The sequence below is a fragment of the Columba livia genome, chromosome 4, assembly GCF_036013475.1.
Source record: "Columba livia isolate bColLiv1 breed racing homer chromosome 4, bColLiv1.pat.W.v2, whole genome shotgun sequence".
Lineage (NCBI taxonomy): Eukaryota > Metazoa > Chordata > Aves > Columbiformes > Columbidae > Columba > Columba livia.
In genome coordinates, this window is record NC_088605.1 from 10982708 (window position 1) to 11054796 (window position 72089).

At 39.5% G+C, this 72089-nt stretch overlaps 1 protein-coding gene across 1 annotated transcript; it reads left to right on the forward strand.

Moving 5' to 3' along the window:
- The first annotated feature begins 17968 nt into the window (after nt 1-17968).
- Nucleotides 17969-25898, forward strand: ADRA2C (adrenoceptor alpha 2C). Its single transcript, XM_021288379.2, has one exon. It carries the CDS (start codon nt 18938-18940, stop codon nt 20270-20272), a length of 1335 nt encoding a protein of 444 aa, XP_021144054.1. The 5' UTR covers nt 17969-18937; the 3' UTR covers nt 20273-25898.
- The last annotated feature ends 46191 nt before the right edge of the window (nt 25899-72089 follow it).

Consider the following 72089-nt stretch of genomic DNA (forward strand, 5'->3'; position numbering starts at 1 on the left):
TTCCCCAGTCAACTTCCGCATTGCCAGAGAAGAGTGATATTTTTCATTTTGGGGCTATTATGCAGCTATTTCATTATCACTTTGATTTCTCTTTTCTAATCCTTTGATAAAGAAACTGTTCTATGAACATTGTGATTTTAGAATCCTTTATAGTTAAAGAAAAAGGAAAAGAACCACTTTGACATGCCAGTGAAATGTACTATGATTGCAATGCAGTCCTAAAAAATCTCTCGCTGCCTGTCCTCCCTTCTTGTCCTTCTCTGCTCTAGTGCCAGCACCATGCCAGAATGCAAGTCATGGACAGTGATACTCTCTTATAGCAGTATCTTCTACTGCATTTCCTGTGCTTGATCACCTGGTTTGTGTTCATGAAATCATCTTCATTTCATTCCTACTTCCTACTAGCTAAAGCAACTTTCTGTAACATTTCAAGGCTTGCTTATTATTTGAAAAATTAGGTACTATAGACTACAGTCTGGGAAAAAACTGTTTACACTTTTAACTGCCTTTCTCATAAACCAAGCAAGACTCTATCATTTATAGCATTTCATTTGAGTTTTTCTCAGAAGTGAAAGCGACCTTTCTCTCAGTCCCTAAACTCTTCATGCCTGCTCTGCCATCTTATATTCCATTTTAATACCTAAGTAAAAGGCTATGCATGATGAAGAACATGGAGAATTGCCTGAATGATGGCTGGTGTTATATGTCTCTGGTTTTCACCTGGGATAGTGCATGCCAGTGTTTGCTGATGACACCAAGCTATGCGATGTGGTCAACAGCCTGGCAGGAAGGGATGCCATCCAGAGGGACCTTGACAGGCTTGAGAGGTGGGCCTGTGTGAACCTTGTGAAGTTTAACAAGACCAAGTGCAAGGTCCTGCACATGGGTTGGGGCAATCCCAAGCACAAATACAGGTTGGTCAGAGGATGGATTGAGAGCAGCTCTGAGGAGAAGGACTTGGGGCTGTTGGTTGATGAGAAGCTCAACGTGATCCAACAATGTGCACTTGCAGCCCGGAAAGCCAACCGTGTCCTGCTCTGCATCAGAAGCTATGTGGCTAGCAGGTCAAAGGAGGTGATTCTCCCATTCTACTCTGCTCTCATAAGACCCCATCTGGAGCACTGTATCCAGATGGGGCCCCTAATATAAGAATGACATGGGCCTGTTGGAGAGAGTCCAGAGGAGGACCATGAAGATGACCAGATGGCTGGACCGCCTCTCCTATAAAGACAGGCTGAGTTGGGGTTGTTCAGCCTGGAGAAGAGAAGAGAGAGAAGAGGAGAGAGGGGAGAGGGAGAGGGGGGAGGGGAGAGGGGAGAAGGGAGAAGGGAAAGGGAAGAGGGGAGAGGGGAGGGGAGGGTTGGGTTGGATGGGCCTTTGAGTGACCTGGTCTGGTGGAAAGTTTCCCTGCCCATAGCAGAGGGGTTGGAACAAGACAATCTTTGAGATCCCTTCCAACAGAAACCATTCTATGATTCTATACCATTTAGGGATTTTCCTTTCCTAAACTTAATGGATGTGCTTGAGTCACTTCATATTCAATTTTTTTCTATATCACTTGAAAACATTCCAGAGCAAAAGAAAGCTGTGTTTTCTGGGGTTTGTCATGACTGTAAGATTGTGAAGGCCATGGTACTGAAATGGAAAAGTTTCTCTTTTGCTTCAATAGTCATACATACAGCAACATGGCCCAGTGAAAGGCCCCTGAAAGCTTTTGTCAAGCAGCACATTGTTTTTCCTCTGAAGTAAATGCTAGTCAGATCCTTTGGGAACACAGAGGCCAGTCCTGCATCTTCATGGGAAAGAGGGAGACATGGATGTGCATGTCCCACAGTGCAAGTGCATCCTACACCTACACCTACACCATGGCTGCCATAGCTGGCATCATTCTACACTGGAGCTGGCCCCTGAAGGTGTGAGGTTCATCCCTGGTGGGAATTATAGCAAAGGTTGCTAATAAAGCACTGGAGTTAAACTGTGCAGTGGTTCAGAGGGAGAATGAAAGAATGCAGGAGGAATAAAGAACAGTTATTTTATCAGGGAGGGACCGGCTACTTGCTTTGTCATCAAGCCAGATGCAATATATTCTGTTCTCAACTGTTTTAGTTCCCCAATAGATCAAACCCATCAACCTTTGCTTTTACTGGAGCTCTTTGCTAGAATTATTCTCTTTAATCATATGCTTAACACTTGACCAGTGAGAAGGATGAAAAGAACAAGTACACTGTCTCTCATTACTTTCCTTAATGAAGCAGATGAAGATTTTTCCTATCTTTGTTCTTTAAAAATTACTAAATAAACTTTCATAGACTGAGGAATAATCAAAGCTCTAGCTCTCTTTTAGGCAGAAACAAACAACATATATGAGAATAAATAACTTAGTTTAGTACATCTCACTTCTCACGTAAAAATGTCAGCACACTATTCAGAGAAATACTGGAATTAAAATCAACTGAGACATATTAAAATATTAAATACAATTTCCCTGATATATCTACCCATCTTTATGCCTTCTACATAATTAAATAAAACTACTTTCAGGAGATAATCTGCATGACAGTAATATGGGCAAGTGGTAGTCAAGACACCGAAGTCAATACTTTATTTCTACTTTGAGATGATGGTCAGCAGACTTAGTACAAGCACATAGTCCTTTCTATTTATCCTGTGTATGGCAAAAACTGTTTTTACATAGGCATTGGGGTGACAATACACTGAGGAAGTTGCATTTTTTTTTGCAATGGTTTCTGAAGATTAAAATGTTGACTTAGGTAGGCATTTCTAGAGGATCATTATTAAGAAATCAAATATTTACCAAAAAATTACCATAATTTAGATCTGGATTTAGTGAACATCCTCTCCATTTTAGGTGCAGAGACAAAATCACGCTATTTTCCAATGGAACACCTGCTGAAACAGACACAATTTCTGAGGTGATTAATATATGTGGTGTCATTTTAATGGTTTTAATTCATCTTAAATATGAAAATGTTTTTTTTAAAGGCTTTTTGGATAAAGCAGAAAATCCCTTTTTGTTTTTTCAGGCACCTTCAACTTTAACCAGAATCAGGAAATTGCTTCATTTTATTTCTACATATTCCTTCCCTGATGGTGCCATTTGTCTTTCTTCCTGCAAGTGCGTGTGCATTCACAACCAATTGCACACAACCTAGGTTTTGGTTTATTTGTTGGTTTTTGTTTGTTTGTTTCTTTCTTTCTTTGAGAAGGAAAGGAGGTTGGGAATTTTTTGCTGCTAGAGCCTATTTTCTAGCTCTGCTGATGGGGATTCCAGCCCATTGTCCCTCCATCACCAGCCAGACCGCTACCTGGCAAAACCGCGAGCAAGGGGAAGGAAGGGGACTTTCAGCTCCCCTGCTGGAAGTATTCTGTTTGAGAGCAAAAAGAAGCTTGGCCAGGAGACTAAGACAAAGACAAAGAAGTCTGAACACCTCTTCCTTAAGGATCATTGCATTAAAAAAAAGAAAAAGGAAAGTCTTTGAGGCAGAGAACAGAACTTGAAATAGCACCTTACTCTCCAGATGACAAGCAACAAAATGGTTACTTAGTCTGACATAAAAGTGTCTACTTAAGACAGAAAAAAAGGCTTCTGCCAGATAAGCAACCTCATACCTCGAAACCTCAAAGCACAGCTACAAATAAATTGATAGATCAATCATTGATTCTAACTAATGGTGATACCCCACAATCATTTACAAATAAGAAGAGTTAGACAAGTATTTCTGATAGAAATTTGACAATACTACCGTGTTTTGCAAGAAAATATTGATTACCATGTTGTTTTTTTTTATTTCTGAAGGAAATCATTAAAATGAAACATCTTTATATGACTAAAACAAATATGTTTGAATATTTCAAAGAAGATATATAAATTCTGGACTTGAGGCTTGATTCATTTGCCTAAATTTTGGCAATATCATCCTAAAAATAGTGCTGGTGCAGGACCTGAAGGTTAAGCAGGACTTTCTATGGCAACTCCATTGGCATTAGACATCTAGGTTTAGACAACTGGACCAAACCCTTTTGTCTTATGCCATTTGAGGATGAAAACAATTGAAAAATCTCAAAATATACTATAAGATCAATGTTCAAAATTTTAACTGAACTGTAGTACTGAAGTACTTTCCATTAGTAGTGTGACTGCTTTTTTACTATAGCCATCTGAGCCACACAATATTGTAAGATTACAGATTAATCATAACCATATTTTTTGAGTAAGATATTTGGACAGTAAGGACCAAACTAAATACACACATTTAGCATAGAAACGTCTCTCTTATTGTCAAACATTCTATAAAGACATTTAATGATTACATCTGCATCTACTTGTACTGGCTGGGATGTCTTGTCTTGCTCCTGAAGTAAACTGCCTAGATTATTTTAAAGAAATCTTTCTTCTTAATGACTCCAAGTTTAAAACATCTTTTCCAGTAAATGCAACTATCAAGGGGTTTACTGCAGATTGCAAGGGACATTAAAATGTCAATAATTAAACACTGCAAGAATAGGAATTTTGAATGAAAACAGCTCATAAGGCTTGCTGCTGTCTATCTTCAAAGTATTTTAAAAAGGTTTTCCAGTAAATTCAGGGGAGCTGTTCTTTATATCCTTTATTTTTAAAATTAATGGAAGAGATCAATAAAAAAGGATTATTTATTTATTTATTTTTTACCCCAAGAAACACTAGTATTCCAGAAACAGCTTATTTTTGCTATATACCTATACCTGTTACCAACTCTGAGATGTTTTGTTTCACGATAACTCACAACTTCATGTAAAAGAGGCCAATGAATATAGGTCTTCTCCACAGTATTGCTTAGATATTTTTTCACATTAGAAATGCATTGCTTTCTTTGTTGGTTAATATTCATTCTCCTGAAACTTTAGATTCTATTATTTGATGAATTCTACAAACATCATAGGGTTTTCAAACTCAGGAGTACTGCAAACTTGTAAAACAAATGTTTGCCTCACCTTTTGTTATCAGGATCATATACTCAAGATATTTGAATATGATTGTATTCTCTTCAAGGTGTAGCAATCATAACGTACAGACTGCTGACTTTTTCGCTCTTTTGTTCATTCAGTGCCCTCCATGTGACTTTCAAAATAAGACTGAGTGGAACACATTCAACTAAAATTCACTGTTGGCTTCTTGCACTGTGCATATTAATGCACTTAACTGGCTTATCATGGCTATTCTAATTTATTCTTATTCCTTTTAATAGTGGATAAAGATCTTTGCTTATTGGTCACCAATGACAAGCACTTGAGACACACTAAGACAGTATACCAAGAATTAAGCAGCACTACCTGTACTACCTGCACTACAAAATATACATTAGAATTTAAAGGATAATATATTAGAAATAAAAGGAGATATGGCAACAAAAATGGCAATCTGGCTCTTGCTTTTAACAGTGAATATAAAACATGGCTAAGTGTTGTTCATTTCAGTAGCAATCAGTTCATAAATATACAGACATGGATAGTTAGCATTTGCAAACATCGACTCCCAAGAAATGAGAACCTCAAGTGCAGTGAATGATGCTTTTCATATTCCTATTCAATATATTTTTAATATTTATTTTGGTTTTGCTTTCAAAATAAATTAGGACTTCAATAGCACTAATATTGTTCTTCAAAATATTTCCCATACAGGTGCATGCCCAGTCACACAATCTGCTATTTTAGTTTGCTCTTGAAATTGTTCCTTTAAGTCTCAAAGCTAAAAAAGAAGGTAACAATCCAGTATACAGTTTATCAGTAACTGGTTGTTCACAAGTCTTTGTTTATCATATGTACATAAACATACAGGAAGTCACATCAGAGGCCACTTCTTTCTCATATACATATTGCCCTGTTATTGGAAAGCCTGAATTAAAAATATATTCTGTTGTGACCTGCGAACATTAAGAGACAGTCTCCAACACAGGACAAGTCAGTGCACACCCCATCATTCTGTTATCTTGTGGGAATTATAAAACAAAGTACAGCCAGCAGACTTTTTCACCATTCTGTCTCTTCAGTGCTTTCCTTGTGTCTTTTAAAATAAAAGTGTCTCATATTCTACCAAAATTCAGTTGTATTTCCTGTATTTCCTTCCATGTGGTTAGATCTCCCTGGAGGCTTTCTTCTTGTTTAGTCAATAGTAACTTGGGTAGTATTTAGGTCTTCCAACTACAGCCTAGATTACTAACCTTTAGCATTGCACTAAGGAGAAATGTTTGCTGCTCTGTTGTTCAGTAATGCTTTCTGTCTACAGAGCAAAACCTTGGACCTTCATGCTCCAAACAAGAAAAAGTGGCATTACGTTCCCTGGTCCCTAGGCTGAGCTCCCCAGCACAGGCCAGTACACTGGGGGCTCTGCTGCTGCTTAGGGATCAGGGAATGGCTCTAAACATCCTCTCCAGCTCATCTGACATGAAGGAGGGTGCCATGGCCCTGCTGTGCCTCCTGCCTTGGAAGGGACATACAGTGTGTTTGTACACACCCTGCAGAGCAGGAGCTGAGTGACAGAAGAGGCACATCAGACAACACACCAGAATGGCTCCAAGTGCAGAAAATCACCATGGGCAGCATTACTGACCAGTTCGTCACCAAGTGGAAGCAAAGGGCTTTCTTCTTCTGTCACTGCTGTAGTATAAACCAGGAGGAATCCTGTGAAAAGTAGTCATTTTAGGCTGACATTAACCTGGAACAAATGTCTATATCTAGCCTCTTTATGGATACTGAGAGACAGGGCTTTGTTGTTGTAATTACGTTTTTTTAAAGATGTGAGTTGCATAAATCCCATAATCATTTCCTCTGTCTATAATGGCTGTAATCTGCAGTTCAAGAAGATTCCTAATTAATATTAATTCCCACCCTGCACACAGTGTGTTTTGGCAAGTAATTAGGTCTGAAGGGATGGCAAAACACACTGATCTTCAAATTTTGAACAATTTAATTACAGGCTTGTTTTCTGTGTGGAGCTGCATAAGCTATGAGTTTAGAAGGGAGCATCAGTGTGGTCCTGTTAGTGAGCCTGGCTGTGGAATGAACAGCAGAGAGTGCTCTGCAGGAGGGAGGGCAGGCTGCTCAGGCCTTCTGCCCAAAACCATTTGATTTAAGTGAAAGCAAAACTATCCGCTTGTGTGAGTGACTGCTTACCTGGAGGCTGCTCTGTCAGACCGCTGAGTTTGTTGCAAATGCCTTCCTGAGAGAAGGTAACAACTGAAAGCAAAGTAGACACTCAAAAGGAGGAATACTTTGAATTTTAAATTAGTTCTTCGACAAAGAAGCTGGCTTTGTCACAGATTTGCAGAGTAATTTTGCATGAGTCCACACATGAGAAATTATCCTCTTTACTCTTTTAGAAATTAAGTTCTTTGCTAGATATTTCTAGATTTATTTCTTAGTATTTTTTACTCATTAAGTTAGATTGGCTAATATTGACAAGTTACAGTTCTAGATAAGGAAGAAACCTCACCTGTCCTAACCTGGTATTCACTAGATGTTTCTTTCATGCCAGGTAACAGAACTTTCACTCGTAGGGAATGAACTGAGCCCTTCACCCACACTCTTAACACATTCTAAAGGATTCCTGAAAAATCAATATCAGTAAAATAGCTGTTATATGTCTCACTCAACTTTTCAGAGACAGAAGAGAATCCGAGTTGCCTCTGCCCAGACAAAGGTGTTAAAGCAAAGTGATCAAAGTGCCAGAAGGAACAAGATTGCTAACTTGTCAATGACTTAATTGACAGAGAATGATAATACAGGCAAATATTTAAATGTGTAATGGTAAGTAACAAATGCTTTATAAATTACTAGATGTGTTGCCACAGGTGCTGCAGAAAGGTCCTACTTGCAAACTTGTTACTTATAACCTAACTGTAATTGTGGTGGATATGAGCCAACATTTGCACCTGCTGGAATTGCTTAGTATAAATAGCATGAACCAGAACATCTGACTGGGGTTTTCATGATTAAAGATCAAGAGAGGAAAACAAAACAAAACAAACAAAATGAAACAAACAAAAAAAACCCCAACCTATGTGCATTGGTCTTTCCTCACAGGACAGTCACTACACCGTCAAGCATGCTTTCTACTTTGCTATGCAAAGTATTTGCTCCCTTTAATAATTTAACTGTTGAAGAATAACTGGTCTTGAATAGGTGCAATAAAATGTATATCTGTCTGATCCCTACACGTGACTCTGGTACATTTCAACATCATTCCCTGAGAGCTCAGGAGTGCTGCTATGGGGACAGTAGCTCTAGGAGTGCAGTGTTAAGAGACAGAGAAGTCTTGCATGTCCCTCTGCAATGGACAGCAAAATGTGTTTGAACAGGAATGTGAATCTCTTTAAGTGGAGGAACAGCTGACAAAGGTTACAGATATTTAGTCTCTTTATCATAACAATGCAGTGTATTGGTATTTACTGTTTATGCTGGTACACTATGTTCAAGTAAATATTCACATCTAAGTAGGGGCCTTTTCTGCACTGAGCTTTGAACAAGGCATTCGTGATTCATAAGTACTGATGCCACTTCAAGAGTTTGAGTTTTGATTCTGCATAGTCTTAATAAAACTTCTTCAGTGTGATTTTTTTCTTTGTACAACCTGTAGTTAATTTGTATGGCTTCTGTGTTTTCATTTTCAAGACTGAAAGATTGTTAGAGTTAGCTGAATCTGATACAGCTATGACAAGCAAGTAGAATACAAATAAAGGAATGTTAAATATCGTGCTAAACGGGCTATCATTTCCAATACCTGCAGTACTGTTCAAGGACTAGTAACAGACACCATTTCTGATTGATTATGGTCTTCCTACTGCTAATCGATGACTTCAGTGAGTTATAACTTTTTGATCTCCCGAACTTTCTGTGACCTTGCAATCAACATTTCTCTTGCATGACAGCTAAATAGCAGGTTCCAATACTTGCTGCTACTCCTGCTGTGTATCTTTTGTGAGTTGAACTATTCTTGCTTGGCAAACCCTATGTTCACCACATTCATGAAATTATTTGTTCCTAAATGTACACTGCAATTTTTGACAAGTTTTACCTAATATTCTTGATGATTGCCCTTAGCCTAGATACATAGAGTGTAAGCTACTGCACACTGCAGATGTTGGAAAAATAAATAAGATCAGAAAAAATGCAGCTCATGACTCCACACTCCTCAGATGTTTTGTGAATTGAAGAGGGGATGAAAGTAGCAGTTTCATCTGTCCCTCCTTTCCTCTCTCCCTCTCTTGCTTCCTCTCTCCATTTCTTCCTTGCTTTATCTTTTTTAGTGGCACACATGAGCATGAATGAATTACATGAATTAATAATCTTATGACACCTTTTCTGCTTTGTAAGATGCTTCTAAAGAGCCCTTTTTCACTTAAAAACTTTTCTGACACTGGGTTATTTACTGATATTTACTGATTTGCCATTTCTTCATATAAGGCCCCATTCATCAAAGCACAGAAGGATGTGCATAATCCGGATTACATGCTTGAGTCCAGATCTAAAATACTCAGTATAACGTCAAATGCAACTCTTTGACCTGCAGGTGATTCTCCAGTGGGTTGCACAAAGTGTACCGAGAAATACTGCTATAGCAGGGTGGTAATGCCTGCTACAAGTTACTACTCCCAACTCATTCCCAATTTTGGCTTCTTTCTGGACTATGCAACTTGTAATAGAGGCTGGAAGTAGTCTCAAGTCATCAAAGAAGTGAAGTATTACAATATGGACAGAGTATCAGAATTATTGGCAATATATAAGTGCACATGTGAAAATGACTACCAGCTAATATCAAGTTGGAACAAATGAATACAATAAGCAAAAGAGTAATAATATTCTTTACAGGGCTTTTACTGGTCCTTACTAGCAAGGTCCAGTATGACATCAATGGTGTGTTGACTTGACAAATACGGTGTATATATAGTCAAGACAATAGCGAAAAGGCTTCTGGATTCACTTGTCCTTTTTGGTGGAAGACACTATTCCTTCAAAATGAAATACATTAAAAAATGCTAGATCTCCTCTGATAACATTACTAGAAATCAGGTAGCTCTTTTCTGTATGTGATCAAATTCACAGACACTGGGGGCATATGAATATTCTTTATATATTACCACCACAAAAATGAAAAAAAAAATCAGAAAAACATTGCAAGAAGGATTAATAACTCTAAAATGAAGGATGAACACATAAGGAACGATTTTCAGTTTTAACATTCAAATAAGTTTTCAGATATGGCAGAAACTGTATCTGGCATTATAAAAAAAGAATAGGAAGCCATTTGTAAATTTTATATTAATTCAGCAGAGATTGTTCTTTATTAAAACAGGAAAGAAGAGTGGATTAGCAATGCCACATGGGATGCTATTACAGAGAAAAGGCAGGATAAGTTAAATCTACTCAATACATTAAGGCCAGAAAAAGTAAACAAAGAAAAAAAAATAATATAGGGATAAAGATAAAGCAGTAAAAAGATCAGCCAAAATAGGATAAAAGAGGCTCTGTTGATAGACAGGCACTGAAAGCAGAAACAGCGCTGAAGAGAGACATGAGAACATTTTATCAAACTGTTTAAAGACTTACTGGAGATTTTAAGCCACAACAAGGCAAGAGCAGTAACGAATAATGACTGGAAGAAAATGAACCTCGCCTTATTACAGAGGAACAAAGGAACAGAAAGGCAGAACACCTCCCAGATATTGAAAGAAAAAACACCTTATTTTTCTAGTGAAAGATGGCAGAACGTGAAGCCTGTCTTGAAGAAATCAGATCTTCATGAGTTTAAAGTAGCCTCTGGAAGATGAAAGAAGGCTAAATTAGCATATACAATTCAAATCACTATAACATAGAATAAATGAAAGGGACAATCTGATATTTGGACATGTCGCTAAGGTATGATGTGAAGCAGACATAAAACAATCTGCTGTTATTCCCATGGAAAGTCTTCAGTGTAGACAACTATAATGCTTTGAAGTTACCACTCATAGCAGACACAGGGAACATAGCAACATTTGCTCTTATTGACCTTGTGCAGACAAGACCTTCCTCCTGCAAAGCATCATAGAACAATATGCAAGATGGTAGGTAGATGCTTCTTGTCCTGATCTGCATGGGGTTTGATTTAATGATGGATTGTCATGGCAAGTAGTACCACCCTTTGAAGTCCCTCAGGTGGAAACTCAAAATATTGAGCAGAAGCATGCCATGGAGTAGATGAAGCTGTGTGGTGACAAACCCTGCTGAAAAGACTGTATCTTCTTCTCCCCCACCTTCACCAAAATCCAGTAGAATGGATTCTGTTACTTCATCATTACTGTGGAAATGGGTATTTCAATATTAATGAAGAGAGAGGAGATGTAAGGGTTTGTAACCAAAATCTGTCTCCTAACTAAATCAGCTGAAAATATGTCATGAAAATGACTGTCTTACATTTACGCCAAACAGGCCCTACAATTAATAAATTGGAGATAGACATGCCACAGATGATAAATTATCTACACAGAATTTTCTCTGTTTAGAAGCTGGAGCTGTTACAAACTTGCATAACCTCGTTCAGAATGCAAATAAATGCATGCCTGATCTAAGTTCAGAACAATAAACTAAGTACTGCCTATACATATTACTGTGCCGAAGTCTTGCATGATTAAAAAAAAAAAGCTAAAAAACAAAACCAAAACACTGAAATCAAGGAGTCCTCAAATACGGTGCAGAGCCTTAGAAAAATAATGCACTCATCCTGTGCAAATGGCACATCTTTCAGTACAGGTGTCTGTGAAGGCTATTTAAAGTACTGACTAAATAAATAAGAAATGAAGAAGCCTTAAAATGAGTACAGATAATGAAAACTGTACAACTAGGAAAAAGGAAGAGAGGGGACATAGATCTATATTTCATGACTCTCCAGTAACAGGGAGAATCACACAAATACATCTACAGTAGCCCCAGTTTGGTTCCAAAGGGCTAAATCAATGTCACTCTGCAACACAGTTATGGTTGATATGATCCTGTTGCAAAAGCAAAAAACACTTTAGAAATGAACCAGACAGGCTATGGCTTACTAACATTATTTGGCTTCTGGTTCATGGTCTTACCAACAAAAATGACACTGTTTAGTAAGAGCATGAGAAAGGGTTACAAACATATGAGAGAAGAAAAATTGCGTTACTGAGCTAACTGATAAATTTCTCCATTCAATTTTAGCTCAAGTATAATACTAATTTCAACACAGTGATTAAGTTTTAGTTCCACATCAAGGAAAAAAAAACGAGTAATCTCGTTTTGATTTGGTCTTGATCTCTTAATTGTCAATGAAATATTCTTCCATACAGAAGAAGGAGTTTCAGACTCATATCAATCAAACTCCTTCTCTGGGCATTGTACCAAAAAAACGAAACAAAACAAAACAAAAGAGCAACAAGGCTGGTGAAGGGACTTGAACACAAGACCTATGGGGAGAGGCTGAGGGAGCTGGGCTTGTTTAGCCTAGAGAAGAGGAGGCTTAGAGGTGACCTCATCACTCTCTAGAACTACCTGAAGGGAAGTTATAGCCAGGTGGGGATTGGTCTCTTCTCCCAGGCAGTCAGCAATAGGACAAGGGGGCATGGGCTTAAACTCTGCCAGGGGAAATTTAGGCTGGAAATTAGAAAGAAATTCTTTCCAGGGAGAGTGGTCAGGCATTGGAATGGCTGCCCAGGGAGGTGGTGGACTCACCGTCCCTGGAGGTTTTTAAACTGAGATTGGACATGGCACTTAGTGCCATGATCTAGTAAATGGACTGAAGTTGGACCAAGGGTTGGACTTGATGATCTCTGAGGTCTTTTCCAACCCAGTCGATTCTGTGATTCTGTGAAAACAAAATAAATCAAAATTAAAACAACAACAACAAAAAAACCTGTAAAATATGTCAAGTCCAAAACTTGCTTTAAAGGCAAAAAAACAAGTGGCTTCTCAAAACTGTTTATATTCTTGTATTTCTGATGAAACATTTCAAATATTCACAAATAAAAAATCCTGAAATTCTGTTTTCCCAAACCATTCCCATTTTATGGAAGGCTTTAAAGAAATCTTTAGGATTTAAAATTACCCTGTGATTAATCTGGGGAGGGACAGAGTTAACAAAGAATGAACATAATTAGTCCAACTTCCATTTTCAAACAAAATGTCAGCTGATGCCTAGATTTACAAAATTTTCATATGTCAAAGGAAAAATGAACAGATGTTGTCATGAGCATTACAATGGGAGCAAGTTGATACTTAGGTCTTTTGAAAATTTGTCTCTATTTGTGGATACTAAAAGTTTACCCTGCCTTCTTTTAGGAATTTACAGGTTAATGTCTATTTAATGCTACAGAATTTCACAAGCTTTCCCTTGATAACAATAATCACATTTTGAAGCACCTGAACTCCTCTCCAAAGTAACTGTCAGTTTCCTTATATTTAATTCCTTTCTTTCCAAATCCAAAACAGCTACTTATTGTCCACCACCCCGTTTTGCTATCACATGATTTGTATTGCAGTTTATTTTTTCAACTACTTACAGAGATTTCAGCTAACCCGTTCTATTTTATCATGGCATCCTGAGTAGATTTATAATGCAAATCATGTCTCAGAAAGTATATAGATGTACAGAATGTTTTGTCAGCAGACAGTTTCTTGTACACTTGATAAGACTGTACAATTTTGCCTATTGATGTAAATCTTAGTTTGAGAGATTAAAGAGCACTTCCAGATGTTTAGTACATCAGGCTGTCCTATAAACCTTTTTGTTTATCTAAGACACATTTTCAAAGTCACAACAGGAAGTAAGGAATCCAGTTCCCACTGAAAATCAAACATCACCCCCTTTCTTAAGAAAGCTGATACATTTCCTCTATAAATTATAATGCTGTTTCTCTGTTGAGAGATGAATTATTTTTAAAAATGCACTGAAAAGCATTTAATAGCACGGTTACAATTGTGATGACTTAAAGATATAAAGTCTAATAAGACAGGTTTGTAGGAGGAGGTAGCATTTCCCACTAACTCATCATATATATTTGGGAAGAAAAAACAGATGAGCTTCCAGGCACACAAGTTTTTCTTCACAGAAGAGGCAAAAGAGGCAAAAGATGTTTGGAAGTGCAAACCAGGGAGAACACTCTTTTCTCTTAAATCTGCGTGTGTGCAAGTACAGTGTGCATTTGTGACAGCACTAATCAAAATGAATGTTCTTATACAACCTACCAGAAGCCTAAACGTTTGGGTGTCAGCAGGAATTGTTGCACCAACTTCAGTGGCTGGGTTGATGTCACCTTTGGTAGCTGTCCCTGAGTTTGGGCTCAGGTTCTTGAGGCCACCACTGGATAGTTTCCCAGTGGTAGATTTTGGATTTCCAGACTTAAACTCAGATGCAGGTGGTTGGTCTCTTTGAACAATACAGTCTTTTGGTAGCTTAAACTGAACTGAAGGTCAGTCCAACCTGAGAATCCAAGTAAACACCAACAAGAATTAGAGACAACAAGCAATGACAGTTCTGCTCCTGCGGGTTGTTCTCAGCCCACTGTCATGGGAGGTTGGTAGTGGGATTCTGGATGAGGGAATGAGAGCAGCAGTAACAGTGTACAGCAGATGGATGGGTATAGCACAATATCTACTGGGTTACTTCAGAGAGACTGAGCTTGGATCAGTTTAAGCCAGGTCCACTTTATTGCCTAGAAGAGCCTCATCCAGCCTTTAAACCCCATTTTTTTTTTCATGGTAGCCTGTTAATGCCTACCAAACATGAGCTCAAATGCATGTCATAGTTTAGGAGCTGGCAACTATTGGGAAGCCAGTTTTGAGAGTGAACATAACATAAATGCAGGCTTTTGGAAGGGAAAAAAGCAGCAGGGTGCCTACCTATCTTGCCAAGTTTCTATAAACAATCTGCGCATTTTATACCAAACCAATCATTTCCAAAAGCATAGCTACATTTGATTTATCTGTTGTTCAGCCTTCTCCTACGTTTGTCTCTCAGTAGACTAAGCACATTTTCATTAGGGTATATTTCTTGTATCTATGCCCATGCTTCATGAGCTGGAGTGACATACTTGTTATTTAGGCAAACTGAATTTCAGTTACATACATGAAAACCCAAATGTTACTTCCCTGGCTTAAGTGGAGTTATTTACTGAAGTTTTTCAGCATCACAGTACAACTTCAGTGCTAAAGAAACCACAACAAAACATGGATATTTTGCTCTCAATTTATTTTTAATTTTTTTCCATATCCCAGTTGGCATCTCTTCATTAGAAATGCCAAATAATTGCTCAGACATTTGTTTGTCTTGTTCCTTTTGTTATGAAATTTCTGCATTGACTTTTTTTGAGCAAAGATAAGCCTCGAAAAGCTTCAAATCTTTTAATCTGAAGACCCAAATCATTAGCTGAAAGTTTAGTTCAGGTTGCAGTTCATACAGCTTCAAGACATACTTAGTCAGTCTGACTTCTTAATTAGCTTACAAGGGAACTGAATGTTGCAGAGCTTCTATACCCTTTTTTTTTTTTTGTCAGTGTTCATGTGATTTTGCGGTTTGTATTTACTATAGTTTAAACACAGGTATAACCAGTTAGATCATACATTCTAGCTTTCTGCCTAATGTCAGTCACATCAAAGGTTAGACTTCAAATTCCTGTACCTTGTCCTTTCAGTTCAGAGATACATTTATGAAACTTTCAAATATGAAGAACTGACCACAAATATCTGGAAGCTGCTTCAGCCATTATTCAGGTTTCATGTTAAAAATGTGTCATTTAGTTCCTGTTTTAACTTTATTAACCTCAGCCTCCATTCATTTAATCTTCCTGTGGCTTTGCAAGCTTTTTTAAAGAGCCATCCTTATCAAATTTATTGTATATTTAGGAGGACTTGAGGGAGCATCAGATATCTATTTCATTTTGTTCTATATGCTACACTTTGGTTGTTAGGTGATTACTGCTTCTATATTTCAGTCTAATTAGAGTTTGTTACCTGACAAACTTTAGTTTCAACATTATGTCCTTTGTCTTTTAGATGCAGGCACAACGTGTTTGTTAATTAGTTTTCAAATTAAAACAAAACAAAACAAAACAAAACACCACCAACTTCAGAGTAAATTGCTTCCAAATTAGATTAATTAGATCATAATCTCCAGAGGAATTTTCATTCCTATCAGAGCTAAGCATATTCACTTCCAACCCTTTGTAATCAAGTCCATGTATCCACGCAAACAGAGAATAGAGGAGCCAGCGCTGGTTGCATCAAAAACTAACTGGAATCAGAGTATCTCTTATCACTCCCCAAAGTCCCAGGCTGTTTCAGCTTGTGGACCATTATAATATCAAGTATTTTATTATTTTAAATGTTATACAGGGAAAGAGAGGTTCTCTTGGATATGTGTGCTTTCACTGCTCACAGTTTTGCATTAAAAAGGGCATGATCCTGGCAGTAGCAAGCAGAATGTGTCCACCAGACTGCGGCTCTCCCAACATCCAGGGACACCGCATTTCTGGGTCTGGGTGGGGCACAGGAGAGAGGCATAAACCAGCTGCCCAGACTGGGAGTGCCCATAGGCAAAACATCAGGTTCTTCTCTTTAGAAATCAGCAGGTGATGATGAAAGAGTTTATACACCGCTGTGCCCTGTGAGTTCTGCCATAGAGATCTCCCTCTTTCACAGGATCTTTTACAGTGTCACAACAGGAAAAAGCACCCATCCTGTAGCAGAAAAGGACTACATTATTCTGGATTAAAAGTGAATTAACTATCTATGGATTGATTTTGTGTTGGCTCACCTGAAATGAAGACTGCTAATCCTGGGGTTAGGGTTAGCTACTGTCATCAGTATTATATAAACACAGGGTTTTTGCAGCGCGGTAGAAGAAAAGCAAGCGCAGCAGCAGAGATCAGTGGGACAGTCCTCGCATTGAAGAACTTGTGATCCAAAATCCAGGCACCAGGATGGGCCCTTGGAAGAGGCAGGTTGCATATATGGCCGTTCTCTTTACGTTAGGGGTAACCCGGTAACCCAAAGCTCACAATTTCCCACAGGCAGGTTCGACGGGACAACCTAGGAAGTGGGGAACATAGGGAGAGCGAGTGGAGGAAGGGAGTTGGGAAGAGAGAATGCATTCTCTAGCGCAGGGCAGTGGCTTTTCTCAGGATCACGAACCACCACAGACCAGGGCTTACACTGACCTACCTTCTTCTACCCTCCATTGGGCAGGACTCAGCTAAAGGAAGAGGCATCAAAGTGGCCCTGACTTCCATTATTATTGTCAGTTCTCAAAGTTCTTTTCCAAAGGAAGGTAATCTAAGTGACAGGGCTGTCAGCAAAGGAGGTATGAAGATGGGGGATGAGGCAAGTCCATGGCTCTGCTCCCCACCTTCCCCATAACACAGAATCACAGAATGTAAGGGATTGGAAGGGACCTCGAAAGATCATCTAGTCCAATCCCCCCACTGGAGCAGCAGCACCCAGATGAGGTTACACAGGAATGTGTCCAGGCAGGTTTTGGATGTCTTCAGAGAAGGAGGCTCCAAAACCTCCCTGGGCAGCCTGTTCCAGTGTCTGTCACCCTCAGTGTGAACAAGTTTCTTCTCATATTTAAGTGGAACCTCCTGTGTTCCAGTTTGTACCGCACCCTCTCGTGTATCTTCCACAGAAAGTCCAAAAGTCCAAACAGCGGGAATACTACTCTAAGTTCCCCCAGTGCTCTCCTTCCCCTATTATCAAAGTTCCTCCTGCTTCTCTCCCAGGCCAGCACTGGCAGAGTGCGGGCTTGCATCATTTTCCAGCGGGGAAGCGTGTGGCAGAGAAACAGGCGAGGATTTTCACCAAATCCGTGCTTAAATACCGCTATTTACCCCCAAAATAAGACGAGGAGCCCCCACCCTTCGCGGTCCCCTCAGGGCGGCGCCGCCGGCCGGTAACGGCCGTCCGCCTCGTGCGGGCGGGCAAGGCCGCCCCCTAGCGGGCCAGGCCGGCGCCGCAAGCGGTGACCGCCCCGCCGCCGCGCTCCCGGGAGGTGAACTCGGCGCCGCTTCTCATGGCACCGGCAACTTCTGCACCCCGGGGCAGCCTCCGCGAGGGCCGCGTCCTCTCAGAGCCGCGCCGCGGCGAGGAGAAACCCCTGCCCAGCCACGGAGCGGAGCCGGAGGCTACACCTGAGAGCGCCGTGACATCGCCCCTCCGCCCCTCCCGGCGGCCGCCGCCGCTCGGCACTGGACGGCGCCGCTGCGGGGAGGAGAGGGCAGCCCGGCCGCGAGGCTCCGCGGCTCCCGGGGCGGGAGAACCGACGGCAGCAGCGGCGCTCGGGGCGCTTTTCCGCCCGCTGGGATATTCCGCCGAGGCGGGCGCGGCGGCTTCACCTGGCGGGACTGAGCATGCGCGCGGCGGCGGGGCACGCCGCCGATTGGGAGCGCGATGCAAGAGTAGGACGGAGCCGCCGGGCAGCCGCGACTTCGCCGAGAGCGCGCTGCCGCGCTGCCGGAGCGGGGGCGCCGCTCTCCATGGGATTTGATGCTGCCGCTGCTGTCCCGGACCCTGCTCCCTGCGAGGATCCAGCTCCCGCCGGGTTCTCCCGTTGGCCGGACGGTGTCTTCTCCGGAGCTGCGGGCTGCACGGAGCTGGGCATGAGCGGGCGGGCGACGGGGGCCAGCCGTGCCCCGCTGCCACCTCGCCGGGGGCCGGGCGGAGGCAGCGGTGCCGCGCTCCCTGCCGCGCCGGGGCGGCGCTGCCCAGCCCTGCCCTGAGGGGCCGGGGGGAGCGGCGGGCGGCTCAGCCGTTGGCAGCCGCGCGGCGGGGCGGCCGTTGGACCGTTGGCGGGGGGCGATGAGGGCGGCGGGGCGGCGGCGGCGGGGCGGCGGGGCGGGGCGGGGGCTCCGCGGGGCTCTCTAGGACGCTGGTGCCCCGCACACCCACCATGGATCTGCTGCTGGTGGTGAACACGAGCCTGGGCTCCCCCAACGAGTCCCTGGCGCTGTCCCCCTCGCCGTCCTCCTCGGCCCTCTTGCAGCCGCCTTCCCCCTACTCCCCGGCAGCCGTGGCCAGCCTGGCGGCGGTGGTGGGTTTCCTCATCGTCTTCACCATCGTGGGCAACGTGCTGGTGGTGATAGCGGTGCTCACCAGCCGGGCGCTGAGAGCCCCCCAGAACCTGTTCCTGGTGTCCTTAGCCAGCGCAGACATCCTGGTGGCTACTCTGGTCATGCCTTTTTCCTTAGCCAACGAGCTTATGAATTACTGGTACTTCGGCAAGGCTTGGTGTAACATTTACCTGGCACTGGACGTGCTCTTCTGCACCTCTTCCATCGTCCACCTCTGCGCCATCAGCCTCGACAGGTATTGGTCGGTCACACAGGCAGTGGAGTACAACCTCAAACGGACCCCTCGGCGGATCAAGGCCATCATCCTCACCGTTTGGCTCATTTCAGCTGTCATCTCTTTCCCACCATTGATCTCCATGTACCGGGACCCTGAAGGAGATGTCTTTCCCCAGTGCAAGCTCAATGACGAGACATGGTACATCCTTTCTTCTTGCATTGGCTCTTTCTTTGCCCCCTGCCTCATCATGGTGTTGGTCTACATCCGCATCTACCGCGTGGCCAAGCTAAGGACCAGGACCCTCTCTGAGAAGCGTACGATGCCAGAGGGGTCCTCCCAGACTGAGAACGGCTTGAGCCGTGCTGCTGGGGGCTGCACATCCCTGAGGATGCAGCTGGGAGAGAATGGACATTATTCAATGCACCACTGGCGCAAAGCCTCTGAGCTAGAGGACATTGAGTTGGAGGAGAGCAGCACCTCAGAGAGCAGACGGAGGCGGAGCCGGGAGGAGCATCCCCGCAAAAGCAGCAAGAGCCGGTCCTTCTCCTACTCATACTCCTCCAAACACTCCAGTAGCCGTCTGTCCCGCTCTAGCAATCGCTCCATGCAGTTCTTCTCATATCGCCGTCGTCGGAAGCGTAGCAGCATCTGCCGTAAGAAAGTCACCCAGGCCCGGGAGAAACGCTTCACTTTTGTGCTGGCCGTGGTCATGGGGGTCTTTGTAGTTTGCTGGTTCCCTTTCTTCTTCAGCTACAGTCTCTATGGTATTTGCCGGGAGGCTTGTGAGGTCCCTGAGACACTCTTCAAGTTCTTCTTCTGGATTGGGTATTGCAATAGCTCCCTCAACCCAGTCATCTACACCATCTTCAACCAGGACTTCCGCAGGTCCTTTAAACACATTCTCTTTAAGAAGAAGAAGAAGAACTTCCGGCACTGAGCTGAAGGGATGGATTTGTCTTGGGCAGTTGTAGAGTTAAAAGAGGAGAAGGCTCTATGCTGAAAAAGTAGGCAGGGAAGAGAACATGGATTTGGGCTTAGAGGGATGGAAGAGGGCTCACACTCTCAGTGGAGCAGAGTGGTCGTACGGGGCATGGGGATGGCGTTGGGGAGGCTGAGGGTATTCACCGTGGTACAGAATGGCAACATGGTGCTGGAGGAGTGATGCTGAAGTGCAGATGGGTAAATGGGGAGGAGAGTGATGTCTTTGAACCCTGACGGAGGGCATGAGGAGTCCACAGAGGAAAACAGACACTGATTTTGGGAGGCAGTGAGCTTTTATGAGCTCTGGAATTTTGTGGGGGAAAAAAAGCAGAGACATAAAGAGAAAAGGACTAAGGGGCACTGGTGGTGGAGATTTGAGTATTTCTAAATAGAGTAGCTGGGGCCTGTGGTAGGCTTGTCCCAGTAAGAAATGGGCTTTTACTACTTATGTGGGGAAAGAAAGTGCAAAGTACCAGGCACTGACAGTCTTTTGACTTACGAAAGGATTTAAATGTTTGCCAAAAAAAAAAAACCCTAAAGAACAATCCAAACTCTTTTCTAAATAAACCTTTGTACTGTTAAAACCTTCTGAATGATGATTTTACACAGGGCTTAAGTCAAATAGAAAGCATGGGGTTTCTTTTTCTTTGGAGGGGTCTTTGCATATAGAGCTAGATGGTAAATGCTTTTCCTGTCTTCCCATAAGTTTTGATTTATTAGTGGAACAAATCTGGGAGTCTGGCATGTTTTCATGAAATATGAAAAAGAGCACATGCACCCCATGACCTTATTTCCCCTGTTGGATAGCCAGGCAGTAAATTCCTGCTCCATCCCTTTCAGATGAGTAGCATAAGCACTTTGCTGTCCTCAGCAGGTAGCTTGTCTGGACACAAGGGTTGTCTTAAACCAACTTCCACGGGGAAAAAAATTATTCTGGTGAACTCAACTAATGTTTTCAGACTTGAAAGAAAAAAATCAAATAGCCAACCAGCTCGATTTACACATGCCCTGGGGAACTTTTTTCCCCTCTTTTCAGGTCCCCTTCAAAAGGCTTTTCTCAGGGGCCTGATGTGTGCTGCTCTCATGCTGAGGCAGTTGGAGGCAGTCTGCTATGCAGATTTTCAGAGGAAGAGCAATCACCACACCACTAAGGTCTTTAAATCCTCCGTATTTACAGTCTTGGAGCAACTAAATCCTATATATTTATTTTTTTAATGAGAAGCATACATTGCAGATTGTTAGCAGTGTATGTGAACAAATCTCAAGGTGCAGCTGTTCCAAACCCTAAATATTAATGCTGCTTTCTTTCCCTTTTCCTGTTTGCATTTCTAGTTTATGATTTTAGAGGATTTTGTTGGGTGGAGAGGAGGGGAGAGGGGAAAAGAGTTTGAATAGTTATTAAAGTGAACTGTGTTTCCCATGGGTTTATAAAATGTCAGACGTTGTAATGAAGAGAATGAGAGTCAGGGCTGATGTCTGTACGTTTGCCACTGAATGCACACTGAGTGTAAGATCCTGTTGAACATTTACATCCCTTCTCCAGCTGTGTTGCTCCAAGGTGTGTGTTCTGTTTGCGAGGTAAATACTGGTCCATTTTATGTGTGTCACTCCTTCCATAGGCAGCAGGTTTTGGTATTTGTCTCAAATGAACCTTTCCGTAGTAAACAGCCCTTTTGAAAAATACAACAAAAACTAATCTCATGTGGCAGGCTTCTTGAAACAGCTAAATTGAATCTATACCTGTGAATCTTTAGATATTCCTTCTTTACTCTCTCTGTTCTGTCTGAAAGATGTCTGTAGCCTCTCTTCTCTTGAAATCTCTATGGCATAAGGACAAATGATAGAGCAGTCACATTGTTTCATTGGTTTTTCATAATAAGCATTTGGTTCACTTAACCCTGGAAAAGGAGATTGTTGGTGGCTAAGATTCCAGTGTTAATTCAATAGACAATTTAACTTCAGGGCCAACAAGAGTGGGAGTTCTGCTGGAGTAAGGATTGGATGATTGCACCAAATGTATTAGAAGTTTGCTTGATTTCACGAAAGAAACAACTGAGACATTTTCCAAGTCCTAAGTCTATAACTTATTGGATCCTTTCTTGAAATAAGGCTTGGAGTTGTGAGAAGATTTGAGCTTTGTTTGAACATCTGCACTTAAAGATGGTAAGACTTGTTTTCAGGAGCATCCCTTTGTAAATAACAAAAGGTTTGGTACAAGTATGTACCTGAGACAGATACCTGAGAAAAAAATAGCAACTGAGTGGAGGAAATTACAAGCCATTTTCTCTTTTGCAAAACAGGGAATTCTTTTCAAAGTTACATCAAGAAGAGCTGAAACAAGCTCATATTATTGTAGGTAATGATGTAGCTAAAAATTTCAGGTTTGTTTAATCTGAAAAATCTATATAATTGCCAGAACAACCAAAGCAAGTTACGGTACATAGCTGCTACCTCTGAGCTACTGGACAGCTTTGTTAGAGATATCCGTTTCTACAAAGACGAAGGTCTGCTTTTGTCACTTCACGTTCAGAGTGTCACTTCAGAGTGCTTTCCCAGTCTGCAGACACACAGCAGTTTCACTATTGCACTGCTTTTAAAATGAGATTTGTTGCCTGTAAACACAGTCCTTCCCCTTTGTTTTTCCTTGTAAATTCAAGGAGTCTATGGAAATGAAGTTTAATTGACAGTCAGATTTTAGTGGAGGTGAAGTATATGTGGAATGACTGATGTGCCTTAAAAGTAATTTCTTTGCTATAAAATTATTCTGTGGTCATTATAAACATAAAGGAAATAATGCTTCTTTTTTTGTTTTGCATTTCCAAATGTCTAAAAGGGATTGATGCAGATACTGAATATCTGTGTGCAGCAGCAGACTTAAAACCAGGACATTTTCTATTTTATTTTTCATCACAGTTACTCAACTGATTCAATGTCTCAAGAAGATTTGATTTCTTTTGAGCTAGATAAAAAATAATATTCATCAGTAAAGATGTGCAGTATACAGCCATTTTGAGTGCATTTCCCTCTTAATTAGCGAATACAGAGGATTTCTATTAAAAAATGTTTTTAATGTAACAACTGAATATGCTTCAAGGAAGTAAAATGGGGCTGATTTATTTTTTTAATTACAGTGTTCTCTTATTACTTGTAATAGCTGAAGACTGGAATCTGTTTGTAACGTATGTGCAGTGTTAACTTTTTATAAAAAGTTATTAGCTCTGCTACTCACACTGTGGTTGTGCTTCCACTGTAAGTTGGCTAACAGCATATACGGGAAAAAGATACTCAATGCAGCTTTTGCTTAAGAAAAAAGGAGAAGATATTTTATGTTTTGAATGTGTCTAGTTGTGTCTTTGATCATATCTGATGAACTGGTTGAAACACTCTTTACTGTTGTGGAAGAATGAAATGTTACTATGAAGACGTATTGAATTTAACAACAGGCACTTGATCTTTAATTCTGCATTTGCTCATTTCACCATGAAAAAAAAAAAATTCTGTCAATCTAAAATGAGAACTTAATGTTTTATTTTCAAAACCAAATTGTTGAACTGTACCATTATTGGTTGGTTATTGAAATATCAAACAGTACAACAAGGATGAGACCTCAGTGCTGCCGTTCTTCAGCCCTCTTCTGTAGGAGTTTTTCATGAGTGAGAACTGCAGAATCAGCCCTCTTCAAGGCTTGGGGCAAATGGAAGGGGCCTTATATATAGAAGATTTGCCAGGGTTACAGCTTTAAATCATTGTCTAAACTAAGAATCAGGTCCTTGTTCTATGTGGTCTTTCATAAGAAGAGTCATATGGCTCTAAGAACCCTAGCAAATTCTGAATATTAGGCCTGAGATTAAAGACTATGTGTGAGCAGGCTTGCCCACATTGAGCTATATAACCCTTTATGAGTAATCCCAGTAAACTCCAGCAGAGTTTACTTGTGAATGAGGGAACAACTCAGTGTGGGCATGTATGTTAGAAGCCTCCTCAGACATTGCCTCTTTTTCAGTAAATGTGCCTGAGGAATGTATGCAAACATTTTTGCGTAAATGTACAAGAACTGACAGAAAGCAATCCTCCCTGCTTAACTTTGACTGTCATTGAAACCCATAGAATGTGTGGGTTAAGGGTTTTCTGACTATAAACCAAGCAACAAACCCTACTGTGCATTTTCAGTATAAACTGTGTGAAGAGCATTATCCGATTCCATCTGTTTTTCAGAGAAGAAAACTGTTGGTCTCTTTCTTGGTCTGGCGAAGTTGGTATTGCTTTGAACGGCATCTGAAAAGTGTAAGGAAAGTGTAGGAAATATCAGTAGCGACATACAGTTCAGGAGAACATTCTAACCTTAAACTATAACTACAGTCAAGAAGGCGAGAATACTGACAAGCTGTGCAAAATGAAGGCCAGATGCTATCTGAGTTTGTTTTTATATTGCTCATTGTGACCTTGCTGGTGAGCAGAAGACAGCTAGATGCTTCAGAGAAAAAGCTGTAATTTGGAAGGGGGGCAGAGTGTAAGGAGGTGACTACCCACAATACTGGAAGAATTAATATTTACTTACCTTATTTGCAGTGTAGTCAAGTACACTGGAGGAATTTGCCTTCTTCGTTGCAAAATAGCAAATGTTAATTTGCTTTCCAGATCTGTGGGTCAACTAGGCCAAACAAAAGATGACACAGGAGAAGGTAGGGGTAGGGTATTGCTCACTTCAGTGTTCAATACCAAGCTTAAGTGTGGCTTGAATTTAAGCCAAAAACACGGTTTGGTGCTTGGACCCAGAAGGGCATCACTAATGCTACACTGCATATAGTCTAGTTTTAGCAAAAAGCATCAGTTTGTATTATACACCCTGCACATCTCCATTTCAGGACAGAAATGGGAGAATCTGACACTTATAACATGTGAGAAACAAGTAATCAGTAGTTTGAATGGTCCTGGGTTATTGCGGAATTTCTCTAGATCTTGTTCGGATAACTGAGCTGGCTTTAGTTTTGTGACTTCCCAATCACTTTGACCTCCTAAGAAAAACTTAGGGAGGTACAGAACATGGAAGCACTAGAAATACTGCTTCTCAAGGAAGCAAAAACTGTCAATTTGCTCGGAGAGTCAGCATTCAGATGGTTATACCAGATGTCCAGTCTTTCAGTGGTTGGATAACTCTTCTACTGGTTTAGTAGGAGGAACTGGTGTATCTTCCACTCACAGAGACTGTCATGCTCAGTCTGAATTTAGGTGATACCTGCAGTTGGTACATTGCCTTTGTTTGAAGTGGCAGCCCTTAGGGTATGACAGGAGACATTCTGAGTAGTTTATCTCTTCTCTGGCACATGTCCTTCACTACACCATCCCAAACATTTTTTAATTCAACTGCACAACAGTTGATAAGGCAGAAAAAGATTGCCAATACCTTACAGAAAAAAAAGAAACAGAGGCATGGAAAATACCAGGAATTGAAACCTGGTGTCTTAGTCCTAGCCTTACAACTTACTGTTATACCAGTCTTCCTTTCCATCACTTCCCCCTCCCTTTTTTTTTCTTTTGGAAAACAGAAATTCGTGCAAAGTTGCAGAAGCTTATTTTTAATAGACTACACTGATGATACCGTTTACACTAGAAAAAGAGCTTTTCTGTCAATAAATGGCATTCTGCTGCAAAGCAGTTTTCTTTACTTCTCTGAAAAATCTAATGAAAAGTAAAACAGCAGTTAATTCAATTTGTTTATATGTAACTCTCTTAACAAAACCAGTTTATTAAAGATCCTGAATGTAAAGTACACAAATCAAATATAGCTTCCTGCTTCATCAAAATCAATTACTTGTGTTTCAGCATTTTTGTGACTAGCAGTCATTCATTTTGTATGATACTCTTTCCTGATAGCTCTCTGCTGACAGAGAAAGCTGTACACCCTGTTGACAACAGGAAAAAAAATGAGGATTCATATTTCCCTCCATTAACACTTTTAAGCCTCCTCTAATAAATTAAAAAGCAGGCCACTAGAGTAAGTCTTTTGGTGTGATGCCTAGTAAATGACATGAGTCAGAGAAATAATAACCTGACTTTTTCTGAAACGTACAGCACTCTTAATAGACTAACTCTAGGCTGCAGGGATATGCTTCCCTTGGTTTTGTTCTCCATGCCTTTGACCCAGCATTTCAAATTATTTCCTCTGTAGCAGAGCACTTTCAGCACAGCATCCCTTTCAGCCTAGTCTGTTGGAGTAAAATTAAAACTGTGGCCTCCCACTTCCTCACTGAGTGCTTTCACCAACAGACTATAAAGGTGATGCAGCTAAAATGCCTTTTCTTTAGGCACATAAATGTTTTATTTGATCTAGCTCTTTGTCTCCCAGTAGACTGAAGCTCTCATTCCACAAGGACATTCTCTATCTGGAAAGCAAACACATGTCAAATACTGGGAAGAAAATGAGAAATCCTGAAAACCCCCCATCCACTTCAGCTAAATTTTAAAATAAAAGGCCACAGCTGAACTAAGAAAAAGGCTTAATTTTGTCAGTGGTGGGGATGCCCCATCTGAGACCACCTACTCTAATGTGCCTCTCATCAGATTTTGGGCAAATGGGGTATGGAACTGTTCAGCTTGGGCCCTAGTAACTGTACTGAAAGGAGCAATTTCAAGTGTCCAGCAAAGATCAGGGCATGAAAATTTGTGCCTATTGAATCACTCCACATTATAGCAGACTCTCTCACTTTGTCTTTCTGTTCCCTTTTTGCACTCTTTAAAGCAGTGTCTTGCTTGCAATCTGAGTACAATACACAGCACACACTTGCTGTGCCTTTAACTTGTATGCCTCAGTGTCTATCTACAAAGGGCAGGTAGCACTTTTCCTCCTCCCAGGTATGTTGGAGGATTCCCCAGAATACCTGTGAGGTGCTTTGATGCAATGTTGTGCTACATGTAAGTACCTTGGGGGGAGTAACAGGAATTAGGCTAAGTTCTTGACTCACTCCAAGCCATACTGTTTTATCACCAATAAATTCTTGTGTACAGAGTTTTGAAGTGTCTATAAATGTGCATTCATTGAGGTTGGCACTGATTTGTTTACATCAGCAGCAATTTCTGTTGATGGTTAAAGTGAGACTTTTAATCAGTTCATCGGACAGCTAACTTTGATTTGCCACATGGTACATCAGAGGAACGCCATGCATTGTTTGAACAACACAATTAGCAACAGAAGTGACTAATGATTCCTGGGTGATTCCTGGACATTTTTCTCTGTCAGAAAGATGCCAGTTTGATGAAATCTGATGTTTCCTTAAATAATATGTCTGTTTTGCCTCATATATAATGGAAACCAGGAGATCTTTAATCAGCTTCTGCTGACCTGACTGCTTACTGGCTTGTCTGGCTGGCTCCTGGGCAGGCGGCTGGATAAGGTGCCAGAAAGCCGAGACTTCCAGGCTCCTGGATCCTAGGCAGCCTGGCCCCTGGGTTTATGGGCTCTCAGCTCTGAGCTCCATTATCATAGTATCTAAATGCTTCATAACCTTTTCTGTACTTAGTCTGTCAATGATGACTTTATGCATTGAGGGAGGAACTACCATGCCCTTTTTTGATGATGAGAAACCAAAAGATTAATGGCATTGGGGTAGGTAAATCTTAACAAGCCTTTGCTTTATGTGGATCCTTCCAGTTGCAAATCCATTATTGATTCTCAAACCCCTGCTAAGCTCCAATGTATAAAGTTCTGCCTGTGCTTTAAAGTTCTGATTCTGGCTCTGTGAACATTGCGTGTCCACAGAACTTGCATACAAATCCTATCAGGATGCATAAATTAAATGCTTCTCTACTTGTCTCCATCTAGTACGTAGGTCATGCAGTTTGGGTTTTGCAGAATAAGAAAAAAACAGGCACTACTTCCAGTTTGTGAGGATGCACTGGCATTGCTAATATTTTTGTAAGGATTGTGTTTGTATTTTTAGTCACCAGTGCTGGCTTCACACTCCTATTTCTTGACTCCTTTTTTCAGTGTGTTGAACAGTACCCTCAGGGCATAACTTTGACTAAGGATGTGCACCCCAAAGGGGTTGAATTCTTCTGTACTTCTTCAAAGTACAGAAATCAGAAGTAGTACTAAATATATACATATACATATACATATACATATACATATACATATACATATACATATACATATACATATACATATACATATACATATACATATACATATACATATATATATACATATACATATACATATACATATATATAAATTGACTGAAGATCCCCAAAAACTAGTCAGTGAAACAGCCAACCTCACTTATGGGTCAAGGCTCAAATTCAGGCAGAAAACCAGACACAAACACAGGGATCTTTCATATCTCCCGTTTCTTTTAGTGCCTGCAAAGTGTCTCAGGATACAATGTGGATCACTAAATCATTCTTTTCTCATGCTTTGAAGGTCACCATCCTTGAGATTTCTGAACCTATGTCTTCAATAACCCAGAAATTACTTGGAAACCCACTGAAAAATAAATGTTATAGAGTCAAGAAATAACATATGTTTTTCCAGCATTAGGCATAATGGAATTCCAAACTGGCAATATGCCTGTTGGGAGCAAACATTTTGAACTATTGAGCAATTTTATATTTTTCAGGCAAAGTGATGACCATAGAGGGAACTTCAGTGCTAGGTGAATGTTTTGCGCAGTAGGGGCTTCCTGACAGTATTTACCTCCTTCAGAAATGCCAGTCAATGTCTATCAAAATCATACTTTTTATAACAAAGGGAAGAGATTGTCTCCAAATATGGTATTAAAGGGGGAAAAAAAGAAGAAAAAAAGTAGGTAGAAGTAATTTTAAAAAATAGACATGCATAGTAGATGTGGAAAGAGAAGAAACGTGTCCCTGGAGAAAGAGTTCAGCAGAAGTTCATAGTTATGTAATTCTGCCATCTCCAGCTTGGGATAACTGATAGTCACATAGGTTGAGGCTGCCCTCAGGTCACAATGTTTTCAAAAAGTGTCATAACTGTTTTTTTTTCTGTTAACTAGATTTTAGTTGTGGTAACAGTTACTATTAATTAATGACAAATTACTTTTTTCCTCTCCCTTTCTTTCAGAGGAGAGACAAACAAATAGGAAAGAGATTTTACAGGACTACAAGAATAACTGTTCCTTTTCTATTTTGGTAATGCAAAAATAAACATTGGGAATAAACATATTAAAAAGAATCATTAGGACTTTGGGATGCAAATTAACCATTTCATTCTCTGATTAATCAATCACAACTCAATTAACTCAGTGCACTTATTTATCCCTGAGGTTTTATATGTCATGTAGTAAAATATCTTGGTTGCCCTGAGGGGCTATGCTGTCTGTCCTTAGAGGTTTCCAAGACCTGACAGGATAAAGCTCTGAGTAACCTGGTTTGGCCTTGTAGCTGACCCTGCTTTGAGCAGGAGACTGAACTAGGGACATCCTGAGTTCCCTTCCAATGTGAATTAGCCTATGACTTTAAGATCAGTTTCCTCCTAATAGTAAACAAAAGGAAAGTCCTAGTAATTGGATAGCATCAAAATAATAGTCTACAGAAAGATGCACATATATTGCTATAGGTGGGCAAACTTTGCTCATATCTTCTTTTAGAAGATTTAGATCTCGTTTAGATCTTTAGATCTCTAAATCTTTTCTATCTGCCATGTGCAAATTCTGTCTAATGCACATTTGGCTGGGTCCAGGGCAGAATTTTTTTCTTATTTGTTTAGAATTCATTTAGTAACTACAGACCCCTACAGCATGTTCCCTTCCTCTACCTACCCACCCCTGTCTCTCACTTCCCCACCAATTCTTAACACATTCAAAGCACAAACACATGCAAATATTTTACAGGCATTTTCTTTAAAACTCCAGCCAAAATATTGCTTTTCATTTTCTTTTCCTAAATAAAGCCAACTATGTTTATGTCCGGGAAGTCAAATGTGTCTTCATGATCTGCTGACTCTGAAATGGTGAAGAATATAGATCATAAAGCACTAAGTCATGGTTTGTATCATAACCATCATGAGAAGGATAAAGATGAAAAGATAATGAATACATGTTTCCCCACACAGCTAAAGACTCTAGTTAAAGCCTGAGCAATGGGAATCTCTGACCATGACACATGTTGTTTCGTTATTCATTCATTTTTGCATGGAAGATGCCCAACCCTGCTGTAGAAGTGGCATTTCAGAGGATCAGATGCTAGCTGACCAATTAATGAATATGTTGCCATATCTAGAATTGCAAATCCTTTTTTTCCTTTCACAACATCTGTAATGTTCCTCTGCAGTTACACTGCAGATGTCCTGTTATTGTAGGGCATGGCAATACAGTTTTTTATTCCATGTAAGTTATTTGTTATTTGGTTGCCACTGAATGTATCACAGGGCTAGAAAATGCTCTTAACATATGGTTAACTAGTTCAGGGCCCAAAACGTTTAAAATTTTTAAATTCTGTTTTATAAGAAGGTAACAGCAGAGACATTGAGGCTAGGACAAGGTTTTGTATCTAGTTTCGTTGCTGGCCTCTAACCTGTGAACCTGTCATTTCAATCTCTTCTCTCTGTTTCATTACGGGATATGCACAATGTTGCTTCATTCAGAATATTTTTGAAAGTTAAGAACAACAACAACAAAAAGCTACAGGAGTCCTAGATCATTATGGTTAGAGAAACTTGAGAATAGTCAGAGGTAGTACTTGTTAAGGGGTTGATCTGTCCTCTAGTTTTGATTTAAATGACATGAAATTTGAGGATTGCAATATGCATCATCTATGACTACTTTTGTATCTAGCTTTTGTAGCTTTCACAAACTCTTCCACACTGAAGTACCTCTAAAAACTTTCAGTTTGCTGTTTTATGTATCTACAGAAGAAGTTACAGAACTGATGCTTTATCAGTGGGTGTTAGTCTCTTTTCCCAAGTAACAAGAGGTAGGGTAAGAGGAAACGGCCTCAAGTTACACCAGGGGAGGTTTAGATTGGATATTAGGAAAAATTTCTTCACTGAAAGGGTCGTCAGGCACTGGAACAGGCTGCCCAGGGAAGTGGTGGAGTCACCATCCCTGGAGGTGTTTAAAAGACATGTAGACATGGCACTTAGAGACAGTTTAGTGGTGGACTTGGCAGTGCCAGGTTAACAATTTGACTCAGTCTTAAGTGTCTTTTCCAACCTAAATGATTCTGTAATTCGATGATTATAGCTTAAGGCCAGAACAAATTTTAGAGGAAAACTTTTGCCTTATACTTTCCTGCTTAGCTTAAGTTCATATTATTCAAATATTCAGTGCAAAACCTCTCACTGTCTGTGGTACTGAATTAGGAAGCAGGTATTATTCTCTGTGGGAACTGTGATCCTGGGAACAGTGCTTGCATTGAGGCTGATATTTGAGAGGCAGTTGCTGTTTTGGGATTTCTGATGTGCAAGTTCAGTGCCTGGAAGTGTGGTTCCTGCTCAGGATACAAATAATGACAATTTGTCTGAATGTGGAAAAAACTCTGGAATTATAAATGACAATGTTTTGTCTACATATATCCAGAAAACTGCGTTCATGAGGCTTCTAAATCAGTGTGCTCTGTTTCTGTTCTTTAAAGTTATTTTTATAACAATTTCCCAAGCAATTGCACATCCTACAATGAGAACTACATATGTCCCGAGATTAAAATACCAGATATAAGCCATTTTTAAATCTTCAACACTCAAAGCAAATGACAAGCACTTTCTTTATATACTAGCTGAATATTCAACTCAATTAAAATAAATAATTGCATTGTGGAAAAATACAGTACAGATCAGGATAACTATTTGTTTTTAATATTGTTAACACTGTAAATTGCTCCCATATTGATTTAATGTATATGTAAATTTGTTATGGGCTTTTAAACGTTTGTTTTGTCTTAAAGTAAGGTTTTTATTCTTTTTTAAGGAGCAATCACACGCGCACACACATATTGAGGTAAATCGTTCCATGAATAGCCTCAGGGTTCCTTGGCAAGAATGTAATTGTCTCTGCACAGACTCTGTAACTGAATTGCCTTCCTTAATAATGGGATATTGGTTTTATAGGCCCCCGACTGCTCCCCTTTAATACCCATTAATTATATTTTTACCTTCTTAAATGTCCCCTTCTCTTTTTCTTCTTTCATGTTTCGTGTTTATTCTCTGTTTCACAAACCACCTGCAAAAGTGCAGCTAGTGCAAGAAAATAAAGCTGCAAAATTACTCTAAGCTGGCATTTACAGGCTCCTATTAATTTCAAATAGAAGACTCCTGCACTGCAATTGAATTAACTGATGTTAGAGCTCTACAAACACAAGCAGGCTCACTCCTGTCATTCACAACTGCCCCTCTCAGTTGCTTCTGCCTTCTTGTAATCATTTAGCTCCAGAGACCTATCACACTGAAAAATAGTTCTTTCTTTGGGTAAGTGTATGTTGGGATAAGTTTGAGTAATGCATAAGAAAGAATACAGGGGATGCCAATTCTGCAGAGTGCTCCAGCTACAGATGTCCACTAGTCGGTCAACATCAGCTTGCACATGGGGCCAAGGAGAAACCAACCCGTGAAACAGGTATCATTTAATCAGTGATTAAATGTTACAGTGCAGATTAGTTAGGTTTTCTTAGAAAAAAATAGATTCAGCATATGTGACCATAAAATACATTACATTACTGGTTCTTCCACAATCAAGTAGAGAAATACTGAAGAGTTGATAGCTCCAGCTTTCCTTTGCTACAGCATATCATCATGCTGTTGATTAGTAAATCCTGTCAAGAGACTGTAGAGGAGAAAGTATTGTCCATTTGTGGAATAGAAATATGCTACAACAGAGCACTTATTTTGCATTGGCCAACTACTTATAATTCCTCTAGAAATGATCCATCATTATACCTGAACTTGGATTCTGGGGCTCAGAGCAGGGAAAGGGAAGGAGCTCTTGCCCTATAAAGGTAAAATTTATTTTTACAGACCCACTAATGTGTTCAACAGCCTTAACAGCTGATGCCTCCTCTGCAGGAGAAGTATATGACAAAGCTGATAGAGGGTTTTGCTGGAAGAGAGTGCACAGATCTCCATTATCACCAGCAGATTTCAAGGACACCAAAAGATGTTGCAAAGGACAGGAACAGAACTGAGTGGGCTCCCCAGTTGAATCAAACCACACATCTGAGCAAGGTTTGCTGGTGATATTGTCTGGCAGGTCCAAGAAAGAAGGTCCCTTGGGATGGGAGACAGCCTTCTGCTGAAGCACCTGGATGTTGTGAGCAGGTTTGAGAGGTGGGTGGACGTGTTACTAGGACCATCTGATCAGTGGGTGGAAAAGAAGGAAACAAGCTACCACTGAAGTCACTGAAGATGCATCTTTCGCTCCTGTTTGCCTAGGTATTCTTATGCTTTGTTTCCCTAAGTTATGATGTCTTTATTCTCCTAATAATGGTTTGTCCACATATATCTGTAATGCTAGCAAATAGGGGAGATTTTCCTCTATGCCACCCCATAGATTATATTCAATTTTCAATGGCATTTTTATGAAAAAAACTAATTCACAGAAATGAAATCTTTTTTGTACCACTGGCTGCTGAGCAGAAGATCTAGAGCTAATTTTCAAGACTATTTTCTGTTTTGACAATGTATTTCAGGGCTTATTTTTTTACCAAATGGAAAACACCAAGGATGGGAAAAAAACTCTTTCAAACTATGACTTAAATCCCCCTTTTCTATATTTTCATTGTTCTACATCAAATTTCCTACTTGCATATTACTTTCTACAGAAGTATGGAGAAAAGTAAAAATCCATACCTGCAAAAAATTAACAATTTCTTATTATTTTTTCTTGAAAAAGTTCTTTGAATCCAAACAAGACAAACAGTAAGAAGCTTGGAATGAAAAATTCTCATGACTAATAAGTCACTTATTGGCAGAGATTTTTGTATGAGATATCAGCATTTCTAAATAAATGTTTTTCATTTGAGCTTAGAGGTGAAAATGAGAGTACACAACAGGCATATTTCTGCCTTCGGTTTTATTCTCTACTAAGGGTAAATTTTGTAATGCTTTTGTCAGAAGCTCGATTTCACCAATGTTAACTAAACAAACCACAGTGCTCTAAGGGGAAGACCACTCAAACACATGGCTACAGCTTAGCAGTTGCTGGCTGAGACAATGAACATCGGTGGTTTTCCCAAAGAGCTGCTCCGTTAGAATGACAAAAGCTCAAGACTGGAATTAAGGCTAGAGAGAGCAGCTTTCAACAAGAGGTTTTTAAAATCTTGCTTCCTCGAATCTGATCTGAAGCAAAGATCACTACATTGAATCCTTTGCTTGGATTATAACCAATTTCTATTGTTATGGTTTATCTTTTGAAAATAATTTCAGGGAATCTTTTGTTGTCATAAAACAATACGTTTTATTATTCAGTCCCTGCCATGATGGCTTTTTGTTTTCATAATATGTTCTGTCAATAAGCATTTACTATCGTTCAATCAATGTAAACTCTGTTCAGGCTCATCGACTGCAGATTTCTTGATTTGAAATTTGTGACAGTTCTAAAACCAACTGATAAGCAACTTGTTTTTTTAATCATATACATGGGTGAAAATCTTTTAGTAAAAAGGAGATACGAAAAAGAAATAGATCATTATTACTGAAGCAGAAATTGCTTTGTGTTTTTATCTTCTAAAATGAAGCTGAGAAGATCATTATTCAGAAGAGAATGTCATTTTTCAAAAGAATTTTGTAACAGTAACAGCCAGTAAGACATTTTTTATTAGCTTCAAGAGGGAATGCCTGTTACATAATACTACAGCAATCGTTTCAGGGCACAAAATTCTGAGCTAGATGATGAGAGAAAACATTCAAGAGGGCACAGCTTCAGAAATCTGGTTTAGAAACTTCTGCAGAAATGGCACTTACAGATTTCCTGTGTTTTGAATAGTGAACAAGTACTGTTGCTTAGGTAAAGTAAGTATATACATTTACTACATGATGCAAATCTTGCCCTGATAGGTATGGAAGCTGTTTCTGAGCATACAGAAATGAGATTTCAAGCTGTAATAAGAATATATTAGATTTTGGGGGAAGTTCTCAGGGCAGAATGTGTACAACAGTTTCTATTCTGGTACTGAGAAGGAAAAGTTAAACTTCATTTACAGTGGTGAATGCGTGTTTCAAGCTAAGCTAATTGAATTTCCTCTAGTTGTCCACCAGTAGTCGTGACACTTTTATTTCTTTTTGTTTCGTCTTCTCCCCTCATATTGGCGCAGATGGATTCTGATATCAAAGGCAATTTCCAGTTGGCTTTAGGACAGATATTATTTAATTGTTCCCTTGTCTTTCCTCTGTCACCAGAATCTTCTGAAAACTCTTGTATTCAAAAAAGGCTGTGGGCCAAATCTCCTGCTGGGTTATTTCTATGGAGCTACATTAGTAACAGATTTCACATGGTAAATTCCACTCTCACTGCAGTATCTTAAATTTCTCTCTCTCCCTTTTTTTTTCTCTCTCTCTCTATACATATTTATTTATTTTTTTTATCTTTGTGATAAGGGATAAAATCACAGAAAAAGGCTAAGTGGAACAGTGGATGTCAGTGGCACCTCAAGAATCTCCCTATCATGTTCCACAGCTTGGGACAAATGTGTCCTTAATCATAATTCACAGGCTGAACTCCTTTGGGGACATTGCTCCTTATGCTGGGACACATTGTACTTATGCTGGTAGGAACAGGTGTGGTGGCAATTATGTCATCGTAAAAAATGTTGTTTGAGTAGCTGGTGGCAATGAAAGAAGAGACACTTTGCAACCCTACCTGCTTTCCTAGTCAGAGAGGTTCTGGAGATAATGTTTTAACATTTGACAAATAACACAAGGATATACTAAAGACAAAATTACCCGCTTCCCAAGCAGTGGATCAAAATCTGCTTGACTTTCTGGGGGGCAAGAGGGCACAAAGAGGGTACAGAGTAGATTTAAACATATTCTGTAGAATATGGCTACAAAACTTCCTTGTGTACCATAGTTATTAAAGAACTGCTGATTGACAGATGAGAGGTGTATGCAGTTGTGCTTCTGAGCACTACAGTGTGTAAATTGGCGAGCAGGACCCTGAAATATTGTTGCATTCAGCTGGAAAGCTGCAGAGATAATTGGTCTTGACTCAAAATGAAATAGAAACTAGAACAGGAGAGATAATTTGGGGATATCATATTGACAAAAGGAAAAGGAGGTCATTTCTCTGAATATGTTTTCACACACTTACAGCAACCTAAATCTGACAAGCCATCAAGAAATGCCAGAGACAAAGATATTTGCATTTCTAAACACACCAAATGCTTAGAAGCTAAATTCTTTTTCTGTGAGATCATGAGACCTTTCTAAATAAAGCCAATGCCAAGAGCTGCCTGTAGGAAACCTCTCCATTAAAAGCTCTGTTCTGAACCTTTTTGTATCAAAGCTTTGGTTATGTCATGTGCTTTTGTGTGCTTGTTTCCTGCTAGCTCAGGAGTGCTTAATCAATCCTACATAAGAAGTATTCCCAGGCCACTAAGCAAGACTCAATTCAGGATACATTTCTAGTGTGTTTAAAATGGTCCTGTAGTAATACTTATTTTTATGCTGATATATATGTCATCTCAGTAAATCCTTCAGTCACACTCTAAATATAAGGCTGTAAGCAGAATAACCCTATGGATAAACAAACGTATGGATTTAAACTTCAAAAAATGAAACTTTTATACAATACAGTGGTAACACAGTTATAGCCAAGTGGCATCATTCATTTAGGGCTAGCTCTGTAAAGGGACCTAGCCACTGCAGCACTTGAATTTATGCCGTGCTGAACTCTGGTGTCATTCATAAACTCTCAAACTAAGCCATTTTCTCCCCCATATATTATATGAGGAAAGAAAGCTCCTTTAATCAGAGTCAGAGAGTACAAATGTGTGTCTGCAAAAAATTCACACTGGAAAAATCCTTGCACATGGGTGGGGTGGAAAGACATTTTCTCAGGGTGTCAGGCATTCAGTTTGGCTTCAGGAGAGTACCTGTCCTCAGTATTTACAGAAATACCACAAAGTAAATTCAGTGTAGAAATTGTGGGTTTTTTCCCTGTTACTCATGTTCTCTGCAGAAGAAATTTTACCCTTATTTCTCATGACTTTTCTCTAACCACAACTCTGCAGGCTAACCTGGCAGGGTAGAGCCACTCTCTTTCAGAGGTAGAAACTCTTCCTCCATGCAGAGAATATTTAAAATATCATTTTGCCCAGAATATGGTATAACCCAGGAACTTAAAGCACTCATGAAAAGGAAGGGAAGACCTGAGCTTCAGTCCTGAACTCCCTAATGCTCAGTCTGAAGCAGGATGAAAATCACAATTTCTGTGGCTCGACAACTATGTAATTATACTTGGCAGGGGACAGTTTTCACAAAATCAAGTAAGAGGCATGCAGGCACACACACACATATACAAGCATAGAACTCACAGCAAGGCTGTTGGGCCAGGCAGCAAGTTGACTTGAGGGCTAGAATAGAAATCTTCTGCAGCCCTGAAGAGCAGGTGGATGAAAGGAGATGTTAATATATTCCCATATGCTTTTGTGTGATTAATGGCTGTGACCCCAGTTCTGGCTGGATTGAATTTGCTGTGAAGAGAGAATGAGGACTGACCACTTTGTGAGTCACAGCAAACTGCCCCTGCAGCTCAGCCCAGGTCGTGGCAGAGAATAAAGAGAAATGCAGGTGCTCCGGGAACTTCCACGTGAAAGTCTTGCAAGGAGGATAAGCAAAAAATCTCACAATACATTAATTCCTGCATCTACTAGGTGAGATCATACAAGGGCACATCTGCTGAGAGGCCTCCATCTCATGCTATTTTCAGGTTTTGTAGGCACAGGAGGTGAAACCCGACATCTGCAAATGCTTACGGCAGAGTCTTCACGTGCAAAGATTGTTTGTCCAAACAGACTGCACACACACAGGATTTCACCACCGGTCACGTGGCATGTCCAAGAGGCCCTTTGTGAAAGATTTGTTCCACTACTGCTTTAATAAATATTCTCTCTGTAACACAGGAAATATTACCCTCTAATACCAATTCCATCCATATATTTTGCTCTCCTCCTCCACAACAGGATTAGCTGTGTACATTGAAAGAAACCTTATTAAATAATCATACTAATAAAAAATTTCAGTCTTTATAGTCCCACTGTTACTGTTTCCATGCATCAGCTGAGGTAATGAGGTAATGAAAAGAAATATTCTTTGGTTTTGAAATAGCTAGTGAAATTATGCAGACAGATCATTTTCCACTTTTAAATCTAAATAATTCAGTTGCCATAGGATCAAAGTATGTGTTATGCTGCCCTCAGTTTTCCACGCATTGATTCATCCTTATTCCTCTTAGCACATTTTCCCTTTGATTTGATAACGCTCATAAAAGCAGTTGGCAGGGAGTATGGTCAGCATCCAGATTGCTCATTATCACACTTATTGTTTTAAGTCTTATATTCTCCTCCTCCTGTAACCATTTGTATTTGAGAAGTAAAACCTTACCTTGTGTGTACGTCTGTGTAATCATTCAGAAGCAAGTAAAATCTCTTGCATTCAAACTGTAGCATACAAAGCAAATATTGCAAAATGGCTTAATCTTTGTTGTTCTAAACTGAAAATCATGAAGTAAAATATAATAACGAAATAACCAAATTGATTCACTGCTGATGCTTATACTCAACCTCCTCTGATATATCAGAGCAGCTGCATTCTGCTACAAAAATTAGACTTTTCAGAGTGAAGACCTAGTTTGTTGGCTGTATTTGAGGGCCAGTGACGTTAAACACCTGATGTACTTAGATGTTACAGGTCAAAAGCCCTTTATTCACCATTGCACCTTTCACAAAGCGTTATTCTACAGGAACCTACAGAATTGCCCCTCGGTAGCAGTGGGGTGAGTCAGGCCTCATTAGTGTTATTTGCTAGCAGAGAGGAGGGTATTCCTCATGTCATTCTATAATTCTGGTTTTTAGAAGCTGTACTTTTACAGACAGTCCCACATGGAGGGACACTCTCAGGTGCCCGATAGATCTTTTTAAAAAATGTATTTCAAAAGCCTCTTTGTGCCGAAATCTTTCAGGCAGTTAACCTAATCACCTTACTCTATCCTTATGTGTGTGATTATATACTCTTAAATATCTTTCTATCCTTCTTTCCTTAGCAGAGAATTATTTTCTGTTTGCATCATACCTAGCGATGAGGTCCTAATCATACTGAAGCCTCTTGTTTCTATCACATTAAAAATAAATAGCAATAAAAATAAAGTCTTTCTTATGACTAGTTCACCCAGGTCAAAACAAGAAGTATGTGAACAATCATATTTTGGGCTATCATAATGCACATTTTGATGCTTTTCCAAGTGTACATTTTTTTGCTACTATCTACAAAACTTATTCTTGTTACACAGAAAGGTTCTAATTCACATTTGTGCAGAACCTTGCAGTTCTCTAATTTAGCTTATTTTACAGTGTGCTTAAAATTCTTCTGAAAAAAAAAAAAGAAAAGTGAGAGAAAATTTTTATCAGAGCAAAATATATTTAATGTTACAGCTCTATTTTCAGCTCCTGCACCTGGTTTTGTTTGATTAACAAAATTGGTTTGAAAATTGCCAGATCTACTTGGAAGAAAAAGTTCTCAGATTTCCTTGATTATACACATCAGTTGGCATTGCCACCAAATTGTCTTACTTGTTTTATCAATTGGATAAGAAAGATGTTCTGCAGTCGTCTGAAAGAAAATCATATTACAGAGAAATCTAGGTGGCTTGGGCACATCTCTGGCATTGTGACAATAGATGTACAGAGCTGGAAGTTCCTAGTGTTGTAATGCTTTTGGGTAATTGTAATATCCAAATTCAAATTCTGGAGGTAGGCACAAAAGTACTGCAAGAGGGACTGAAAAAAATGGAGTGTTTGCTGAAGAGAAAGGAGAAAGAAACTCACAGATCCACCTGTAACTCACTGTCACAGCACCAGGTAGCATCACAAGTACTTCTGTCTAACAAGCAGTCCTTAAAGTCTGACAGACTATAGAGCATTTTCTGCTTTAGATCCATGTAAATTACAACCTTTCTCAGCTGAAAAGTCACGTAGCCAATCCAGGACATATGAATGCCCAGAACTGAATTGCTTGTCAGAGTCAGTGCTGTCCTTTCATTGGTTTGGAGGGTCAGTTTTGTTGCTTTTATTCCTAAAATGTTTACCTGAATTTATACCAGAAAAAAAAAAAAAAAACAAAACAAAACAACCAGTCTTTCTGTTTACATTAAGATTAAACACTAGCTGTTTATGGTTTTCACTGCATAAATCATAAAACCAAAGACAAAAACTTCAAAGGATTGTTTAGGCCACATCCCTGGACTGATGCAGAATCGCTGCTCCTGCATCAGCCCCCTCAGATTCTATCCCCAACCTCTTCTTGAAAGGCCCCGATGACACATTGTCCTGAATTGGGCTCTTGCCTCCCTGTCAGCTACAGAATTTCTCCTAGCATCCAGCCAGAATCCTCGCTCTTCCGAATTAAACCAATTTCTCTTTGTTCTTCCCAGGAGGCATTTAAAACAATTGATCTTTATTCTCTTTCTGTTCAAACAAACAGGACTGGTAAACATTTCACACAAAAACACTCATCTAAGAACTCTCTGATTCATGGTTTCTTTTTTTCAGTGGGAAGATTGTGTTGCGCTGACTGATGATTTTGAGACCTTGAAGGAGTAAAGTCTACTCCAATTTGTAAATGAGATTTCAAAGTTAGAAAAAAAAAAAAACCACACACACAACAAAACACACAAACAAACAAACAAAACCCCCAAACCAAAACCAAACAAACAAACCACAACCTCAACCTGGGTATCCCATGTCAGTCACCTGCCCTTCGTTGAAACGTGACCGGCAAAGACATAAATAATGACATAAAGTCACACTGTTCTGCAGCTATTCCACCCCAAAATATGCCCCAAATTGCACATTTGCTGCACAAAACCTGTACAGTGCAACCTTGCATCACTTTACAGCATCTCCTGTATGTCTTTAACCCCTGCTCATCAGGTCATCTCAGGGTTTAAGATCAATCATAGAATCATAGAATTCGTGTTAGAAAGGACCATTAAAGGTCATCTAGTCCAACCCCCTGCAATGAGCAGGGACATCTTCAACCAGATCAGGTTGCTCAGAGCCCCATCCAGCCTGGCCTTGAGTGTTTCCAGGGATGGGACACCTACCACCTCTCTGGGTAACCTGTCCCAATGTTTCATCACCCTCATAGTGATATTTTTTCCTCATGCCTAGCCTCAATCTCCCCTGTTTTAGTTTAAAACCATTACCTCTTGTCCTTTTGCAACAGGCTCTACTAAATAGTCTGACCCTATCTTTCTTATAGGCCCGTTTAAGTACTGAAAGATGACTATGTGAAAGAAAAAGAGCAGAAATGGTTGAGCTGGGCTGCCGCAGTTTGTTCAAGTCACTGCACAGGAAGGACTGAACAAATGTTTGGAAGCATCTGGTGGAGTTTCTTATTCCTTTTTTTGAGCCTTTGAATATGCGCACTGAGGCAGATGATCTGTGAGTAAAAGTGATTCACACTGAAATGGAATTTGATTACAAAATTCCAAAAGCCACAAGGAGATTCTGCTTTGTGTTGCATTGTAATTCTCATAATGATACCTTCCCTTTCAACCAATTAAGCACTTTTTTTTTAGTGGCTGGGTTCTGAAATTATCAGTTCCTGCCCTGTGTTCAACCTTATACATCAGAGCGCAAAGGACCTGATGTACATAGCACTGGAGAATCTCTGGGTTTTCATGCAAATCACTCCATTAGTCTGCTCTTCCTTCCAAGACTACGGATGCCATGTGGTGTGAATGGCTGTTTCTGCATCCCACTCTATAGGTGATGGAAAGCAGACAGGTAGAAAATGCCTGTGCCAAGGGAGAGCACGTGCGTCCTTTTAAGATGCTGCGGGAGGCACAGTGGCTTGAGATGAGACAGTAAGTCATTCTTTCCATTTTTTTTACTCAGTCACGGCATGCATAACAATACTCATGCTGTTGTTTGTAAAGCAGCTTCAAAGCTGGAATGAATCCATATAAGGTGTTCAATTGTTGATGCCAACTGTCACACCCCCATCACCCCAGGGCACAGTGACTCCAGTCATGTACACCTCCCTCCAAATGAGGTAGCAGAAGAGGTAAGACCCTCAGATAACATACAGGGTCCTCAGCCAAGGAAACACCTCAGGACCAGAGAAACTTCTGGACCATGCCCATAACAACCACAGCCAGATCACACTCTGTCAAAGAACCCCTTTGAGTGGAGCAGCAAACCCCTTCTTGGAGCAGCAGGACTGTGATTGGAGCCCTCCCCTTTGATCAGGGACACTATCTAAAGGAAACTTCCTGGGACTGAGAGCCCTCACCTTCTCCTTGGTGACTGATTATTTCTTCAGGATATAACCTTGAGTGAGCCCTTGCCTACCCTGGGCAAATGATTATTTCCTCTGGGTTGCACTTGAATGAGAGGCTCATTTGGAGACCTTTAAACTAGATTTAAAGGGGGCTGGGGCTGTAGCTGGGCTTGCACCACTGCGGCAGCACTCTAGAGTTGATTAAGACCGGGACGTCTCCCATCCCCCTAGGGTGAAATCAGTGTGCCTAGCTCACTCCCTGAAATGCCTGTACACCAATGTGGGCAGCATGGGGAATAAGCAGGAGGAGTTAGAAACTTGTGTTGGGGCAGGAGATTATGATCTGGTGGCAATGACAGAGACATAGTGGGACAGCACACACGACTGGAATGTGGTCATGGATGGCTATGTCCTTTTCAGGAAAGACAGGCCAGCAAAGTGAGGTGATGGAGTTACTCTTTACGTGAGAGAGCAAATACAACATATTGAGTACTGTCCAGGGGCGGACGAGGAGCGAGTTGAGAGTCTGTGGGTGAGAATTAAGGGGCAGGCTGGCTGGGGTGATACTGTTGTGGGTGTCTATTACAGGCCACCAAATCAGGGTGAGGAAGTTGACGAGGCCTTCTACAGACAGCTGAGAGCAGCCTTGCAATTACAGGCCCTCATTGTCATGGGGGGTTTTAACTACCCTGATGTTTGCTGGAAGGACCATTCAGCCAGCCAGCCACAGTCCGGGAGGTTCCTCCAGTGCATTGATGATAACTTCCTGATGCAAATGACGGATGAGCCGACTAGAAGAAGAGTACTGTTGGATCTCATCCTCACTAACAAGGAGGGTCTGGTTGAAGCGGTAAAGGTTGAGGGCTGCCTTGGCTGCAGCAACCATGAGATGGTGGAGTTCAGGATCTCATGTGGCAGGAACAGAATACAAAACAGAATCACAGCCCTGGACTTCAGTAGGGCCAACTTTGGCCTTTTCAAGCCATTACTAGGGGAAATCCCATGGGAAAAGGTACTTGAAGGTAAAGGGGCCCAAGTCTGTTGGTTAGCATTCAGGGACTGCTTCTTCCAAGCTCAGGATCTGACCATCCTGACATGTAAGAAGTCAAGGAAGGGAGCCAGGAGACCTGTTTAGTTAAACAAGGAACTGCTGGGCAAACTCCAGTGGAAGAGGAGAGTTTACAGGTTGTGGATGGAGGGGCTCTGGCCACTTGGGAAGCATATAAGGCTGTTGTCAGAAGATGTAGGGAGGCAACTAGGAAAGCTAAGGCCTCCTTAGAATTAAACCTAGCGAGAAGGGTCAAGGACAACAGAAATAGTTTCTTCAAATACGTGGCAGATAAAACTAACACTAGAGGCAATGTAGGCCCACAGATGAATGAGGTGGGCGCCAGAAGATTCAGAGAAGACAGAGTTACTGAACGCCTTCTTTGTCTCTGTCTACTCTGCTGGAGACTGTCCTGAGGAGCCCCATACCCCTGAGGCCCCAGAGGAAGTCAGGATAGTGGAGGAGTTTGTCTTGGTTGATGAGGACTGGGTTAAGGACCAATTAAGCAATCTGGACATCCATAAATCCATGGGTCCAGATGGGATGCGCCCAGGCATGCAAAGGGAGCTGGCTGAAGTAATTGCTAGGCCACTCTCTATCATCTTTTCTAAGTCGTGGGAAATGGGAGAGGTGCCTGAGGATGGGAGTAAAGCAAATGTCACTCCAGTCTTCAAAAAGGGCAAGAAGGAGGACCCGGATAACTATAGACTGGTCAGCCTCACCTCCATTCCTGGAAAGGTGATGCAAAAACTTATCCTTGGTGCCATCTCAAGGCATATCAAGTATAAGAGGGTCATTAGGGGCAGTCAACATGGCTTCACCAAGGGGAAGTTATTCTTAACCAACCTCATAGCCTTTTATGAGGACATAACGAGGTGGACAGATGACGGCAAAGCAGTGGATGTGGTCTACCTTGACTTCAGTAAAGCATTTGACACAGTCTCCCACAGCATCCTCACAGCTAAACTGAGGAAGTATGGACTCGATGATCAGGTAGTGAGGTGGACTGCGAACTGGCTGAAGGAAAGAAGTCAGAGAGTTGTGGTCAATAGGGCAGAGTCTAGTTGGAGGCTTGTATCTAGTGGAGTGCCTCAAGGGTCAGTACTGGGACCAGTACTATTCAATATATTCATCAACGACTTTGGATGAGGGAATAGAATGCACTGTCAGCAAGTTTGCTGATGACACAAAACTGGGAGGAAGCCAGAAGGCTGTGCCGCCATCCAGCGAGACCTGGACAGGCTGGAGAGTTGGACGGGGAAAAATTCTATGAAATATAACGAGGGCAAGTGTAGAGTCTTGCATCTGGGCAAGTTCCAGGTTCCAGTATAAGTTGGGGAACAACCTGTTAGAGAGCCGCATAGGGGAAAGGGACCTGGGGGTCCTGGTGGACAGCAGGATGACCATGAGCCAGCACTGGGCCCTTGTGGCCAGGAAGGCCAATGGCATCCTGAGGTGTATTAGAAGGGGGGTGGTTAATAGGTCGAGAGAAGTTCTCCTCCCCCTCTACTCTGCCCTGGTGAGACCACATCTGGAATAATGTGTACATTTCTGGGCCCCTCAGTTCCAGAAGGACAGGGAACTGCTGGAGAGAGTCCAGCGCAGGGCAACAAAGATGATAAAGGGACTGGAGCGTCTCCTTTATGAAGAAAGGCTGAGGGAGCTGGGGCTCTTTAGCTTGGAGAAGAAGAGACTGAGGGGTGACCTCATTAATGTTTATAAATATGTAAAGGGTGAGTGTCACAAGGATGGAGCCAGGCTCTTCTCGGTGACAACTAATGATAGGACAAGGGGCAATGGGTACAAACTGGAATACAGGAGGTTCCACTTAAATATGAGAAGAAACTTCTTAACAGAACACTGGCACAGGCTGCCCAGGGAGATTGTGGAGTCTCCTTCTCTGGATACATTCAAACCTGTCTGGACACATTCCTGTGTAACCTCATCTAGGTGTTTCTGCTCCAGCAGGGATATTGGACTGGATGAACTTTTGAGGTCCCTTCCAAACCCTAATATTCTTTAATTCTGTGTGATTCTGTGAAAGCAGCTTCTCTTTTGAGTACGTGTGCTCTGTGGACCATCATTCTTGTGTGGCCATATGGTAATAATATCCCAAACTGGTGTATTGAACCTGCAGTTTTTTTGTATGTTTTCAGAGTACTGATTGATTTTGGATTACCGTCTCCCACCCTGCTTTGCACTGGTTTCAATCATTTGGTTCCAGTCGGTTGTTTCATTTTGGTTCTGAATTAAAGTTGGTTTAAGTTGTTTTGGGGTGCTTCTGTGACAGTCACTATGCCTTTTTGTTTCTTCAGATTCGTTCACCAGCATTTGTTCATGCTATTGCCTTTCTTTTTACTTACTATCACTTCTACAACCAGATTCTGAATTTCAAGGCCTTTATCTTTGAGGAACAAACACTCCTCTTCTGTCCTCTAGTAGATTTTTCCCTTTGATTATATTACAGGTAAGCTTAATAACACTACTTATTTGAGGTTTCCCAACATCTTGGATTATAAGATGCTGCTTTCAGTTGCTTATGACATTGCGAATCTTCAGGTTTTGAAGTATCAAAGAGAGGTGTTCCTGCCAGTCCCCAGCCTTTCTGAAACCACTCCTCCTTGTCGACACACTCATTCCCCAACCTCATATCAAACTTCTAGGGGAAGTAATATTGTCTTATGATTGAATGGAAACCAGGAGCTCTCTGTTCATTTCTTGTCACTTCATCATAACCATTATATTTTTAAATGATAACTGTAATCTCCATTCCCTGAATTTATTTTAAAGCAACTATTTCCTTTTATCCATCTTTTATCTGACCTGCCAATTATATATGTATCAGTGCTGAAACGCCATCTGTGTTTGTAGAATGTTTATTCCACTAAGGCTGTGCCTTAAATTGAGAACTTTTGATGTTGTCACAAAAATATAATCTGGAAAATTGATCAAGACCTAGAGAGTCTGGATAGCAAAATAGAGTAATATGAAAGGAGACACACTGGAGTTTATCTGAGCTGCATCAGGAAATCCATACAGGTGACATGAAGTGGGAGTTGTCACTAGTATTTATCTCTCTTCTTCCCCTGTAATATCATAGGACCTGATACAGTAGGGATATCTTTCCATCTCTCACTGTGTTGTTAAACTGCACTCACAGCTATCAGATCTGAATGTGAAGGCTTGACAACACAATGTGATACATCTGATGCCTCTCAAAGGAACAGTATTAAAAGGAATAGTAACACTGGTAATGTAGCATATTCTGGATAATCTTTAGGATGCTCTAACTAAGGAATATCCAAGAAGAATCAGGTCTTTTATCAAATAAAATGTCTTAAGTTGCCAAATGAATGAGAAACTTTATGTGTTGCAGTTTTGTAGGCAGGTAAAAATCCTAATGTTAAACTATAAAAGGCTGAAAAATATGTGATACAGTACTTTGCTTCAGATGAGATCTCTATGGTCAGTTTCATCATAATCAGCATGAGGATGTGAAGCATAGAAGGGGCATCTAAAGAAATCCTAGTCATATTAGCATTACACATTCTTCTGCAAGCACATGAAACTGTAGCATCACAGCTCAAAACAAAGGTCTTTCATGGATTACATAAATTGTATAATTTGTCAGTTGATGGTAGTGTAACAATGCAGGCTCTACTTTATGAAATCTAGCTTAAAGTTCAAACTATCATATATTTACATGGGATATGTTCTAGCATGGAAAATACACAACTACAAAGCACCATACTCCTTGTTCATTTTCCTTGGTACTGGTAGTACTGGATGTCTGAAGGATAAAGTCACCAGAACTAGTACACAGGTTAAATCACATCATTGATTAACCTTAAACCATATCCACTTTGCTTAATGTAAACTTACTTATAGGCTGTGGAACATTACTGTAGGGATGTAATAATGAAGAAAAGCTACCTCAGGTTCTGGTAATTGCTTTTTTAGGGTTAAATAATTAGTGCAAAGCTTATCCGTGCCATTATGTTTCTAGCATTGAAGCATACTCCCGCTTTTGCCAGTTGCTTTCCTAAGATGAATGTGGTGATTGATAATTTGTTGGAACTTTGACTTTAATTTAAACCATTGTTTGAGAATGATCCTTTTGTCTAGGGTCAGGAGCTCAAAGAAAGGGCAAACAGAAAAGAGCAAGGAAAGTGTCACAAGAATAATCTGAGTTCTGAAAAACGAGCTTTAACATGAGGGCAAAACAAATTACAGTCTATTCATTCAAAAGAAGGTTAAAAGACTAAGATCACAATCAAGTAGTATCTAATTGTGGAGGAATTATGACTCTTCAGTGCAGAATAGCGAGAGATTCAAATTTTAGAGGCTGAAGACTGATGTACTTGGATACGCAAATTTTAAGTGAGGATAACTAGCTGTTGGAACAACCTATTAAGGTATGGGATAGTTCTTCTAATCAAGTTAGAGTGCTTTTTTAAAAGGCAGATTATAGCTTAGTCTTACAGCCTTGATGCAGAAATGATTAGTGAAGGTCTTTGGTCTGTGTTGTGCAATGGAGTCAGACTAGATTATTGTAATGACATTTACTGTTTGTAGTGGTCTTTGAATATTTCATCAAGGCTATAGGGCAGATGTGGGTGGCATAAACACGTAACTCCTGCTTTAGAGCCTTCGGGTCAGAGACTTTTCCTTGCAATTTCCCTTACCTCCCACGGGAGCAATAGGAATTGTGTCCTTCATGTTATAGGTTTAAGAGGAAACAAAACAATCAAAAAAACTCCCTTTCATAAATGTCTTGGAGTATTTCATAAGAGAATGATCCTATAAAACTCAAAACTGTTTAGTTAGAGAGCAGTGCTGAGTGCACAGAAACTAAGCAGGCTGTCCTCGGGGAGGTTTCAGTATGTTCCTCAGTCTCAGTTCAGCTACAACTTTCTATAATTCATCTGGGGAGCAACCTTTCAAAGTCAGCTAAGGAAAGGAAGGGATCCTAAAGAACTCACCTACTACACACTTCGGCCCAAAGGAATAGTCATGAAGCATCCCTGACTAAAAAATTGATCTAAGTGCTTTACTGAAGGAGATTCCATCTTATTTAAATGTTCAGATACTGTGAGTTTTTTCTAAGAGGTGGCCTTTGCAGCACTTTATTATTTTTCTAAATCGTTAATATCTGATAAAAGAAATTATGCTTCCAATACTAGTTAGGCTAAATACATATAAAATAGCAATGAAAACAAGATAAGGGCACATACACATAAAGAAGATGGAGGCAAAGAAGAAATACCATGAAAGATTTTTATTTTGATCTTCTGTGGAGATTTGTAACAGTTTGCCCTGTGGCCATCTAATGATGTAATCTAGGAAATTTATATTCTAATTTATCTATCCTCTCTACTAGATAAGAAAGTCCACTTTTTCTTGTACATCTTAGATTTAAATACACTGAAATGGACCAAAAAAAAAGTATAATCTAGATTTAAAGGTGCAGCTGATTGAAGGTGTCTCAATGCAAAAGGGCTCTGCCTAATAATGGTTGAGAAATATATCTGGCTTTCAGATGAGTTTGTCCAGTATTTTTAAAGCTTTCCAAAGAAAGGAGACGGTTAGTCTTTCTGAGGAGGAGGGTATGACCATATTGAACTGAGTATGTAAAAGAGGATCAGTGTTCATTGCTTAGAAAAAGGGGTAGAAATCAAATAAATTGCTTTTAGAAACAAATATATAAATGCTTTCTATCATGGCTTTCTTGTGACCTTTTATGTCAAACATACAACTGCAGGAGGCTGCTAAGAGCTAGTTTCACTTAAGCCTTCACAGTTGTTAACCAAGATGACAGTTTGAAAGAAAAAAAGTGTGTTGTTAGATAAACAAGCAGTGACTTATGTATGACAAAACAGCACTAAATGCTTTTCATTAAGGACAGAGGAATGCAAGCATGTACAAAGAGGAGAAATGTGTAGCACTGATGTAAAAAGAGAAAAAGGGACAGTGTATAAAGAGCATCTTTTCTCCACCTCAGAAACCATAGAAAAACAAGATGAGATTGCAGCAATCGTTTCCTCCTCTCTAATTCATCTACTAGGAAACGTCTGCTTTCTATTTTAGGTCTTACCCTGACTATGTAAAGGGGCAATTTTCTTTCCACAAGGTTAGACTTCTCTCACTGCTACATAGCCAAGGTTTAGACCTCTAATAGCAGTCATAAGCCCATTAACCCAGAATCTCATCCATATTACTGTCACTCTGAGGAATTTATTCTGATACCCAAGGCTTGGAAATTATTCAAATGGTCTTAAGCACATTTGAGATGGAAACTGGAAGGCTTTGCACAGCAAGGCTGAAAAGCTGACAGTCTCTTTCACAAAAGGGCCTGAAATCAGATAGCAGACTATATTTTTTTGTGAATCATGAAGGAAAAGAGACGGGACTGGTCAGCAAGAGATTGTGTCTAACCTACCCATGATGATTGATGAGGTGCTCTCAGTATTTAAAAGTACTGGGTAAAAGTCTGTGTGATGCTTTCAACATTTCTAAAAGACCAAAATCTTAGGAAAGCCACAGTGTAATTCAAAATCAAACTTTCCTTTCTATCAGCTCATGGGTTTCTGTTGCTATCTCGTTCCTTTCATCCCATGGCTTTAGCAACAAGTAACAGTGAGAGGATTTGGTTCAGATCCCATCTGAAATCTTCAAATAATTCAAAATATTTGGTCTTTCGGGGAGGGTCAGGGAAATATAAAGCAATTTGCTTCCTCCGGTTCTAGTCATTATTACTGTCACCTTTAAAATTTAAGTGCTAGGTGAGATGGTACAGTTGAATCATTTAACTGGAGATAGAAGATATTAAAGGGACAGCACTTCACTCTATGCAAGCATTAAAAGGCCCTGAAAACACCCCTGGGAAGGATAATACTGCTTATATTTATATCTTAATGAAGTCAAGTGAAGCTTTCAGTCCTCACTGAAGGATGCTGGCCTTGCTTTCAAAGAATTTAAGGACTGTAATGTGTGACTATTTCCACCAACTTGGTAACATACTTAACCAAACTCTAAGAAATTGCACTTTTGTATTGATTGTGACTTTCTTTTTGCAAAATCAAATTGACTTTAGTGGTACAAAAAGATCATGATGGAAGTGGTTAATTCAATCTTTAAGTTGCAGTGCGGGATTCAGAGAAAGCTTTTAGTCCTTAGGTAAGCTGACAAATTTAATTTAGGGTTTCTGTTTTGAGGACATGTTTTTGTGATTCCTGTTATTCATTCTGTATTATGCTTACTGATCCCTGCTCTTCTGTGTGGAAGCTAAGACCTTAAAAGTTTGTTTTATTTTACTTACAGGCTTTGTAAGTTGGAGGGAGTGAGTGAAGAGGAGGAGGGAAGACAGACAAGGAAAAAGAGAGACTAACAAGGGGAACACTCCCATCAGCTCAGTACACTGAACAACAGAAACAAGGGTGCTTGTTTGGTGACTATGCAAGATGTGGGACCAGGTCCTTTTCCTGTTAAGAAAAATTGATATTTTTTTTTTTTTTTCTTTTCCTGGTGAAAATTTGAATTAAGTTTGTTGAAGACAGAAATCAAAGGAATTATTTCTGTGGCATGCTGAACTGAATGGCTGGTGTTACAAGGGTATTTGCCATTAACTGCCGCGCTGGGAGCTAGGTCCCCTTCTGTTCCAACACACTTTTTACTGTGAAACTACAAATCACTACACTGAGCAAAATTCGTTCTTTCTGTGTCCTTTTTCTTTAACAGCTGAACATTTCTAATACCACTCAATAAAAGCCTTTCCTACAGATACGTACGAAAACCACATGTACTTTACAAGACATTCTGCCTTACATTTGCGTATCATATTCATAGTCAGTACTACACTAAATAACCCAAGGGAAATCAGGTAAACAGGTACTATCTCTCTTTTAGAGGGAAACAAAAGCTGAGAAGCAGTAACCTGTCAGGTGATCCACATATCCAGAAGCTGGCTTTATGTTCATTGATACACGACCCACAAAAGCTAACTGATCAATCCGAGTGATAACGAGAAATAGTAATAACTGATTTTGAAGCTATTCCTCTCCAGTGAAGTCTTGTTGCTTATACTAGATTTCTGCTTTGTGTTCTTCCGAGCAGGATTTTTCTGCCCAGACTTTGCGCGTGTAATTAATGTTTATATATTAGTATCAGCTACTTCTATCAGATAGCCTTAACTTAGCATTAGCTTCTGATAGAACAGTGCACTAAGCTCAAAAATTCAGCTTTTACCCCCTGAGAAGAGCACACACTTGCAAATGGATCCATGGTGTTGGCCTTTGCAACATAACACAAATCAAGACAAACTCTGCATCGAGTTCCAGTCTTTGAAGCCTGAGCTCCTTCTTACTGCAGGCAGTGTTAAAGCTTCACTGAAGCAAGGCCCAACTCACGTTTTTATGTATCCTATATATCTGTACATTACTGTCATCTGGAACAGTCCCCACAGGCTTCAGAGGGCAACAAGAACACAGATTCTCTGCTGTTTGCCTTGGTGCAATTTATCAATAAAACTATGAAAGTCAACACATTTTCCTCTTTATTATAAAATTCCTTGTGAAACTGATTTAAATCTTAAAAATATTTGTTTTTCGTAGCTCTTCTAGCCTCAGGTTTATAGTAAAATAAACTGTGTTTTGCCAAGCAATGTCTGAATCCTTTACAGCATGAAATATCATTGTTTTGCTACTAATACAGGCACTGAATGTGTCTAAAACTCGAAGTGACTCAGTCATTGTAACATCTCGGCTAAGCAGGTTTGTCACTTGAATGCAGGTGGGTGAGCTGGGCCTCCTAGACTGGCAGCTCTTCTGTATAGTCATTGACTGACCAAGATCCCAGGAACACTGGGAGGACTGGAGAATTCACTAAAATAACTGACTCGTGGCAGGGTAAGTAGGGCTTTCTGCAGCTGTAAAGGCAGAAACAGGTAGTAATTACTCTGTTCCTCAGTTCATTCAGCTGTAAAACAGAGGCCATGATTTTTGCCTGCTTCTTAAGCGGCTGTGAGGCTTAATTAATTAGAATCTGCAAAGTGTTTGGGGATTTCTGCTTGAGGGCATTTTGCATACAAAATGTTTTTCCTTTTAGTCTTCTGAAATTATTAATTGCACTATAAAAGCATCAAATGTCATAAGTAGGAATTGAGCTCCACTGCAAAGTCAACTGGATAGAGCACAGAAGCAAAGCCACTCTACATCCCAGTAATTGCACAGCAAGACAAAGGAAATGTACATAGGAGGCAGAAGAGAAGCACTCACAAAACCCTGCATTTCCATGGGGCTAGAGCAGAGCTAACTAGTTTTTAAGCTGGTTCACTTGCTTTGGTTATGTAGTTTTCCCTGTAAATTAGTAAATTTGAAGGTTGTATTTTTGCCTTTCCAGACCTTCTGCTTTAAAGTCTTTCCATTATTACTTGTCTCTGGCTTTTTTTTCCAAGCTATTGCTTGGTTCTTTTTACTTCAGACTTCTTTAGAAATGAATTATCTGCATCATCTTTACAAACAATTTTGCTAACATCTTTATTGTCTTGGTCATTTTGTTAAACTTGAGGTTTTAATATCAAGATTAAATTTTCATTCAATAGTCTTCTGTCAGGAAAACCGTCACTACAATACCTCCAGAACAACTTATTAAATCCTTGTTTATAAATTTGGCGTTGACTTCTCATCCTGACACATGGCTAAAAAATACAGACCTCCTACTTTGTTAATGAATGGCTCTGGACTCATTAAGCAAACCAGCATCACTCAAATACTAATTTTCTTATGACTACAACTAAGATTTATAGTTCACCTGCTTGCATTTTGGCTCAGTTATATGACTAACTTATTAACACAATACTGCATCACTGTGATTAGGCAAAACGAAGATTTTTCATTTTCATGATTAACAAACAGAAGGCTCTTGATTTGCATTTCTTTTACCACCTTTCTGTAATTTTATTGTCCAGTGTTAGAGCTGAATATTTCTTATTATTTTTTATGTTTTTCATTCAATAAGAGCATTTAGCATTTCACTACAATTGAAGCATCAGGAAATAAACTTCCACTTCAAAATCAGAGCAAAGAGTATAAAATATTTTAAGGATTATTTTTCTTAGGATTGGAGACTAGCTTCCTGTTGTGTTTTACCCATCTTTTTCAAATTGCATCATTTGACTGTTGCAGACTAAAACCCAACAGGCACGGAAGATAACATTGACAACTAGTTTTCAATTTATGGTCTATAACAGTTTGAAAGAGTAAAACTGAGTAAAGCAGACTTGTTTCCTGCGGATTTAAATCTACCATTCACATGCGTGTGCCATGATTACAAATTTCTGTGGATATTTCAGAACCCTAAGAAGACTGCACTTCAGTGATGTGAACAGTTTAGGCACAACACCTTAAAAAATCTGGCTGAAAACCCTCAGCTGAGTAAAATCGATTGGAACTTTATCATTCCATTTCACAGTACCAAGATTTTGGATCTTGGAAGTATTACTTTATTTAAAACAACAACAAGCAAGCACATTAAAGGAGATTACAGAAGTGAGAAATTAAGTCTTTTTACAATCTGCCTGCTGCTTAGTAAGCTAAGGTTCAGCTGATAGCTGCAAATTATTTTTGAGAATGACAGGGAGAAATCCTTAGTGATGTTCAGTCCTTCACTTTGCCACCAGAGCAGTATTTTCTTTTTCAAAAATATCCTATATAGTCTGTTCCTGATGAGAAAACAAAGTACCTGTGACCAAAGCATGGATTTTTCAGCCTGAGTTGGGAAGATGTCAATTAAGCAGGTGGTAAGCGCCAAATACCCTTTATTTTTCATGTAAGATGTTTAGAAAACCATAAAGTCAAGCCTCGTGAAGAGGACTGTAATGAAGAAGACTGTATGCTTTTTATCTTCCTCACATTGCAATGAAAATGTCATGTTAATTGGAAACTCAGGAGACATCTGAGCTCACGTGCACAGAAGTTTACAGGAAACTTGAGGGGTGAACATCCCAAAATGCTATTTCCCAGCAGCAGTAGCACACAGCAGTCCCCTGGGTTCATGCGACTTCAGATATGTTTCTCAACGCTCCCCACCCACACCACAAAAACCAACCAACCACAACTAGAAAAGCTGACAGCAGGACCAGGATATAACATCAAGCAAACCAGCAATGCACAGCCTCTTCCAAAAAAAAGCTCTCCTTCCTACCAAAAAAACTAACCTGCCTGTCTCTGAAGCCACTCTGCTTCTACCAGACTCTCAAAATTAGACAAGAACATCTATTTGAAGGGAACTAAACTCAGCAAAATGTCAAAACAAGAGATCAGTAATTTTCTTCAACAGCAAGTTTGGAGTTAGGTAAATCCACTGACTTCAGTTTTGTACCAGCTTCCTACAGACGTGAGTCAGGTACAAAAGTATTAAACAGGTTAAGTGTGAATGCGCAGGTCTGTTTCTTATTTCAGATCTCACCTTGGACAGATTTGACTGGCTCATCCAGATAATGCTGGTCTTGTGTACTCCAGCAGAGCCCTCACTGCTGTGGCAAACTAGATTACATTTTAGGGCAAGCTCTGAGGCACCAGGTAGACAAAATGCCATTAAAATCAATGGACCTGCATCTATTTACTAAACCTCAATATAACAAGAGATTATTATTCATTTAGTACTAGAAAAATAAACACAGTATGAGGGAACTTTACTGGCTCAGGCCATGTTTAATCTAAAGTTAGAGCAGAATCCTAGAAACCCAATTGATTGTTTCATAGCAGTAAGAGCTAGTTTATTCAAGCAATCGGTATTGCAATAAATGTGTTCAATTTTTAACAGTTTGTAATTTAGCACCACCAGGGCCAGAGAATCAAATATCTCTGGTTTCAGTGAGAAGTTTCAGGATGTTTCGCAGACAGACCATCCACTAAATCTTCACAAATGTTAGCAAATGAAATATTGTTTCACACATTGTGGCGAGATATCTTGAGATGCTAAAAATATGAATTGTAGATCCCGGAACTACAGCCAGACAGCAGCAGAAGTGGAATTACTGCTACTCACTGGAGTTTAAGGCACAGAGCTTCAAAGATCTGGTGAAGAGACTGGAGGGCATCTGATGGATAGGGAGGAGCGAGACACTTCGCTCCTTGCTCAGGGAGGAAGACGTCAAAGGGCTGATATAAAGGCCCTTGGATGTATTGGGCCCTCTCTGATATATAAGGCCTGAGGAGATTAACAGATAAAGGATTTTAAAGAGTGTACACCTGAAGAGGAATACAAGCAAACACTAGCACAGCCAACACTGATAGAGGTGACAGAGGTTGTAGGGCTGGTCCTCGGTCTTCTATGCCACACAAAAAAATAGCTCCTCTAATGAGACAAAAAAAAGGGCAGTTCATGCACACTTGTTTGTATTTGGTATTGATCCTTTGATTCTCTTGCACATATTTTAGAGTCCAGCCACTTCCCTAGAAAGCTTAAAAAAATCAGCAGGTAATTTCCACCCATTCAAATAAATAGCTACATGACAGGTTTTTTAAGTCAATGGCATGATTATTATTCTTTGTAAGGGAGAGTATGATATGACTCATTGTTTTTGAGCTTGTGGAGTGTGCAACACCATGGAAGCCACTGTATAAAACTCAAAAGAGAGCTACAATATTTGGCTGGAAAATTGTACATAAAACTACTTTCTGAAGTAAGATTTTGCAAGAAGCATTAATGGTATTCAATTAAGTTTTGAAGGAAAAAAATCAGTCATCCCAGATAAATATCTAACATTGTATCAAGTATGGTTTCAATCTCTGCAGTACGGAAATCTAGATAATACTATTTCTTTTCAAATAGGCCTGATCTGGGCATCTGGACAGCCAATTTATTTTTATGATGTTCTGTGTGATAAAGCAAGAAATTTTCAGGATGCTTTATAGCCATAATATGTCAGCTCACGGATTTTTAACAAGACATTTTTTCTTTTGCATATTATTCACAGCAGGAATGATGACACTCATATTGGTTTCATGAATCCTGTAACATGCATTGTTGCACTTATGTCCGAGACAGGGTTCATCATGAACATTTTGGAAATCTGTGCTGAAATGATTAATAATAACACATTTGAAGCTAAATTTGGTATAGCAAGGTTTTTTTGTTTTTTGTTTGTTTTTGTGGGTTGTTTTTCAGATAACACTTTCTCCTATCAAACTGAAAATCAGACCCTTCCGTGGAAGAATTGGTGAAATATTGGAAATTGTGGAAAAATTGGTGAAATTGCCAAACCTATTTTGTGCCGTCTGTTATGCACGGTTATTCTTTCATGGCATCCTCCAGGTACCAGAGTGGATGTCATCTATTCATCTATTGTGCTTCAATTCTGAGGCCATGTGAATAAATGGCAGCCCTTGGTTCAACTCCATTCTCTTCCAGTTTTGGAGAAAAACTGGCTAAATGTTTCCCAGATGAGTGCCTTAATCTCTCGGCTGTGGGTTCATTCCCATTTGTTTCTCCCAGACAACTTAATTGTTGATTATTGAAATACTGTCATTATTTCATGATAACCAGGGCATGAGGAAAACCTACCCCAGCAGAAGTGGTAGCCCTCTGACTGATGTATTCCCAATGGGGGTGTGGGTTCACTTACCCCAGGCAGGGGAGGAAACTGAGCAAAGGCTTAATTTCATTTCAGCCAAAATTATTCAGAGAATTCCACCCACGTTCACAAAGATAGGATTCAACAAAATCATTTCACTCCTTTCTGCTCCATTACTGCAAGGTGCTGTGAGAACATCTTTTCAAACTCCTCGTCATCCCACACCACATGCAAGGTGTTGAGTAATGCCACTCTAGATGAGTGTCATGCAGGCAGAACACACTGATGTTGCCCTTAGCAATAAGATATCACTCAAATAGTATGATGGCTGGCTACAGCCTAGAGGTCTATTAAAAAAAAAAAAAAACAATGCTATATCCACTTCAAACATCAAAAAGCCATCTCTGGGTGAATAATAAATGGGGCACTAAGCAATGCTGGATAGTATTCTATTTCTTTAATTTTAAGAGACGCAAGCATAACAGAAATACACAACGAAATTCAGACAGTACTTTGATAAATTTGTCAGTGTATTAAATAAGCAATTAGTTACATCTTCATAGATTATTGTAAACCCTCAAATTCCCAAATTATTGTATTAAGCTGTTTTCATAGCAATATTTCATTGTTGAGGCAAGCAGTACTGCTTGGAAGTTTCTGGCACCACATCTGATGCATTAATGTGAATAAGATGTTAAAAAGGTGACTTTATATTGGAAAAAGTTTACCTGATAGATTTAGTATCACATTCATGTTCTCATTTTGTTTTTCTCAGAAAACTTGTCAATGCTAATATAAAATATTCCTCCATCTGGCATAATAAAGCTTCTAATTATACCATATGATGCCTGTGTAATTACTTCTAGCTGGTATACAGGATAACATATATAGCTTACAGTAATGAAAAATAGCTTTCACAATAAACACTGTTGTTACAAGTGCTCTTTGGGAGATTGTAGTAGTTAATGGGTGGGCATGCTGTTACACAGCAGTGCATGTAGAACTTCTCCACCCACAGCAATGTAGACGTTTAGCTGGAAAGCTACTCATACCGTAAAATTGATTAGGTTGCTCAGGTAAATAACAGTACTTCCCAACAGTCTGATGGTACAGCTGGTACACCGAGAAATTACAGACCCCTCTCAACTGGATGCTTCTTTAGTCTTACTTCGAACAGACAAAATAAGGCAGAGAATTACAGCCACTACAAATCAGTAAACCAACAGCTATGATTAAAATTAATACCATATCCATCTTTCTGCATTCAGCAAATACAGCACACTTTTGAAAAACAGTCTTCTTTTATTCCTCATTATCTCTGCCAGCACAGGGAGCTATAAAAATTAATAAAATAATAATAATAAAAAATAAAAATTTAAAAATCACTGTTCAGATCTATTCAGAATTTGTTCCTCAAGTCCACGTTGACCGTATCTCTACAAATGATATCTAGTTGATAGTCACTCTTAAAGTCAGTCTGACTCAGGCACAATGAGTTGTAGCATTCATTCTGACTTTTAACTGTGCTATGTAAGGTCTCTCCCCACTTAAATAAAGGTAAGGGACAGCTTTTAAGAACATGCAATAGTATATAACAAGTAATTCCCTCAGTCAAAATAATCTTGCTCAGGTTGTAGACTAAATATTTGAAAAAAGGAAGTTGCAGGGATCCCCACTTTATTAATTCTTTTTGGTCCTGTGCCTGTATCATGTACCAGATGGGATCAGGGATGCATGGAAGAAATATACAATCACACAATGCCATCAAATACCATAGTATACCTATAGTTCAGGAAAAATTCAAGTGGCACGAGCAAACTTTGTGGTTGCTATTTTATTATTTCCTAGGCTTTCTTTTAAAGGAAAAGAAATAAGAAAATTATAAGAAAATTGCTTTTTCAGTCTTTTTTTTTTTTTTTTAACTCAGTAAAATGCCACTGGAGACAGCTGTCATTTGAACCAGAGAACCAAATGAATTAACTAGGAGGTTGTCAAGGGAAGACTGAACTGGTCCCAGGATAGAGACTTTACACATTGTCCCTTTTCAAGTTTGCTAAAATTTTGGGAAGGCAATAGGTTGTTTTGCCTGGAGACTTTTAGGGGCATTTTTATTGTCCATGAAGGGGTCTTGGAGGGGTGTGAACCACTGAAGTACATGCTTCAAATAACTTTTGATATTCTAACAAAATCTGAAGGCCTATAACTTAAGCATATTTTACAAAATATTAAAAACTCATTATTAACATAGGAGGTATGAGTATTTTGCAAAGAGAAGGCCAAAAGAATACAGTATAGAAGAGTTCTGGCTAACCTAGTATAGATTGTGAGCATCTTCAATAAAAGTGTATATGGCTATAGTGGTATCTCTTACAGATTATTATACAGTAATCCTAAAGGTGAATCGTATGTTCTGGATAATGCCGTGTTCTAAACCACAAACTGAGTCACTGCATATAATACAAAGATGTTATGAAACCTCTATATGCCCACTAATCACAGTCTCTTTGGTAAAAAGCACAAACCATCATAAATTAAAGCCATAGGTTACTCCAGATCAATCAAGTACATTTAAAATGAAGCTCAGTGACACCTTTCCTCCATCACAACTAGCCAGCACCTTAAAATTGCCTAAATGTGAAAACTGCATATGAAATATTGAAAAGCTGCACATTACCCTGCTTTTCTCTTAACCTCTAATGGGCAATGATGCAATAAAAAGTAAAAATGCTTCCTATTCTTCTTCCTTCTATTCATTCCAACAGAATGCTTTAGGGATTACATTATTTTTCAACATATTTAGATGTATTTATGCATTGCTCTCATAGCAAGGTCTTGAGTTGATGTAAGTATGAGCTCCACAAGATCTTCTTCACTGTCTAGTATTTCAGCTATTCATGAACATCTTTGGAGTGTTTCAGATGAAAAATAAAGACATCTAAGTGGTATTTGCATCATGGTCAAGTCCTACAGATTCTGTGCTGTAGGAGTAATAAATTAAATTTAAAAAAAGAGAAGTGTGATGAAGAGTCTGTTGCAGTTCGTTGTTTATGAATGTTAATGAAAACATTGTGTGAGAGATGAGAAACAGAAACTCTGGAAACTGTTCTTTTCTCACTAAACATAGAAGAAAAAAAAAAAAAAAAAAAGGAGCACACTTCCCCAGATACGCTGACAATTTATAGCAAGCAGATGGGATCTGCTTGAAACATGATTTGTGTGTACTTACTACACAAAAGTGGAACCTGTCAGCTCTCTAGTCAGTTAGCCACTTCTTCCATTCCCCCATTAAGAAAATATAATAGAAAAATACAAAAATGTGCATATCCTGTTCAGGCACAGACCAAATCCACAAAACCAGTGTGTGACAAATTGACCATACACGAGTGCTGTGAACAAGATGTGAGACCATTGCTCCTCGTGAGCGTGCCAGGGCACTGGCAGGTCCCAGCGCCTTCATCCAAGCATTCCTTCTCCTGCTTCTACAGCACTTGCTGCTCCAATTACCCACGTTATGAGGCTCCCACTCTATGAGTGGGTGGACTTCAATGTTGAGAAGAGAAAGTCGTGCATGTTCGGAAAGTTTCAATGTTCCCAATGAACCCTTCCTGTGAGCAAAATTGTACTATTTAAATATCAGCCAGTAATAGCAGAGAGATGTTCCCATGTGCAAAATGCCACAAGAAGTCAAGACCTATTTTGGAGTAAAGAAATTATGGGTTGTCTTCACCAGGTAGACAAAGACAAATTCTAACAACTTCACTAAGCCCAAAATATATGTAAGAAATTAAAACCATTTTGCCTTGGAAAGCAGCTCAACACTGAGCATTTTGAAAAGGTTTCACCACTCAGACAATGCTGAATGGATCACTTTTGAAAAGGAGTTAATGCAAAATTAAATGAGGAAATGGAGCAAGTCTTGCTTTCAGTTAAAAAAAAAAAATGTAACTGGTAGCATCTTTTCCAAGTTTTTATCTTAAACAGTCAGGGCAGAATTTGGCCCTGGTGATAAAGCTACCTGGATGTAAATGAAGGACAATATAGCTTTGTACCATTTTTCTATGCTTTTATTTTGAGGGGGAAAAAAAACTATTTTGAATGCAGTTTCCAGCTAGTCTTTTCTGTCAACACAGCTGGTCAAAATAGATTAAATACATTACACAAATATTTTCAGACTAAATCTCTTTCTGGCTTACTGTTTATCAGCTGCTTGTGCATTCTCCACCGTCCAGATGCATTAGTATTATGGTGTTTTTCAATGGGTCTAAGTGTATAGCAAGTGAACGAAAGTGTTGTTCAACCTGCTCTCTGAGAACAGCAGATTATTGTCCTAATGTCTACCTACTTGCTCTTGCAGGGAATTATTATCTGTTAACTTTGAGCTTTCTCTTTCTTGCTTGATTATTTCTGAAGTTCATATATTTCTCAAAAACCCAAATTAAGGATGATTGGTATATTTCATCTGAGTATTAAAGCTAAAAAATAATTAGCAGTATAAACAGAGTAGTTCAGCTTTATTGCCTGAAACAAAGCAATGAACAAATGAAATATATTTCTTGTCATTAACAAGTATCTCTTAAATTAAAATGCTGTTTTGTGAACAGACTATGAGGGATTGAACAAGTCAGCACAATTTTTTACATATCAGCATTTTGACTTCTAATTTCAATATTAAACCAAGGATGTGGTTATTTCATCTGAGTTTAAAATATCCTTTGAGGTTTTGGTGATTCTAAATGCAAATTTAAGACAATCACAATATGTGGTTGTTAGATGACTTAGCAAAATCAATATGTTACAGATGGATATAAGATACAACATATTCCTTGTAGAGAGGTTTAACATTCTCCATGTGCTCATCACCTCCCAAGACTCACAAAATTATCACATCTCTTAATCACTAGCTGATCCATATTTTCCTACATGTGGGAATACATACTGCAAAGAGCTCTGGTGAGTCCTACAGCTCACCCTGCCTGCTCCACTCATGCAGAACAAATCCGTAGATATTTCAACAGCATACAGTGTCTTCAGCACAAGAAAGCCAGGTCACACACTGGAGTTACGAATAGCCCACCCCAAAATCATTTTTGTTACACCGAGGCAACTTGTTAAAGAGCCAATAATGAAAGTAGAACTTGATCAATATTCCATTTGAAAGCCTTGCTGCTGCAATTTTTATAGACATGGACAAATTTTCTCTGACAAGCTCTTTGTGCTACATGCTGTGATGTTTGTTGGGTTTTTTAAAACCTTTTTTTAAATAACAAAGGCAGAGATCAATCATCTTTATAGTATCTTAAAACTGTTTACTAGCAGCATCATCTTTTTTTTTTTTTTTTTTTTCTTTTTTTTTTTTTTACACCATGTGCTCAGGATCTGATTATATCCTCCCCAGTTAACATGAGTGCTTTGGATACACGAGCACAAAATGCTCTGCTGCAGCAATTTTGAGGGCTGGTCTTGAACATTCAAGTGCTTTTTACAACATATTGCTTAGAGCTGCCTCAGATAATTTTGATGGATGTTCACAGGAATATGAGAAAATTATTGGAAAGAGTCCAGCTGAAAAAAATAAATACAAGATCCTTCAGATGTGTAGCTCCAAATTCAGCTCCAAGGCTGAGATGTTTCTGAAACGTGCACGCACCCACTCACCCTAAAGCAACGTTAATAAGCACCTCTGTCCTAGCTGACAGCAGCCAAACAGTCTCAATTGCAAACCACCCCCAGTTACACTGAGAGAAACATGAGTAATCCATACCAAGGAATGCATGAGTCAGTAATGATGTGAAATTATACAGTGGCACCCAAAAATAGTGACCTTTAGTTCATGAACTAAGTTTGCTACATCCGTTACAATTCTGTTTTAAATCCACACTCCTGTTGTTACAGTTTAACCTTTTCAGCCAAGACATAACTGACTACCCTCAGTGCTACAAAAAGACAAAGCCAGCACATCTCTCTTTTTGACCAGGTTATTGGATTTTACACCGCATTAAAAGTTTTTAACTACTTGGGAATCACAGACTGAAACACAGCAATATATAAACAGCTGAAGACAATGCCTTCTCTTCCATAATTCTCACTTAAATGAATTGATTTTGCTGTCTCTCAGGTAGTTTAGGATTACTGTAATGTATAAACACCATTAAGCATTGCCAAGGCTGGAAAAAAAGTGAGATGGAGGTATCTAACAACCATTTTCATATTTTGACAACACTCGAGTTAATGTCACCCTGCTACAACATATACTGCTAGAGTTGTAATCTAATTCCTTATGTAAATTAATCAAATTCCATTTTAATGTATCAAGGACTTTTACTTTGCTGCTACATTGCAAAGATTAAAAGAAAGTTATCTTTTTATTCATGGGAGATTTGTATTTATTTCTTCTTGAAATAACACAAGAAAATGCATGCAGGTCTTTTCCATGCCCATTATTGCAACCTGAAAGTACCTGATTTCTTTGAAGGATTAATTCCTCAGCCTATGACCTGAAATTCTGATTTTAGTGTCAGTATTCTAGTTCTCACAGTTGTCTAGTTTTTTTCTGTGCTGTATTTCAATTCCCCAAATATTGATAAAACCTCATTTTTTTGTTAACAGAATGTTTTGTTAGCACACACATGCCAGAAATTCAAGCAAAATACCAAATAAGGTCTTTCAGATTTCATCTGTCTTTCCACGTAACTATCATATCCTTCTTCAGCCTGTTCCTTGCTCAACTCAATGTTTACCCCATTCCTCAACTGTCCAAAACATATAGCAAATGATTCTAAAATTGTTCCTGTACCTGATTTTATATAATCATGTCAGAAAGGAATAAATAGCAAATTTGTACCATCTGCAGAAGAGAATGAGCTAGGACCAATTGTAAGCAGTACCGAGACTGGAGAAATACAATGACCAAGGTCTTGTATTCAGTTTGCACACAAACATTCCATAAATGAACAGGTTTACAATACTGGAAATGGAGTTGCTCTGAAACACTAAATATTAAAATATCACTGTGAAAGTTCTTGAGGGCTTCAATCGACCCCTACCAATTCACAGTCATTTTATGTGCCTACACACAGACACCCCCATATACAAACAAAGCAATGAAAAATTTCAGGCACTTGGAGGAAAAGAAAAAGAAAAAAAAAAGAAAAACAAAACACACAAACCCAAACAGATTCAGAACTATAAATAGTAGCGATGGGTAGCACTTGGATTTATGGGATTATTTAGACTGTTCTGCATAAAATACACTGGTTCACTCATATTGCATATAAACCACAAATCACTGCTCCCCACTAACAGGCTTTTTTTCTGAGATGGGTTTGAGACAGCGACTGGCTTAGAAGCACGCTCTGGCTTGTTCTAAACCCTTTGTCCTTTAAAGCTGCCAGGCTTCATCCTTCTGTGTTGAACTGCACTATCACATGTAAGCAGAAAAAGCAGCAACTTTCATTTATGCAGCAGCAAAATAACTAACCAAGATTCCAGTACCTTCAAAAATAGCCTGCCATATTAAGAGATGTCTTACTGGACTATTTCTGAAATAAGTCACAATTTTCATATTGCAGCTTCACTTCCAGTATCTGCAGTTCTGCCTCTGAATATATTCTGGAGCAAAGGCATAGCTGGCAAAGGAAATACTCCTAAACTCATCTCAATCTTTTATATTCTGTAGATGTAAATTTAAAATTTATCTCTTTTGAAATATATGAAAAAGTCAGTTCATTTTGCCAAGAAATTATTTTATTAAATTACTTTATAGATATGATACATTTATACCTCTTCATTACTAGCAATTATAACATATTACCTTTCCTCTCAATAAAAAGATCATTACTTTATTATAGCAATATCTAGCATATGACTGGAGGAAGGTTTTTTATTAAAAGGATTTTTAACATCTGACTCAATTGATGTATTTTCTTAATGAAATTTAAATACTACTCATTTCATCCCAAGCCAACAAGTAAGTTTGTATTAATTGAAATGAGAAGCTTCATTTTATTTTTTAATTAATGGTTCTTAATTTTTGATTAAAACTTAGGTCAATTTTGATACAGCATTGTCTTATCAGTATGAAAACTCAGTTCTAGTTTTAAAGTTATCAATATGAAACATGGAGTATTTTGATACTTTTAAGTACCTAGTTCCCCTGTACCCCGCCCCCCCCCTCCACCCCAACAATATTAAATTAACTCGGATAAGAGTCTACAAGTGGCTTGGGTACAAGTGGTATTGAATTTGGGGGCAAACACCATATAGCAAAAGAAAAGGAAAAAGACTGCCTACTTCTAGCCTACAGGCTTAATTAAGTTTTTAGTTGTTGTTTGGCAGAAGACATTGTGGAAACAGATAGGAAAAGGACAATTTGTCCCTTTAAAAGTTACAGTTTATGGCTTGGATCCCACAAAGTCTAATTGTAATTGATTGTTACTTAAACTCTATGAAGGACCAGGACTACTAGGCTTTCACAGATCTACAGGCCCTCACAGGTATCTTACTCACTGCAGGTAGATACTTAAATTCTTTTCCTTTCAGTGTAATCGTGCATCTGAACTAGTCAGGCACTCACACTGTGTCTGAATGCATTTGCAAGTCTCAGCCAAAAGCCTTCCAGAATGAAGAATAAGGTTTATGACAGAAGGAGACAGTAGGTGAAACAGTTACTGAGAAGCAGGACAGGGGAAAAGAACAAGAGAGAATAACTTTTTGAAAATGGGAAGCTGATTTGAGAAGAATCTTGAGCATCCAAATACATCTGAACATGCACCAAATGTCTCACCTGTTGTACATTACATCCTGAGTAGGACTGAGCACCTGCTTCTCTTACTGCTTGCAATGTGAGCTGTATGTGCCCAATGCTTTTCAGTATCAGCCCTCGATGGACTCTACTCGTTATCACATGCTTAAAATGAGCACAGTTTATTTGGGTTAGGAGTCAGCCAAGCTCACATCATTTTGTTATTACCCAGGACATGGCACCATGGAAAAATATTGTTACTAAAAGAGGTAAGTCTTCAGATATTGAGCATGTCTAAACACCACTAAGGTCAGCCTTTTTGTTTATACTCATGGTAGGTTTTGTCTTCTGAATTCAATATCCATCAGAAATCTTTCATTGGGAGACAAATGTTTTCCCGTTTTTTGACTCCTTTATTCAGAAGAACATCATAGATTTTGCCAACCTGTAAACAGAGGATATCTTTCTAATTATCCTGTTTTCATCAGAAACAAAGGTATTGCCTATTTCTGGGTTGTCTCCTCCTGTCTGAACACAGAGGAATTCTGGTTTGCTCATGGTGTTGGAGGTTACCCCATTCTCGATTCTGGTCCTCACTCTGGTCCCCAGGAGGTCCTCTGTTTCCAGGCCAGCTCTACTCCTACTCGATTTCCCTGAAAATAAGACAGGGTCTTATATTAATTTTTGCTCCAAAACTTATTACTTTTTTACATGTATAGCTGCCTGGGCACTATTTAAATTGACTTTTTTTATGAACTGTAACTAGGGCTTATTTTTGGAGTAGGCCTTATATTTTGAGCATCTTCAAAAATCCTGAAAAATCATGCTAGGGCTTATTTTCAAGGTAAGTGTTATTTTCAGGGAAATGGGGTATCTAGAGTAGCCTCTGGTCAAAAAAGCCAGCCCTCCTCCTGACACGAGTCTATATGCACCACCTGAAATGAGAGTGTGACGCATTATGACACACAACTTTGTCACCCAGTTTATACGCAACACTGGCTATGTCAACTACATTTTACGTTTTAATGGAAGGAGAACTAAGATCTCAATGTAACTTAAACCTACTTGAAAACCAAGGTCCAGGCAGGAGATAGAGCCCATGTAAAGAATCAGGGCTCTGTCAGGGGACCTGTAAGTGTATTTCCACCTTTTCCATGGTGTAGTAGAAGAAAAGGGAAGAAGGTAGATTTTTCCTTGGTCAGATTTAGGTAATTTTCCCTTCTTTTGTTTTCTGGTGCACTCCATGCTTCTTAAGTCTTCTGTATGTCATGAACCAAGATCTCCACCAGAATGGGTCTTGTTTGGAGAGCAGGAAAAACAATGTCTGGCAAAATAGCTGTCAAGTCACTAAGGATTTGAAAAAGCAAAGGGCTAATCTTGCATTAGGAACAATACAAGCACAGCACAGCAGAGGGTTTTGCTACCAGAGGTCAGTGCAATGGCCTGTAAATATTTGCGTGGATCTTGCACCAAAAAAGCACAGTGTGGTTGAAGCAAACCTGACATGACCTGAACTCAAGAGCTGTCGCTGCTAAAACAGGCCAGGACACAAAGTTTTTAATTGACTCCCAATGGCTTATTGAAAGCACCATCTCTGACCCGACAATACTGTGGTTCAAAAGGTAACCCTGCATAGTCTGCTGCAGCTCTTGGGATTGTCTCAAATAAATGTGGAAATTCATCCTGTAACACAGACCTGTCTCTTTAGAAAATTATTCTTGTAAAATAATACTTTGTCAAAATGTTGCCTTTAGTGGATCTACTGAGCAGAAAGCATTACTAAAATTCACAAGTTTAAAAAAAATAATAATAAAGAATGCAGAAGTGTACCAGTAGTAAAGTGAAAGAAACTTTAGGAGCGTATTATCAGAGCAATTGTATTGATTTACTGGAATCTCATTCTGTGTGAGGCCCTACATGAACATGTGAGGAAAGCCTCCCTGCCCAGTGCAGCCAGGCATTTTAAAAGGGAAAAATAAAAGGTAAAGATGGGGAGAGAGGATCCTTCCAACAAGCAAGGACAAGACAAACCAAGGTGAAAACCTGCCTTTTTCATTCTAGATGCTATAAGAAAAGAGTAAAAGCATTCAAAGCCTGAAAAAATCCCTTTGACCTGCTATGAAATGGGAAAAAAATAATTTTTTATACCTCCAAAGGTAGTACAGATCAACAAAAATATGTGCAAAAAGTTGTGTCACATGTTAACAGAATAAACACAAGGTCATGGAATTAAATAGAAAAGCAAGCCAGGTGAGGTCAAGAAAACAGTATAGGTTGCAATGGCTTAAGTAGTGACCTCTATAAATATCTTTGTCAAGGAAAGGAACACAGAGGGAAAAGACACTGCTACAGCAACTCTTCTGTAGAACAAACAAAGAATGCCTGAAGAAAAAGGTAAGCTTTCCCACTTCTGAGTGTCAGAGCCAATAGCTTGGACATGTGAGCAGACAGAGCAAAGTCTCAAGTGCGTGACACAGCTAGAGACATGGCTCAGCCGAAGAATCCAGGAAAAAAACCCTCTACTTTCAACAGCTCTCTAAAAAGCAGAGAAAAGGGCATTAATTAGCCCATGTCGTTTGGGGGATCTAGTGCAGTCACCAGATGTGCACTCGGCTGCCTGACCTGCTTCCTCACACCTCAGCAAACAGAAGGGTTTCAGCTCTGCCCAGAACTCCCTTTTGTAATGTTTATCTTATATAAATACAGATGACCACAGCAATGGTTGGTTACCAAACAGTCCTTTGGAAGAACTTCCATGTCGCTATTACAAATAATCAAGTAAATAAAAAGATACAAAATGTACAAAACAAACACAAGAGATCACACCACTGTAATAATAGATACTCTAAAGATTTCAAATGTTTTTACATTATCCAATATCTAATAAAGAAGTCTGAGCAGGAAAAAAGAACACATATGCAAAGTTTCAGATTTTCCAGTTGCAAACCAACCAAAATGACCTAGTGAGATTTCATTAACATCAACTGATTTTTAGTATGTAGTTATTTTAAAAGGCTTCCAATACTACATAAAGCTTTTCTTCAGATATAAGCAGTCTCTGGAACCAAGTACTGCATAGTTTATCATTTAACTCCCTGGTGCAACTACTTTTTGTTCATAGCCCTTGGAGAGGCTTCCTATTACAGGGTAAGGGTAAGAAATATTGTAACAATGAAAATCAAGTGGCAGTGCACTTCACCTATCAGATTTGCTTCAGGAAAACTTACAATACTCAAAGAAACCTTTTTATTGATATTCGTCTGTATTCTGATTATTTACTTATCACTAAAATGTACACCTCCTAGGGAGACTGTTGCACTCACTGATGTTCTTTAATTAGAAGGCTGTAAAAAATAGACATTAAAAAGACCACATCTTTATGTCTTGTGTTCTGTATTGTCTTTGGAAAGCATGGACACACCAACCAGGACCACCAAAGGTCACTAGTAGCCATGGCAAATAACTTCCATTCATTCACATTGTCTCTGAATCAGCAGCTGGCTCTTCTCAAGGAGTCAAGGCAGCATGATCATTGAACCACTGCCCTCCAAGTGCCTACAACAGGGCATTTCTATATACAACAACTTATTTAATGTCGATCTTTAACACCGAAGAAATTCACTAACCCTGTCCTCTCAAGTGAAATTGGTATTTGAGAGGTGACTGATGTTAGAGGCATATTTGCATGAGAGGGATAAAGTTTACCACCTCTTAGAAAACACAAAACATTGCCAACTAGCTTTCACATTAAATTCTCTTGTATTTAGTGAACCAGTTTAATCTTCTTTATTAAAATCTTTGGCTGCCAACGAAAGCTTTCCCTGATTTTTCTTTGTAGCAAAACATTAATATATTTGCATTTCCCTGTACAGGATTTTCTCTAAAGAGAAAATCTTAAACTCAGTTTTCAGAGCAAATCCATAGATTTCAGCTCAAGAACTACATCCTGTTTCCAAAAGAAATACAATTCTCTGCTGAAACTATACTGGGTAGTTCAATAAACCCACAAAATTATATAATTCAATTAAGATAAATCTATAGTAATGTTGAGGGTCTTTTTCCAGAAACTTAGAAGTCTTACACTTTTCTAACTGGTTTCTAATTGAAGACTATATGCTGGGAAATAATTCAGCAGTACAGTGCACCCAGTTAACCAAATAGCAATTTTTATATCCCTTTATACAGTAGGACATAAAAGAAAGGAAAATTCCTTCTAAGTCTTGTCTTTGAACTTCTGCTCCTCAGGCTTTGCCTTTGTCTGTGATCTCCTTGCTTGGAACTTTGAAAGACCACATATGTTTAACCTTTTTTTTTTTTCCAAGTCAACTGCATTTAAACTGTTTTCAAAGCCTTTACAAAATAGTTTTGCCCAAATTAAGTCTGAATGGCCATTCTACCCACACTCCTATCACTTTTTTCCCTTCCACCTTGTAAAAACTTCAAAACCATCAGGAGTCAAAACTCTTTACAAACTCAACACACACCTTCTTATGCACCTTGCTGGACTACTGTGTTAGGTCGCTACTGAATTTTACTTTTCTCCTAAATATCTTTCCTTCTCCTTTGATGAGGTATGTGGCACCTTTGCCTCATTGCTGAGGGCTCAGATTGTCACATACAGCCAGGCCAATGGGACCTGGTCCAGTCTAACATTGTGTTGGTATTGCCTGTGCTTCACATATATTTTCTCAGTCTCTCTCTTTCCACAGTGTCAAGGCTACTTGACACAGACAAGATTCTCCCAGCCAAGAGGAAGTGGGGACAACTCTTTTCAGACTCTGTTCCCACTAATTCATTTGCTGGTCAGGTTCCTCACAGGACACCAGACAGTTCTTTTCCCATCACAGGGCAAATCAGGAACACACTGGTCTCTAGTCAGTGGTGACATTAAAGACTGAAACTATCAGAAGTGTTTTTTTCTAATCAGTTGGTCTTTTACCTCAAAACACCTACCGCTCCTGATTGGGATGACAGAAGCCAGTCCTTCCGATACCTTCTACTGTAGGAAGTCTTTCTGCCAAGTCCTTGAGGGTACGCAACATTCAGAGGTTGATTGTAGAGAAAATTACAGGCGCTCAGTACCTTTAAGCATTTAACCTTTTATTGGGAAAGTCAAAGGACTTTTTGCTATAAGCAGAAGAGCCTGAAGTTTTACTGTAAGTGAATGCCAGAAAACTGTTATTCATTTTCTGCTCCTAAAGTCGCTATGGTTAGAGCTTTCTTCAAAAGTTAAGTGCCTAAAAGTTTGTAGGCAAAAGCATAGAGTGCTTTCATTTTATTAAAAGCTTTTATGAAGTTCACGGCTGTGAAGTACCAGTATGACTGTGCCTTTGCCCTCATTCTGAAAAGCTGTTTGAAGAGTGCCAGGTTGGCCTTGGTTTTATCTACCTTAGCTGCTTTCAGCAACAGGCAGCTCTCACTACTGCCTCTTTACCCAGTTTTTCTGCTGCTCATGGTCGTACAGTAACTACAGATATTCTACAAACTGTTGCTGCTTTGCTTCACGTTCTAGTATTTAAAGATCTGATTCTGTCTGAGGGTTTTCTCTTCATGAAGTTCCCCCTGAGCTGTGACAAATATTTGAGCACATACATAGGGCACAGAATGAGCCATTCCCATAAATAAAGTGAATAGTAGGAAATAAGGTCTGGGTGTAAGAAAGCAAAAAACATACCTAAATAAGAAGTTCCTTAATGTGATCCATAATAAGGGAGCTACTATCCTAAACCTATCACATGCTGCTGTTTATAGAAGTTATGCCTGCCAAACACATCCTTTCAAACATGAGGGACAGCTCTCTGTTACAGTCCATCTGGTGGCAATAGTTAACATTTACCACTGACTGATGCAGAAATCTCTACCATCATTAACAAAGACTGCTGTCCAAAAACAATGTCATTGTATAGCTCCAATGCTTTTTAAATCCAGCACAAGATTAGATGCCCATTAAACCACAAGCATGTTCCTA

What these genes read in the sequence shown, in the direction of transcription:
- ADRA2C (XM_021288379.2), top strand. Translation starts at nt 18,938, where the DNA reads ATGGATCTGCTGCTGGTGGTGAACACGAGCCTGGGCTCCCCCAACGAG.